The 71414-nt window shown below is 43.7% G+C and overlaps 4 protein-coding genes and 1 long non-coding RNA gene across 6 annotated transcripts; 2 read left to right on the top strand and 3 right to left on the bottom strand.

Annotated features, from left to right (window-relative positions):
- Positions 1 to 10827: 10827 nt before the first annotated feature.
- Positions 10828 to 11884, bottom strand: LOC136522399 (early nodulin-93-like). The gene is made up of 3 exons (XM_066516225.1): positions 11612 to 11884; positions 11452 to 11513; positions 10828 to 11304 (listed from the first exon to the last, which is right to left on the bottom strand). Exons 1-3 carry the CDS (start codon positions 11853 to 11855, stop codon positions 11083 to 11085), a joined length of 528 nt encoding a protein of 175 aa, XP_066372322.1. The 5' UTR covers positions 11856 to 11884; the 3' UTR covers positions 10828 to 11082.
- An 11207-nt stretch (positions 11885 to 23091) lies between these two features.
- On the top strand, positions 23092 to 25424 carry LOC136523372 (uncharacterized). The gene is made up of 3 exons (XM_066517071.1): positions 23092 to 23318; positions 23391 to 24311; positions 24833 to 25424. The coding sequence occupies exons 1-2, from the start codon at positions 23092 to 23094 to the stop codon at positions 24109 to 24111; spliced, it is 948 nt and encodes a 315-aa protein (XP_066373168.1). The 3' UTR covers positions 24112 to 24311; positions 24833 to 25424.
- A 1438-nt stretch (positions 25425 to 26862) lies between these two features.
- LOC136520033 (pre-mRNA splicing factor SR-like 1) lies at positions 26863 to 30907 on the bottom strand. 2 transcript variants are annotated; one of them, XR_010775125.1, is made up of 6 exons: positions 30740 to 30903; positions 30357 to 30655; positions 29899 to 29979; positions 29200 to 29271; positions 28943 to 29120; positions 27783 to 27920 (listed from the first exon to the last, which is right to left on the bottom strand). XR_010775125.1 is itself a non-coding variant. In XM_066513433.1 (5 exons), the coding sequence occupies exons 2-5, from the start codon at positions 30642 to 30644 to the stop codon at positions 27177 to 27179; spliced, it is 1185 nt and encodes a 394-aa protein (XP_066369530.1). In that variant the 5' UTR covers positions 30645 to 30655; positions 30740 to 30907; the 3' UTR covers positions 26863 to 27176. The 2 variants fall into 2 exon arrangements, 1 of the variants encoding a protein (XP_066369530.1); XM_066513433.1 differs by lacking the exon at positions 28943 to 29120 and having other exon boundaries at positions 26863 to 27920; positions 30740 to 30907.
- A 15892-nt stretch (positions 30908 to 46799) lies between these two features.
- On the top strand, positions 46800 to 49118 carry LOC136521767 (uncharacterized). Its single transcript, XR_010775663.1, has 2 exons — positions 46800 to 46999; positions 48774 to 49118. It is a non-coding gene; the product is annotated as an uncharacterized lncRNA (long non-coding RNA).
- A 4014-nt stretch (positions 49119 to 53132) lies between these two features.
- Positions 53133 to 57259, bottom strand: LOC136521275 (superoxide dismutase [Fe] 2, chloroplastic-like). The gene is made up of 9 exons (XM_066514982.1): positions 57129 to 57259; positions 55533 to 55607; positions 55239 to 55427; positions 54910 to 55081; positions 54711 to 54784; positions 54548 to 54574; positions 54452 to 54475; positions 54190 to 54346; positions 53133 to 53468 (listed from the first exon to the last, which is right to left on the bottom strand). Exons 1-8 carry the CDS (start codon positions 57207 to 57209, stop codon positions 54221 to 54223), a joined length of 768 nt encoding a protein of 255 aa, XP_066371079.1. The 5' UTR covers positions 57210 to 57259; the 3' UTR covers positions 53133 to 53468; positions 54190 to 54220.
- Between the last annotated feature and the right edge of the window lie 14155 nt (positions 57260 to 71414).

The following is a 71414-nucleotide window of genomic DNA, read 5'->3' as shown; positions in this document are numbered from 1 at the left end:
CCTTTCTAGAGCACAAGTAGTTACAGGAGGCAAGCAAAATTTCAATGCAATTTAGATTTCAGAATTTGGTGTTGTATATAGAAGAAGGGATAGACACTGTAGTCAAATAAGAAGCATCTCTTTCTATTTTTTGTAACTTGAACATTTTTCAGTGACTCTGGAATAGGAGATGGTCCCTGTAGACGGCTTCCTAAGCTGCCATGGCATCTGTTCACAGTCAAGTTTTATATAGTATTATGCAAAAGAAAAACTTAAAATATGAAGGTATTCCTGTGTCCTTTATTATTTCCCCACTACCTAGGTAGATTAAAATATATCTGGCAATAAGGTATTAACTACTTAAAATCGCCACTTGCTATGAAGCTGATCAAAGTACAGCTCATTCTGCATGGATACCCTTGACCGGAAATCGACGAGGCGCGGAGGCCTCCACTCTCCTCTAGGCTCTAGATTTGGCGTTCCACGGCGGCAAGAACTACAGCCTAGCGATCCACTTCTGGCCCCACAACATTAAGTCAGTAACCGGCCAGGAAACCACCCCTAGAGAAGAGATCACAAGCAACCTATGACCACACAAAACCACAGATCAAAGCAAAGGCGATGCCTTTGGGGACCAATGGCGCGAGGGGAGCCGAATCCGGTGTTAAGATCGCACCTTTGCGTGTCCCAGCGGTTGCGGCGGTGGAGGGAGGGAGACGATGCCGGAGAGGAGGATGCGCGAGTGCTGCGTTACCGGGCGGACGCGAGTGCCACGAAGTTTGCGCCCGCCAGCCTAGCGTGGCCATTCGGACCTGGATCGCCACTGCTTGATCTAAATACCAAAATGATGCATATATTTCCCCAAAAGAAAACAAAATGATGATATACCCTCTCTTAAGCATGTTCATTAACTTATTGGTAGGAAGTCCACACAAACTAAATATATACTACTAATAACACTAAAACAGTTACACACCGTGGGAACCGCCACAACAATACCAGCTATTGCGGCATTCTTGCTCCCAGTAGTACAACCTCTGCAACACGAAAACTATATGTGGATCCATAACGAAAATTCTAGGAAGCTCCAAAAACACAGAATTTGAATCATGAATAAATTGCACTATGCTTCTGTTCGCAAGATGACTCAACTACTGAACTAAAACAGAACTGCTATGCTCTCCTGCTCTTATGCCTTATGATCAAGCAAATTGTATTACAAAGAATAATTAAATAGAGCATTTTAATTCCTATAGCTACTGCCCTGCCATCTGCTGGCCAAAGCTCTAGCATGCACAAGGTCGACATAAGCATGATGCATGAACAATTAAAATGTAATTTAAGAGATGTTCAGAACATTTATTTTTTGTAAATTCGTCTTCATGATGCGTGAACAATTAAAATATAATTTAAGTTTTAGCATAAAATCGAAATAATCTTATTTTTTGAAGAAATCAAAACAATCTTATTACAAACTGCCAGGACAAAACTCGATCTTAATATGTCACCTGCAGCTGTCCTGTTTATGAAAGTATGGCCCTGCATATAAACAATTATTGTTTAAAGCTAAAGTAACATTAATTATCATAAATAAAAATATAAATTTGTATTGTGGTACTTGCTCGTAACTGGCTTGTTTAGTTGGATGACATAGAACCTAAATGGAGGCCTCAAAAAAAAATTGAAAGCGGGAGAAGCAACCTGAATATTATAGGGAACGTCCAAACAGGAATTGCACTTGAAAGCTAGAGAAGCAACCTGAATACTAACCAAGTGACGATTGGCCACGAAAGTTTTGGAGACATATATACTTGGGTGATGATGCAGTAGGCGGGGTTATGCACGGTTACGCCTAGTACTACCGAGATCGATGGGTGCGGTGGCCAAACTGTCAAACTGACGAGGACAGTGGACTTTGCCCTACCAAGAGGGCAACAACGGTGGAAGACGCTGGCGGAGACGTACTGATCCTTTGACGACGGTGACCCGGTGGGGAGGGCCTGGCGGAGACGCACTGATGAGGACATGGCACCTTTGGATACGAACAATGATTATAAGGTGCGCTCATTCCTATATTTGTATAGTGGCTTTGGTTATAATTCACTTGGTTCCACATGTACATGTCACTATTTGATTGTAGGTTCAAATGTGTTTCATACCGAAAGTTCATTCTTAATGGAGACGGGGATCCTGATCTTCCATCAGGTGATGGTAACTATCGTTGTGGCAGAGAATGACACACTAATCCGGCTTCAGATCAAAAGATCGAACCCTACAATCTTAGCACCACAGCTCCTCTAGTTATCAACCAAGTCACGGACCAGGTTGACCTCGCCAAGAAGGCTAATCCCTGCCTGCGCAACGAAGAACACAAGCAAGAACAAGAAAGAAAGCAACCAAATTGCAGATGAATGATTAATCTCACGAGTTGGGGTCTCACAAACCGATGAACGGCGAAACTGTTTCTTGACAGAATAATCTAAGCAAAACCCAAACCCTAAAGTAGGTGGTGGCTACTGATTATATAGCCTAAAGGACATCCAAGGATCCCTCTTCACGTCCTAAAGGTGTCCCAACACGTTACAAGGCCCAACGGCCCAAAAGAAGGTGTCGCAGCACCCTGACAGATTCTGGACGCTAACTTGTTTCGACGATTCCCGTTGATTCTGAAGAGATTTTAATGTGAAACCACTTGGATTGGCTTCCTTATCAAATTATCTTTCCATCCATATGTGGATCATCGAAAACGGAGTCCAGATGCGTCCTGGGTGTCCGTTTTATTACAGACTAGTCCTGACAGCCGAGGCAGACTCAAACTCGGATTGGACTAGGCCTCTAGCTTGGCTTGGACGTCCTTGCTGGCCTCCTAAGGTGGTGGCCAAGGAGGAGGACGTCCAAGGCCATCTCTTAGTTGTTCTCCACCATCTTGGGGCGTGCTCCAACTTGGGCCTAGGTCCCAAGGATGTCTAACAAGCCCATGACGATAGTGTAGCTTCCGCTAGAAATAGCGACAGAATATATTGGTGATTTGGAGGCCTTGCCGATATGATATTGAGATGGGACCAAATCTATTTGAAATCTTATCAAACAAGCTTTCCATCAAGTGCTCATTGACCTCGATCGCACTCCGGATGGATGAGTTATGGCCTTCCCAATGAGGCACTATCGGGCTGCCGACGAACCGAAAGTTGAACTTTGATGAACTTCCATTATGAAACACATTTGAACCTACAATCAAATAGTGACATGTACATGTGGAACCAAGTGAATTATAACCAAAGCCACTATGCAAATGTAGGAATGAGCGCACCTTATAATCATTGTTCGTATCCAAAGGTGCCATGTCCTCATCATCCTCCCCTTCTTGACAACAAACCGTCCTCGGTTTGAGCTTAGCTGGTGGACAAGTTGTCGGTAGTAGCCAACATTGCTCCTCTTCTTGAAATTTAACATGTTTCTTTATAACAAAACTAGGGGAACTTGACATGACAAGATTATAGTAATTGCAATCCTTTGGTTGATCATACTTTTGCACAATATAAGGAGATTTCAGATTTGAACAAATATAGACACGATGCACCATATACTCTCCTTTACAATTATATTTTCCAATAAAATGATATGTATGTCTAGAGAACCATGGCAAATCAGCATATGCATAAAGTTTCTCCTCTAAAGAACTAAGATTACACGGAACATCAAATTTAATGTAACCCAAAGTATTTAAAGAAGACAACAATTTCAGCTCATCAACTTCACTAGCATTATGAATAACAAGTCTATTTTCAGCATAAGTGCTCATTTTCAGCACACATATAGCGTGATCATTCTTCAATGATTGCAGGGGTATAACATAAATATCATCATGCAAGTCATCTTTGTCACAAGAAACATCAAGCAAATCATCTTGTGACAAAGGTAAATCAAGCGAATGCTTCACTAAAATTTGCTCTATCATAGCATGATTGGTGGAAAAATTCAGCACATCAAGAGAACTCTCACCTTCTATGAGGTTAGCATCATGGGCATTACCTTTGCTCTCATGTTCAGCAGGGGTAATAGTTGATGGTTCTGAATTTTCACATGAGGCTGTGAGCTTCTCATTTTCTGTCACGTCATCCTTGCTCTTTTCTACATTGTCCTACAAAAGGTTAGGCACAGCAGGAGGAATAACAACCGACTCTTCCTCTAAATGGTGCACCTCATCATATGAAGTCAAAACAGGAGGTGGATTAACAAAAGTTTCTCGTATAAGAAGTTTCATATCATTCCAAGTTTGAGGCTTATCAGAAGGATCTAAAGACTAGCTGCATTTTTTATCTTCCTCCTTGGACACATAAGGCGAGTAGCAAATATGTTATCGATAGCAATTTTACACTCCATGTACTCATCAGCATCTATACCATCATAAGTCGGTGGATACGAACAACCTGTCATTGTAAACACAAAAACAAGGAACAAACAGTGAAGGTTATCCCTAATAATCCTACTACGCAGGTGGAGTGGTGCTGCCTCTCAAGATCATAGCAAAAGGAAACACCTTATCAAGCTCTTACAAGGTTCTTACCAACGCAAAGAAGTGGACGGTACAACCGGTGGCTGGTATGTGATACCTATGAGGGTGTGACACCAAGATTGCAAGGGTCTTTTTCTGTACCGATCTGAAGTATATGTGGAGCTTGGGAGGCACACAAAAGAACAAATATGTATATGTGGCACACAAGTCAGTGACAGACAGCAATATTGAATAAATGTCCAGAGCACTTGTCCTAGTTGCTGGCCTATAGGTGTTCCTATCACCAGTTGTGATAAACAAGAGAGGAAACAAGGATGAAAGGAAACAAGTATTAAAGGTAGCAACGGATATGAACAAGGCAAAAGGTACCACAAACAATAGAGCTATTGAGTGTCCCTTATATGCTCCTTTTCGATATCTTCTATTCTCTTTTACTATTTTTTTTATTTTTTTGTCCAATCTTTTTTTCTTGCTTTTGCTCTTTTGATATTTTTTTCTCAGCAAGGAGCACACAAGAATAAACCACAAAAAAATTAAGCTCAACTGAATAAAAGATGTGGCCTATAGAAAATTAGAACTGTGCTCTAAAAAGCATACCAAAACTTGTGGGCCCAGAAACTTAATTTTCCTAATCGAATTTCGCAAATCTAATTTTTGCAAACCCAGCAACGCTGGGATGAAATAGATCTAAAATTTTCTGGCGTTCTCCGTAGATATAAAATTTTCCCCGTTTCGAGTTCGGATGCAAAAGTTATGACTGTTTTAAGGAAGCTGCTCGAATAAGGGTTTTAGTGGACACAAGTTGTAAACTGATGGTGATACGGAATAGCGGCGGGTGGAGGGATCAACACAAACTAGAAAAGAACACAATCTAAACCAGCAACAAGACTTTGACCTAGGACACAAACTCAACAACGGAATCTGAAATTGAAATATGCAAAGGCTATGGCGCGAAAGGTTCTAGGATAGGAAATAAAGTATGGCACTGGACTATATGACGAATGCGAAACTCTCAAACTAGGGAATAAAAGTGAACCTGATGGTATACCTTAGCTCTGATACCACTTAATGGAGACGGGGATCCCGATCTTCCGTCAGGTTCAAGATAAACAACGATTTGTTCGGAGAGCGACACACCGATCCGGCTTCAGATCGAAAGATCGAACCCTACAATCTTAGCACCACAGCTCCTCTGGTTATCAACCAAGTCACGGACCAGGTTGACCTCGCCAAGAAGGTTAATCCCTGCCTGCGCAATGAAGAACACAAGCAAGAACAAGAAAGAAAGCAACCAAATTGCAGATGAATGATTAATCTCATGAGTTGGGGTCTCACAAACCGATGAACGGCGAAACTATTTCTTGACAGAATAATCTAAGCAAAACCCAAACCCTAAAGTAGGTGGTGGCTACTGATTATATAGCCTAAAGGACATCAAGGATCCCTCTTCACGTCCTAAAGGTGTCCCAACACGTTACAAGGCCCAACGGCTCAAAAGAAGGTGTCGCAGCACCCTAACAGATTCTGGACGCTGACTTGTTTCGACGATTCCTATTGATTCTGAAGAGCTTTTAATGTGAAACCACTTGGATTGGCTTCCTTATCAAATTATCTTTCCATCCATATGTGGATCATCGAAAACAGAGTCCGGATGCGTCCTGGGTGTCCGTTTTATTGCAGACTGGTCCTGACGGCCGAGGCAGACTCGAACTCGGATTGGACTGGGCCTCTGGCTTGGCTTGGACGTCCTTGCTGGCCTCCTAAGGTGGTGGCCAAGGAGGAGGACGTCCAAGGCCATCTCTTAGTTGTTCTCCATCTTCTTGGGGCGTGCTCTAACTTGGGCCTAGGTCCCAAGGATGTCTAACAAGCCCATGATGATAGTGTAGCTCCCACCAGAAATAGCGACAGAATATATTGGTGATTTGGAGGCCTTGCCGACATGATATTGAGATGGGACCAGATCTATTTGAAATCTTATCAAACAAGCTTTCCATCAAGTGCTCATTGACCTCGATCGCACTCCGGATGGATGAGTTATGGCCTTCCCAATGAGGCACTATCGGGCTGCCGATGAACCGAAAGTTGAACTTTGATGAACTTCCATTATGAAACACATTTGAACCTACAATCAAATAGTGACATGTACATGTGGAACCAAGTGAATTATAACCAAAGCCACTATGCAAATATAGGAATGAGCGCACCTTATAATCATTGTTCGTATCCAAAGGTGCCATGTCCTCATCACGCACGCTAGCTGTCCGGTTGGCCGCTGGACGCTGTTCCTTTCCTTTCTTCCACGGGCAGGACGAGCTTGAACGGCGGCTTGCGCGATGATCGATCCACTACGATGATCGATGACGGCCAGAGCGACGATGGTTCGTGGTGGGGTGGGGAAGCAGGATATGGCGTCTGATCTCGTCTGCCTCTCTTTTGTGCGGTTGTCGTACAAGGAAAGAGAGAAGGAGGAGAGAATATGAAAATCTAGGCTTGCATGTAATGTGATTTTAGGAAAGAGAAGTAACGTATTTTTTCGCAAGTCTTAATTACGCCGGATGGACGTCCGTTTCTTCCCTTCCTATTTGGCCGGCCAGAGACTGTGAGATTTTTTTTCACGAGCGTTAATTACGCCCAGATGGACGTCTGTTTCCCCTTCTTCTTATTCGGCCAGGCAATTTGAGATTTTTTTTCACAAGCGCTTACGACTGGTGGACGCCGTTTGGCCGTAGGTTTCCGTCTATTAGTGGCATATGATGAGACGTGATCACATGATTCTCACTGTGGAGTGGTATTTTTAGGGAAGAAGCGCCGTGTGGGCCATTGTGGGGGGTGACGACACCGGGTGGGATAATGAGCGTGGGATCACACGTAGGCAAACCGACGACCCGACGTTGGATTGTTCGCATCTAAACGGTGTCCACTTTTTAGTCTTTTTAGACGTGATGAGAGAAGATATTGATGAGCCATGCTAACGTGCCGCTTGTGGTTGGTGTGGTCTTTGATGATGGCAGTTTTCTTCTTGATTGGTTGCATGGCTTCCTTCTTGATTGCACATGCATGATTCCTGTTTGCATGCACCATTGTGGCGCCGTGCATGGAAGGTGGTCTGGTTGCTCGGTTTCACGTAATCCTTGATATTCTTTCTTCCTTCAAAAAAAAAAGAATGAAGATTGGTCTATAATCAATCATTCGTGTATAGTGTTGAGCCTTGTCAAGCTTCTCCGTACCCAAGACATGTGGAATTCTGCATGTTATCACTTATGTGGGCAAGAGGTGGTTAACTGGTTATACTTACCAGCACCATAAGACCAAGGCTATGTGTGACTCATAAGTCATAATCGGTGATTGTGTTATACTTACCTGCATCATATGGCAGAACTCATATTATTAGTAAATTTCTTCTGTGAATGGCGTAGTATGTTGGCACTCTACAATGGAATGTTTGTATATGTCATTATATCCTTTTGCAATGCTACCATCTCTAGGCTATTATTAAGTACATTATGCTCCGTGTGTTTGTTCACCTATGGTGCCTTTTGTTTTACTTTTATTTTTCCTTATGTGATGGTTTACATGTGGTCCTTAAATCCTGCTTTTACAAGCTAAAAGCATGAAATGTTCATTATTGATCGACCAATAGACCTATTTAGATAGTTAATCTTGAGGGCCCATTCTCTTGCCACGGAATCATCCTCATGACATCCAAACTACTGAGGGCATGTACAGCGCGTCTTTTTAGCCTTTCTGCCGTGTGGTGTTTTTTGTGCAAAGGTCCCTCGCGAGCCGGGAGGAGGCCGAGCCCGTCGTGTCGTGAGACGACGAGTACGGCTCGTGCTCCAAGACTCGAAGCGACGAGGACAGCCGCGCTGTACAGGCTTCGTCGCCAAGACTTGATCTGATGCGGCGCGAGATTAATCAAAGCTTGAGCCACGGCCGCTGCGCGCGAACCGCTGTTGCGACGCCCTGCTCCAGCTAGGTGGCAGCCGCGCGCGTGTCACCACCGGCCGCCCTGCTCCGCCACAGCTAGCCACCGCCGGCCACCCTGCACGCGCCGCTGTCGCCCGCCCAGCGTAAGCCACACCGGGCCGACACGCGCGACCCGCCCTACTCTGCCGCCGTCGTCGTGGTTTTGGTCAAGAAGCAAAAGGAAGAAGGAGAGAAGCTTGCAGCACATGGGCTTGGCTGGCTACCACACAGCGAAAAGATGAGAGATAGAGAAGCCCCGAGAAAAACGGATGAGACAGGAGTCATTGGAACAGCATATGAACTGGGTTCATGGACCATGGGTGATGGGTCCACATGTAAGAGAGTGAGAGAGGAGCTACGGGAGAAATTGTTGTAATCACGTTGCTCTTATTTATGCGATATACATTTTCTATCAAATAGCAACACAATAGTGTACAAATATTTATTTATCATTGATCATTGCTTACGTGCAAAACATTAAACAGTATGTAGACAATGAAATAGGCTATGAGTTGTATAATCTGTCTTTTTACCGGTCTATATGATAAATTTGATACGCTTACAGACGGCCTCTTGTTTGTGGGTTGTACATGCCCTAACAGAGAGGCGGAGAGGATGAATGTTTGCCCCACGCCCTGTCAGCTGCCAACACGGCGTCAGTCCCCCGTCTCCACTGTTGTGGCGGAGTTTCTACTCCCGCCTCCCACCATCTCCAAAGTTGGTCTCCTCAGCCTCAGTAGTTGCACTCACGCCAACACATGCGCCTTGCCTTCGCCCGATGAAGATGACAATGTCGGCGTAGACTGGTTGAGCACACTTCCCAAAGCAACATTGTAAAAAAATAACTAATTACACAGATTACGACTACTTTACAAGACGAATCTTTTAACCCTAATTAGGATTATGATTTGACAATAAAGTACTACAGTACACATATACTAATGATGAATTAATTAACCTTAGTAAATTCATCTCATGGTTTACTGACAGATTCTATAATTTAGTTTTTTCATTAGTATTTCGAACACCGTATATGACCCTGACACCCAATGTGACAACTCAGAAGTTTACATCCTAAAACTAAACAAGCCGTAGTATATGCGGAACTGGAAGTGAGCGGTTTTTGGTGGCGTTCCCAGTTTTCGGATGTGGAGACCACCGACGCCGTGGCGTCTTGGTCTGTGGGCTACTTTGCCTTTCTGCTGCGAGCTTTTGCGCCCCCACTCACTCAAGTAGTACGTGTACGGCATCGATAGCTTATTCTCCACTGTCTCCAATTTTCAGATCCAATCCAATCCGGCTGTACCAGTGTCTATATCTAAGGGCGCGTTTAGATGAAAAAAATTTTGAATTTTGGCTACCGTAGTATTTTCGTTTGTATTTAGCAATTAGTGTCTAATTATGGACTAATTAGGTTCGAAAGTTTTGTCTCACGATTTCTTACCCAACTGTGTAATTAGTTTTTTTTATCTACATTTAGTACTCCACGCATGTACCGTAAGATTCAATGTAATGGGTACTGCGTAAAAATTTTTAGGAACTAAACAGGCCGTAAGCTACTTTTATTGACAACAGAGCTAGACCTAAACTCCTTCCAATTTTGTTTCGCTGCATATCTGAACTCATGGTATAAATGCAACTAGTGTGCTATGCATGGCATACACGTCCCGTTCAGCTTACCCTATATTCAATTTGTTCGGCTTGTTTTTTTAATTGGAATAGTATTTTTTTCTCACAACAATTCAACCAGAATAGTATTTTTCTCACAACAATTCAACCAGAATAATATTTTCAGCTAATTTCAACCAAGATTCAGACAACGGACGATGCCTTTTGCCATTCTACTGGATAGGCTGGCTACTGGGCTAGCGATAATGCAAAAGGACAATCTCACAAAACTACTAGCTGAGCCGCTGAGGCTCCATGAGGCTTAAGTTCCTTCGCACATGAATTATTAATTAATTGTTACAGTATTAGTAAACCAGTGTAAGTTTGACACGGTGCATGGATTCCGGACACACGTCAACAACTAAATTAACAAGCCACTGTCACTGCTCCAAGCACGTGCCGTATACGCAGATCAGTGACCCGTTTCGGCTTTCCAGTCCTAGGACTGGAAAAGGTAAAGAGTAAAAATTTTAGAAAATATATGTACGTATATACCAACATTTTTGTTACACTCTTTTATGATAGAATATCGTGTTTCGTGAGGATTATGTAGAGGTTTTGTCAAGGCTCTCCGGTCAGAGATGGTAAAAATAGTACACCATCTTTTTCTTTCTGCAACGGCAATGTATATGGCTATGGCCACTACTGATATGAAGATGATTTTTTATCAGAAAAATAGCACATAAAGTTGGTTAATTAGGAACAGAAATTAAATTTGCATTCATTCTGAATTGCCCACCAAAAGTACAAAGTAATTACAACGATATATAGTACGTACTACTGGAGTAATATTACTAGTACATGGATGATGATTAGTGCGCGACTAGAGCGTCAGCCTAGCTAGCAGTTTATTATTCAGTCATCGACGGCATCTTTTTTTTTTTTTGGTGAAACATCGACGGCATGTGGTGCATATACTGACGAAGAGGTAGGTCGATGGATGTCTCATGGGCTCATGGCCTGAAGAAAGCCGGGTGCAGGCGACCGGTGCCCTGGAAGGAGGTGTTCCTGAGGTGCTGAGGAGCTTCCTCAAACGAGTGCCGCCTCGCGAGCGAGAGGATCTTCTTGTCGGCGGCGATGAAGTAGGCCATCCCAGCAACCGTTGAGATGATGAGGGCCTGGCCGGTGGGGTTGATGTTGGCCTTCGCCCACGGCAGCATCCTCACGCTCGCCAGCCTGAAGAACCGCAGCAAAACGATTAAGTTAGAGACGTACAGGGTTGTTTCTCGATTGTTACGCGTGCGCTACCCTGCATCTAATTAATCTACGGAAAAAAGAGCTGAGATTTAGGGCATGATGGAATGGAATAGAAAGAAACTCACGGTGGGAATCGCGGAGGCGATAGTTGCCACAGCTGCCGCCTTGGCTCCGGCAAGGGTCGCCTCTGCAGACGACATGTGGATACAAAAGCATCAGTTCGAGGCAAGCTTGTTTGAGGCCATCTATGCACTATGCAGTATGTACACCAGTACACCTACGTACCTCGCGAGCAGCGCTTGGAGAGGGCACGCTTCTGGTCAAGGGATGCACGGCTCACCGTCGACATCTCTCTGGTCTTTGCAGTAGCAGACATGCAATAGCAAAGGAAAGCTAGTGAAATGGCGAAGGAGCTAGCTCTGTTAGCAGTGAGCCAGTGAAGTAGTGAGTGGCACTGAGGAGCGAGCGAGGACGAGGACGATGGATGTGTTGCCAGATGCAGGGGAGGCCGAGGATTTATAGGCGGCATGCCGGCATATGAGGACCCCAAACTATCGGCGGACGGGGCGAGAAGCGGCGGGCGGGCGCGGACGTGGTTTCGGAGCAGCGGCGGAGCCCATTTGTTGTGTGCGCGCTGGGCGGTGCAGTGGATTGCAGTTTTCAGGATAGATGCCGTTGCCGTTCAGCTCCTCGTTCTCTGCTATCAGGGGACCACGCTCTGCTCTGCTATCCTCTCTGCTCCTAGCCTGCAGACAGACGTAGCATAAATGTGCATGGGACTAACTTCACTGGTTCCTGTGCTTGCCACGTCGCCAGCCAGTGCTATATCAGGGGGGGTTAGCTTTTCATCACCCTAACCACGTGCAGGTCAAGGTTACAGAACCCCAAGTCCCCAACCCAACCCAGGGATTATCATACTGTGATGTGATGAATGATGTGGGTTACTACTTACTAGCTAGCTTCGGCATTATCTGTGTGCTACTGAAAAAAACTTCTTGAAACGAAAAGAGTTACCAACCACAACCACTACTGTGAGTTTGACACGCGATGGGAGCTAGTCATGCATGGCACGCGTGAACTGGCAAGGGGCAACAGGGTCAGGCTCAGGCTCAGGCCTTTGACACTGCTGCATGAGTGACCAAAAGTCACAGGTTATTAATAGATTCAAACATTTGGCGTATCAAAAAAAAAAGTTCAAAGATTTGGCAAGGTGGCCGTGATTTTAACAGTGCTGTAACTGCGGTGACTGTGGAGAGAGAAGCAAGCAAGCAAGCAAGAGTTTCCCAACTCGAGAAAGTGACTTTTTCTGAGGACGACGGAGGTCTGGACTCTGAAGCCTATGCCCTCGGTTTTTTGGGCGGAAATCGTGGTGGTGCTCTCGGTTTTTGGCTGGCAGCAGCAGAAAACCGCAGACGTGACGTCCGGTGTGGACTCCCCGGTCCCACGCAAACAAGGCCACACCCACACGACACGGGTTAGGTGTCGCAAATCTTGATTGGCGATTTGGTGTCCTCTTCTATGATTTCCTACGCACCACAGTAACGTAGGCTGTGTAGCCTTATCCACTGTTTAGTCATGCTCGAATGGTTCCAGACCTTGCCAATTGTTAGAATAAATTAAATTGTAAGAGTCAACCAACACTACGTCATATTCACACTGTAGGAATGGGGCATTTTTACTGTAGAGGCGGCTGGGGTTGAGGACGCCCTACAGTGGGCGTCTTCGGGCCTCAGCAGCCCAACCGCCCCTACAGATGGCACTATAGGGGCGGCTGGTAACCTGAGCCGCCCTTACAGTTGGGGCTGATCTGTAGGGGCGGCTCAATCACCAGCCGCTCCTGTAGTGCCCATTTGTAGGGGCGGCTGCCACCAGCCGCCCCTGCTGTTCGACTGTAGGGGCGGCTGAATCACCAGCCGCCCCTACTGATGGCGCACGAATAAATAGCAACCACCCCCTTCTTCCACCTCGGGACACACTCTTTAAAAAAAAGGTTGGGAGGCATTGGGCTCCTCCTAAAAATTGCTCTACTAAGGGAGAAGTTTTGATCTCAAATCCTTTGATAGAGAGGCTCTAAAAGGTAAGGAAATGCTTCTCCAACTCTTTATTTGAAGTTTAATTCGTTGGTCAGTGAGTAATTTGATTTTTGGTTTTCTCTCTCTTCCATAGAGCTTGAGCTAGTTATGAGTAAAATTGGACCCTAATTTTCACTATACTAGAATAAATTAGGTAGGGAAGTAAGATTGCATCCTTTGTTAGTACATCTTTGTTGATTTTAGTGTAGTATTAGTGAAGTTTGGTGTATGTGTCATGAAACCCTATATCTAGATCTAGATCTAGATCTAGGATTTTTTTTTCTTTTTCAATTTTTTCTTTATGTGACTAGGGTTTGCATGTAGGTGAATGTGTAAGATTTTAATTATTGCTAATGTGTAAAATATCCTCTACCATGGCTACTAATTATCATTTAATATTTATTTTGATTCATTTCTATAATGTGTGTTTTTAATTAGTTATGGATAAATAGACCATTAATTAATTATCCTCTACCATGAAATTGGAATGGAGTTTGTATGAAAGGTAGTGGATGAAATATTAAATATTGCTAATTGTTTTCTTTAAAATTGTTTATTTGAACCAATTAATTTATATTTTAAAATATTTATGCATTAATAGTCAATTAATTAACTATCCTCTACTACCATGGTGCGTGTCTCAGATATATACAATTATTCTCGAGTAATATTCTTTCTTTGGTTGTTTTGTTTCTATAAGATGGACTATAGGAACTCTTGGATGTATGGTTCGTTAAGACACGACGTTCTTTTCCATGATGAGGTGGACAAATTCATCAAAGCCGCAGAGAAGCATGCAGCGACGTTGAAAGAGAATAGTGACACGATTATTTGTCCCTACAAAGATTGCAAGAACCTTATTGCATTTCGAGATGTGAGTACCATCAAAGAACATCTGATTAGGAGAGGATTTGTTCCGGACTACACTGTATGAATTCATCATGGTGAAACAGTGGTTGTTGATGACAATGACGATGATCTAGCTGATGAAGCTGAAACCCAAGCATACTTGTCTCGATTCACAGACGATCTTAAGCAACAAATGGATCGTGACTATAGCAATCAACAAGGTGGTGGCTTTGGCAATCAACAAGGTGGTGATGATGCTAGTGGTGCCAGCAATGATGGCGAAGCACGTGAGGGGGATGCAGATGACGGTGATAACTTGAACGAAATGCTTAGGGGCCTTTGGACCAGAAATATTAGAAAAGAGCAAGAGAGGTCTAGAAAATCTTGAGAGTGTGACAAAAGCATCAAAGAAGACTGTGTATGATGCTGAGAAGGGCTGTCCGACATACTTCACACTGCTACGTTTTGTGCTTAAGCTACTCATCCTAAAGGCTAAGTACGGCTGGTCGGACTGCAGTTTCGATGATCTGTTGTGCCTCATGTCACGGTTGCTCCCACGGCCGAACATAGTTCCCGCCAACACATACCAAACGAAGAAGGTTATAAGTCCACTCACATTGGGGGTTGACAAAATTCATGCATGCCCCAACCACTGTATCCTTTTTTGGTGTGGCACATCGTTCGAGACTTTAGATACATGTCCTAGGTGTGGGGCTAGTCGGTACAAGAACAATGACCTTCAAAGTGGAGTGGAAGCTTCCTCTTATTTTACTCCACCAGCCCCCACATTCTGACCCAAAAAAATGATAACGTCCCCCAATCATCATATGACTTATATGTGTGCCTCCCCTCCCTCTAAGGATCAGGTGACCAGCTTCTGAGGAGGGCACCACTAGCAAACTGCACAAAGGGTTTAACAAGTATTCAGCTGTTGATAACCTCAAATGGTCAAATGATTGCCCGGATAAATATGAAAAAGGCAAGAACTTCCTACCAAACCGAGTCATACAGTGCTTGCCACATGGAATGAGAAAGTTCCACGATTGGTACTTGCGTGCTCAGATAACAGAACTAGAAATCTTACAAGCATGGATCCCTGCCGGCATATTTGGAGCCCCAGGTGGGCAAATTGCCGTTGAGTTTAAGGATATCCAGGCATGCTTCTAGGCACTTTTCTACCGTGATTTGTAGAATGCAAGCGGACTTTGTGAAAAAGAGGCCAGCTCTGAAACATGGGTATATAGACCCTTCACCTATAGCATCAACAAATTTTAATTACCCTAAAGAGTGGAAACTAGATTGCAAAGAACTAGGAGCTAAAAAGACACTTAAGAAGAAAGAGGATATCAAGAACAAGAAAATATTGGAAGAGTCCCTCAAGGTTGCGGCATACATTGCCCTATGTTTTAAAAATCTTCAACAACACGATAATATATGGATACCATACCACTTTAAGTAAGTTCGACTGTATACTTAGCTTTGTTCAATATACTTTATTCGATGCAAAAGAGCTTATGTGTTCGTTCTATGACTAAATTCATGCAGCGATCACTGGATTTGCATAGGCATCTGGCTCTCACATAGCATGGCATGGGTCTTTGATTTAGCGGATTTCCCAGTCGAGACATACAAAGACTTTATAACGATTGTCAAGACGTATACATATTGACAATCCTCATTTTAGCTACTATGTTTGTATATATACTTGTAAGGTTCAATGTGGGATACTAATAAGTTGCATTTGCTAAAACTATTGGAACAGGGCATTCAGGCACTATGTCCAGGAACATAAGGGGAGGCATCATCCAAATAGGAAGGAAAAGTTGTATGTCAAAACTCTATGTGCGGTAAGTGTCATTTACTTTGGTACTCCATATATTACGTGTCTGTCAATAGCATTACTTAACATCTCCATATGCAAAACACATAGTGCCCCAAGCAGAAGCCTAGGAGTCTACATTATGGATACTACACATGTATTATGATGAGTACCATCGGTGGCTACAACAGAAACCCCAATCTGGTAAGTTTGAACCTCTTCGCTCATAGTATGAAAAGTTTGCATATGTTGTGATATAGTAAACTTAAACTTGTTCTCTTGTAGTTGGAGAAAGATAAAGACACGAGAAGGAACCCATACAAGGATGACAAGCTCTTAGAGATGGTCGGCGACCTTTGCAACTTCATAATGGACCAGATTGTGTATCATAAAGGCATATACCATCATCTTCTTTCCGACTTAGGTAGTAATCCTCTATACCAACACCTTCGGGAGACTGATAGGTTAGCCCTAGGCCATTGATGACAATGTGGACTTGTGGTATGATTTGGATCAGACTTTGGAATGGTTTGGACTTTGTTTTGCATGTGGACTTGTGGATTTCTTAATGGACTATGTTATAATAATGGACTTCATAACGGACTATGTTGTAATGATGGACTTATGTGAATTATGATTTGTGATGATGTTCTAAATAATGGTCTTGTGTTTGTGGATGTATATATGTATATTTGTGGCGGTCAGATTCGAATTTGAATTATATATATATGGTCAGATTTGAATTTGAATTATTTATTTTTTTTGCTGAAAAATCCATAGTAGGGGCGGTTCTTGATTGAACCGCCCTTACAAATACATACAGCAGGGGCGGCTGGTGATACAGCCGCCCTTACAGAAGTCCACTACAGGGGCGGCTGATATTACCAGCCGCCCTTACAGAGAGAACTGTAGGAGCGGCTGAAAACACCAGCCGCCCCTACAGAGGGCACTGCAGGAGCGGTCAGGAAACCGCCCCTACAGAGGCACCCTCTGTAGGAACACCCTGGGAAGGGCGGCTGATGCAGCCGCCCCTACCGTTAACTTCTGTAGTAGTGCAAGCTATATAATAGTTGTCTCTTATTTCTCTTTAAAAAAATTATCATTACTCTCATCCGTGTCTCACCTTTTCTTTCTTAATCTTCCTCATATTATGACTGGACCCACCATTGCATAGACTCTTGTTTCCAGCTTATTACTTAAATGAGAGCTAAGTTCTCCTCTCCCTCTCCCCACTTCTCTCCTCCACATCTTCATAGGAGTCTACGTCCATCCATCCTATAATAAATTATGTTTTATCTCTGAGTACGAGAATTAAATAAGGATGAAAAAGATAAAGTGCACAAAGAACAAGAAAGAAAGAGATAGAGATATATTGAAAATAATAAAAAAAAGGTTCATTAGTAAGTGGAATGTCAACTAATTTACAATAGGTGTAAAATGAAGATCAAACATTATAGGATGGAGGGAGTACGAACAAAGCTGCAAATAAACCTATTCCTTTTCTTTTTCATGTGGACTATGATCTGTGTTTACAATATATTATGATTAAGTAAAAATCTCATCAATATTCTATTACAAATAATTTGCTGTAAATATGTTTCTTATTTCAGCCAAAAAACGATGAAAGTCTTTTGCTTCATTTTTTAGGGGTCATGCATGGGCCTTATAGGCTTGGCCACACACATGATGGGAAAACGGAGGAAATTCACGAAGAACACCTTATTTGAACACATCTCGTATTGTTCGATATCTTGAAATCTTAGCATACTTTAGGCGACGTCGAACATGCTAATGTTAGGGAGTATTATGCTCTAGGACCTTAGAGTGGGGCTCGGAGGAGACAAACCGGCCAGGCAATTGCCTTTCTTGTTTGGACGATATGGATCCGCAATTGCCTACGCTACCTCTCTTTGCGCGATTAGCAGGAGATCATCGGGTCGGGTGACAGCCCATAGCCGCCTCTTTTTGCCGTCGCGGGGCCGTCACCCAGACGACGAGCACAGCACGGGCATCAACACGACACTGCCCCCGGACACACGCTGGACCTCCGCGCAAGGTTGCCGTCGACGCGGACCCACAGTGCACCTCGCTCGATCGGCTTCTGAACCGTCGTCTCCAGGTACTTATCCATTCAAGTTGCAGGCTGCTGAAAGCCACGTAAAGAGACACATCGCCTACTCTGTGATGTTCCTGAAAGCGTTACCAAAAACAAATCAACTATACCAATCCGACAATACTGCTACTTGATGAAAATCAGTCCTTAACTTATTTTATTAAAGTCTACTTCTTTTGTGTTCAGTGCTTTACTTTCAATGTACCAATATCGGAACCAGTACGATACATCAAGTTAGTTTTCAGTACCACATTTCAACAAGTGGACACTGTTTTAGGTACATGTGTATCAAAGCGATTCCCCGTCATCTCAGAGACGATTAATTGATTGTCCGACATGTCTGTCTCACTTGTTGTACTCCTTCTGTCCCCAAATAAATCAATTTCTAGAATTCGTGTTAGTCAAACTTTTTAAAATTTGAGTAAGTTTATAGAAAAAAGTAATAACATCTATGTCATACAATGATCAACTTATGAAAATATATTGTATGGTAAATCTAATGATACTAATTTGACACCATAAATCTTAACGTTTTTTCTACAAATTTGGTCAAAGTTTAAAAAGTTTGAATTAAGACAACTCTAGAAATCTATTTATTCAGGGACAGAGGGAGTATTATGCAGGGTGTCTGGTTTGGCAATAGTTTTGGAATCCCAAAAGTCATCTTCAAAACCTTGACTGTCTTTGTGCTTCATTTGCATGTTGTTGAGTTCGAGTACATCAGGTACGTACCCCATATTCCAACTACAAGTTAAGAAAATTCCAAGAAGTTCAAAGCTAACTTTCAAAAAAATCAGAGATTCAAAGTTAACATCTAAAAAGTTCAGATAAGTTTAGAGTTAACATTCAAACAATCATGCTGCTCCGGCCCGTCCTCGCTACTAAAGCTGTGCATGCCTTGCTCGACCTAAGACCGACACTGCAGTGACTGCACTAGATAAGGGTAACCGTGTTGCAGTGCCGTTCTAGTTAACCCGATGTCCCGATCAAAGGTTTAACTTTATAAGCTGTTAATAGCCAACATAAGCTGAAATTAGCGGACAAACACTAAGTTTTTCTGTAGCTTATTTTAATAGCACTTATTCTCACCATCTCCATTTTGTACTAAAAAACAACGCAAAAGCTAAGCTAGTCATGTTTATACCCTATTTGTGTAGTTTTTTTTAGAAGCGCTTCTCAGAGAAATTGTACCTATAAACACTGAATATCATAAATATCGGATGAAGTTTAAATTGGTTTATAAAAAACTGGCTTTATTCCACCATAAACACTCTCCAATTTATTGTACATCACAACTGTATGTACACCAAAGAAATAACACACAACATATTATAGAGGTGGAGCAGCGGTCGTACGATAGAGTAAGGGTGAGTGAGTTGCCTATGCTGGTGCCATCGAGCGTGTGGGTGCGATATTGAATGAATTTAAAGAAATTTATAGATTTTTTTTGCGAGAATTGGTGAGGATATGGATAGAGACTAATCCCTTTTCTTTTAAACAATAATGCATGCTTATTTTTAGTCATCGTGAAGTGATACAATGGGTTTTGGTCACGGTGCACCTTTGCTTTACCTTGTTCTCGGCACTATTACCTGCATTACACACACTTGTATTAGGAACAGCTAAATAAAATCCATAAAATTACATGAGAATTCATATATATAATTCAAAAAATGTTACATAAAATGGACGAAAGAAATCCAAAATTCATATCTAAAATTTACAAAAGAGAGCAAGAACAATCTATGAAAAACGAAGAAAAGAAAATACTCTGACGTAATGACATCATAACATGTTGTTACATTAATTCTTCACCGAGGCCACGCATAGAAAAATCTTCCTATAAAACAAATGAATCTAAGTGCAATACACAGAAGGCAAACACAACACAATCATGAGGGAATATGCACCATCCCTCTTGAGCCATACATGCAAAATAACAACAAGCAGATAAAAAGGTAACATAACTCTTCTTTGCGGTAGCTCTTCTCTGCGGTGAAGACACAAGAGGTGCTATAAGTACTGATATGTTGCGACTATAAGTACCAATTTGTTGCTTAATATGCATATTTACATTAATTTTAAATGTATATCTAGTGGTTGGGTAAGGGATTTTTTTTGTGTGGGACTGGGGTGGGGTTGGGGGCATATGACCCACTTTGCCCAACACATAGCTCTACCAAACCCAGCAGCTTGGCTTGGGTCGCTGTGTCAGCACCGACCGTGTCCAGCAGGTGGCAAGCAACAAAGCCAGCAAGAGAAACGGCGCCGATTGCAGCAGATGTGAAGAAGAAATCGATCACGCCGATCTTCTCATAGAAGGAGGGTGGCGCGACGCAAAGCGAGGGCGGGAGCAACGATGTCTGCATCGGCGGCCTGAGGGTGCCGGAGCCGAGCAGCAGCAGGAGAGCTAAGGGAGCGACCGTGAGAGGACCATCCGGCGGATGGTCTCCCAGAGCAGAGCCATATATGCAAAATAAACAACAACCAGATAAGAAAGTAACATAACTCTTCTCTGTGGTGAAGACACAAGAGGGCTATAAGTACTATTATGTTGCTTAATATGCATATTTATATTAATTTTAAATGTATAACTAGTGGCTGAGTAAGGGGTTTTTTTGTGTGGGAATGGGGTGGGATTGGGGGGCATATGACCCCTTTGCCCTACACGCAAGGGAGCACGCAGTGCATACTACACCAACACACATAGTGACAGAGAGGCACCCCAACCCTTCCATTGAGGCCCGACACCAAGACGCTTCCACTTATGAACAGCTAGCTAGCGTGATTGATCAGCATCTCGATCGACCATATGGCATATATATGCATGTTGCATTGGTCGATATGATCGGCAAGTTCGGCGTACGCCTTAGTTCAGTAGCCGGTTACACACATGCATGGCTTAGCTTAGCTTGCGAGTTGGGCACACACACGCTAGGTCACTCTCACGCGCGCATGTGATCTGGTCGATGCGATCAGTTACTAGCAGAAATATAAAACAAAATCTGCATGCCAGTCAATGCATGTGGGCAAAAAGCAGCTAGCTAGCCCACAATTAACCAAGGGCCAGTTTAGTTCTAATTTTTTTTGCAAAATGGGTACTGTAGCATTTTCGTTGTTATTTGGCAAATAGTGTCCAATTATAGTCTAATTAGGCTTAAAAGATTCGTCTCGTGGATTTCGTCTAAACTGTGTAATTAGTTTTATTTTTTATTTATATTTAATACTTCATGCATACGTCTAAAGATTCGATGTGACGAGGAATGTGAAAAATTTTGTAAAATTTTTGGAACTAAACTGGGCCCAACGTAACGTAACGAAACGAAAATTCACTGACGAGGACGTAGATAGTTCGTTTTCCTACCAGCTCCAATCCTGCATGCCGCTCGTGGGTGGGTCCCGGCCGGCCAACACCTCTATAAACTATTTTCGTGGCCGCTTGAACAAAGATGGTATAAGCGGTCCTGGTTGTGGACCGTCTCTATAAATTATTGCCAGTTGACTGTATAATCACTTCTGAAAATCAATTTTTAGAGACAGACACTAAAAAAGACTGTCCATAAAAATAAGATCATTTACTTATAAATCATTATATATAGAGGCGATTCGTGATATGCGCGACTATGCACAAAATTTTGAATCCAACATACGGTAAATATTCCTGCTGGCGCAACATTTAATTATTCCTCTCCCCTACTCTCCCTCTCTCTCTTATCTTCACAACGCTCTCTCTCTCCTCCCTTCCCAACCTTATCATGTCCTAAGTCGCAAAAAAAACTTATCATGTCCTGCGCCGGCGCGAGGCGGTGAGGTGGGACCAACGAGGGCAGCGTGAGGCGGTGCAGCACGACGGTGGTTGCTGACAGCCTACATGGCAGGCAAAAATCACATTGCAGGGTCCTATTGGCAATCAGGTAGCCGGCTGAAGAGCTATCGTCAATCTGGGAGCCGATATCTGCACTCCGCAGTTTGTTTCTCTTTTTTTTTTGCGGTTTCCGTTTGTGTCTTTCGTAATATGGTTCTTGTGTTGTTTTTCTTCCAAATGCCCTCCGTTTCAACACCGTGCCACCCCACCGTGTTGCCTCATGTTGCTGATGAGGTCCACATGGTGGTTGCTGCACAATTATCCTAGATTGTCTGGTCGTGGCTGGTGACACCGTACGCGCGTGCTACCTTGGCCGCCGTACTGTCGGTTCAAGCCGTCTCGTCATAATCGCTGTTCCTGTGCACGGCTCTGCCGGGCTCGTGCTGCTAGTTGCATAATAAATTGTGGTTCTGTCACATGAACATATTTTGCTAGTATAAAAAAAACAAAAAAAGTAAAAACGGATGGACAACCGAAATAAAAAAACTGCAAAAGAGAAGAACAGAACGAACGCAGCACGTATAAGAATGTAAAAACAAAACAACTAAACTAATTTTGCAAAATTACTAACTAACTAGAGTCTACATCTTCTAACTACGTAAATATTACCTAAGTATCAAATACCTAAAGTATATACTAATTTTTGGATCTAAATCAGTAAAAAGCTGAGCATACAAAAAAGGGGAAAAAAGGTGTTTTGACGTTTGGGAGGACCTATCGGCCCCTAGCATGCCGATATTCCTATCGGCCCCATAGGCTCACATATCAGCAATCCAAATGCCGGCCTATCGGTTTCTGGATTGCCGATTGGTTTCCTGTCGGCTTCTGGTTTGCCGATTGGATTCCAAATTTACATTTTCACTATTACAGCTTTTAGATCTACAATTAAATATTAATATAGTATTTTTTTAGCAAAAAATCATGCACTGGATTCTTTTATTTATGTGGGCCCCACATGTTCCTCTGCTTTGCCGTTGGTCTCGTCAGCCTCAGCCTCAGTAGTTGCACTCTCGCCAAGCTGCTTGGAGCATGCCTTGCCTTCGTCCGATGAAGACGACGGAGACAAGCCTGAGCGGCAGCGGCCGGCGCGACCTCGGCGCCAAACCCTCCGACGACGACGAAGCCTGCGTGGACTGTCTGAGCGCGCTCCCCAACAGCGTCCTGCTCAGCATCCTCGCGGGTCTCGGCGACGCCGCCGCCGCTGGTCGGACCAACGTGCCCTCCAGGCTCCAGCAGCTGACGCTGCTCCCGGAGCTCCGCTTCGTCCCTCTTTCGTCTCATCGCGTCAGCGCTGGCCGGCCACGAAGCGGAGCTCAGGCACCTGAAGATGACCGGTGACGACCCAGGAGGCCAGGACGCGCGCGGCCCCCGAGCCCGTGGCGGCATGGCTCCGCGTCGCCGAGCGCCGCATCTCCGGCAGGATCGTCTTCACCAACCAGGCGCCCGGGACCGGGAGAGACTCCGACGCCCGGGACCGGGAGAGACGCCGACGCCGACGCTCACGAGGCGGCGCTCAGCTACCTCAGCGTGGGGACACTGGACGCCGACGCCGAGTCCGTGGCGGCCTGGCTCCCCGCCGTGGCGCGCCGCCTCACCGGCCACCTCAGCTTCACGAACCACGCGCCGGGGAGAGACATCGACGACGACGGCGGCGGCGGCGGCGGTGAGGAAAGGGGCTCCCTTGAGCTGCCCTGCCTGGCGAGCGCCACCAGCGTGACCCTCGACCTCGGGTGCGGCCTGGGCCTCGCCGTCGCGCTCGTCGGCGTCTTCGCTCGGCTCACCGACATCTCCCTGACCCGCGTCCTGTTCCGCGGCCCGTGCGCGCTCAGCGACGCCGTCTCATCCCCGCGGTGCCCCTGCCTGGTCAAACTCACGGTCCGCGGCGCCCGGGGCCTGGACAGCCTCACGATCCGTTCGGATTCTCTCCGGGAGATGACGCTGGACAAGGTGCGCGGCCTGGAACAGCTCGCCGTGGCTTCGCCGGCGCTTGAGTACCTGAGCGTGTTTGGCTGCGTTTCATTTTTTATTGGGTTCAGCCGGTCGCCGACATCTCAGCGCCTGCGCTGAAGGTGCTCAGGTGGGGGGATCTGTTTGATCCGATCTCTGTCCACCTTGGTACCATGAAGCATCTGGAGAGCGTGTGCCCCATCATACTTCTTGTGTATGGATCTCCGGCCATTGCGCCCGATCCCGATCGAGACTGTCTAGGGCTGTTGCGGTGTTTTAAGACCATCCAACATCTCCACCTCACACTAGCCTACCTGCCGGTGAGTTCACTTAGTTATAGTTCCTCTCTTACTTGGAATCATGTTGTCATGGCAAGATTTTTTTTCTCTACTATGTTTATTGATGACTTTACCTGGGCACATATTTGAGAGCTGGACGCTGACATCCATACTAATTGGATCAATAAACATTTCACATAATTTCCTAATCTAGACAGAACCGACAGAATTAAGAAATTGCCATGAACTACACTATTTATGATAGTTTATATTTAGAAAACAGATTAGCTTTGCTCTGTAATTCAGAGAAGTGCCCAAATGAAAAAAAAGAATGGATTTGTCATTGGACTTGTCCAATTCAGGGTGTATACACAAATGTATCGCTGATGATCGTTTTTGAGAAATTCAGCCATGGTATATTCCAGTTTTTTGCTTTGCTCTTGTCCCAGCAACATTTCTTAGCACTCTCAATCTTCACTCTAACTCTCTATTTCCAAACTGATATATGATCCCCTTTTTTCTATGGTGACTTCCTATGGATGCACGGAATATTGATGACACAGAATACTGGATGGAAGACACGACAATTCTCCCAGACATTATGACTTTGGATGTGAGAGTAATCGCAAACGAACACGGTTGTTTCTTATCTTTTGCCATGGAATGCGCTAGGATGATTTTTATTTAAAATCGAAATGTGTACACGGTTGTTTCTTATCTTTTGCCAGATAGTGTTTTGTTCTTTTCTATATATATTTGCCCTTACATGACGCTATCATAATGATCTTTTTATACAAACTTATAACTTCTAACCATCTAGAGCTACTATAGGCTTTTGCTGATGATGAATGCTTAGATGATGAAGATAAAAAACCTGTTATTGCAGGAGGAGTGGTGGTGGAGGACACGGGCGATGATGAGGACCTAGAGGTGGAGGATGAAGATTTTGAATACTCGGAGGAGGAGGAGGAGGAGGAGGAGGATATTGCTGATGAATATGTGGGCTCTTAATACTAGCTATATAGAAAAAAAATTACCTATAGTCTACTGTTAGTTACTTAGCCAAATGTCAAAGCCTTTTGTTTAATGATTTTGTGAGTGCTCATTTGTACCATTATATTGTAATCATACTAAAAAGCAAAACCAATCACGGGATTTAGGGACGCAAGCGGACTTGTCTACAAACCTGCAAAAATGCTTTTTTTGCATGTCTGACGGTGATAATCATTTTCACTATCGGTTTAAACTAGCGGCGATAATCCACTTCATCATAATCGCCCACTTTCACCAACTAAGGGGCGAAACAAGGTCTCCGGACCCGATAGTGATAAGCCTGATGTAGCAGCCTTAGCGTGACCAGGCAGCTTGTAGTTAGCTTGCTAAGATCATGAGAATGGGGTGCAGCATCCTTTTTCTTATCTGACCTCACCATTACCCGAATAAAAAGAAAGACAATTTGAACGGACCTGCTAGCGTTCGGACGCTGCCCGCACAGGGAGTGAACGAGCGCCTAGCGCGTCAGGCTCGCGAGGGAGCGCACCAGTAGTGGTCCCGCGCCGCCCCCGACGTCGTTCGCGTCGTCGGCCGCATTCCATGTGCAACACCCAATATACTTTTAAAATATTCAGATGCAACAGTTGCAACATATAAAAGAAGATAGATAAAACATTTGAAACAAGTGTCTGAAACACTTGCAAAAATGTCTTAAAAACATTTGAAAACCATTCCAAACATATGCAACATACAGATGAAACACTTACAAACATACGTATGAAAACACCTGAAAACACTTAACATATGCTTGCAACATGCATGTATATACAACGTCTAGATATATTTTGCAACATCCAAACACTTGCAAGTCATCTGGAACAGAAACATTTGGAACATACGCTTGAAACATACGTGTATAGCCGTTACAACATGTGCAACATCCCGATCTACTTTTGCAACGTCGATATACAACACTTGCAACATACCTCGAAACACATCTGAAACACTTGAAACATACTATTGCAACGTACGCCGGATTAAAGTACAGACCTATTTAGGATAGCTCCAAGTGCTCCAGATCAAAAAAAAAAAAAAATTACCCAAACACCTTGGCTCCACATATTTAAATCCGTCAAAACTCCAGATCTGAGGGCAAGATCCATGGATTTCTAGAGCAGACTTCTAAAAACTCGTGGATTTCGGGAATTGGTCAAAATTATCCACCATCCTGACGCTGTGTGCGCTCTCCCATTCATGGCCGTGTAGGCCCGTCCCCGTCGAGCTCGCCCGGACCAGCCATGGCCGCCGCCATCCGCGTTGGCCCCGCCAGTCTTGCTGGCCCCCGTACGCGCAGGTCCTGCTCGTGCTCGCCTACACTTGCGCCGGCGAGATTGCCCTCGATAATCTGGCAAAGAGAGTTGCATATATTTGATTTGATTTTTTTAGATGTTCTCAGCAGCAGTCATGCTCTGCTGAGAAGATTTTTGCAAGTAACGTGGCGTAGCCCTGCCCCCAAAATGAATCTTACAAATTAATAGTGTTGTACATTTGCAATTTGAGCCAGCAAGGCTACATTGTACACTTAAAAAAAAAAGGAACATACGTTGAAAATATACACGTGGTTATTGCGTCATTCTGCTTGCTTATCACAAATGTGATGCAAGACACAGGCATACAGCAAACAGTCAATGCCAATGACGTCAGAGCACATTTTGTAGCACCAACCATGGGCAAAGCAGAACCTCCACGTAAAAAGATTTGACAGCATAATGTCGGAAAAACTTGATAGTAAATCTTTCAAATCGCAAGTTCAAGTTAAGACATACAGCCCATCATTTCTTGAGTAACTTCTGACACATGATTTTTGGATTCATGAGCCTAAATGCACTGCCGTGGTGTCCCTTAACATGAGATTCATCTCCACCTTGCCCCTCCCAGTCGGATTACCTCTTCCGTTCCAGAATCCCTGTGAGCTCTATCATCGTCAGCATCATTCTTTGTGTTTGTTGCATCACCGTATAAATCCTTTAGCTTTGCCAGGTTGGATGATTCTGGTGCCCTACCAAATGGGCTGGAGCGATGTTTGTCACCGTCAGTTCTGCCACGGACTGGACTCCTGCTCCTGCTCCTGCTCCTGCGGGAGCTTGAATGCCTATTTCGGTCAGAATCCCAGTCCCTCTTTTCACGGCCTCGCCTTTCGTCATCCCTATCTGAATAACTCTGGAGATGATGATCCCGGTCTCTGTGATCACGAGCATAACGATCATGCTCCCTATCCTTGTACCTGCCACGATCACGATCTGAACGATCCCTCTCAGAGTCATGATCACGCTCAGAGCTCCGAGTTCTGCGCTTCCTTGGTGGCGATTTTGCACGGTTACCATCATAACTTCTTTCCTTGTCCTGTTTGGAAGGTAATGTTCTTCGGACTGGGGAAGAATCCCTTGTCGATGCACGGTGTGGAGCACGCTGACCAAAAGAGACAGACAAAGAAGCCTTTACGGAAGGAGGCCTTCTGGCAGTATCATTTGATTCAAGCCTATTGGAATCCCCAGTCATTCCTGACTGCTTTATTGGAAGCTTCAACTTCTCAAGATGGCTAGTGACCTGTCGGAGAATTGGGAGGGGCACTCGCGGAAGAAGACTGTCGAAATAGTACTGCAAAAAAATAACAAATATCATTGATGCTTTGTTTTAACATGTGAAAAATAATAATCCTCAATTGAAACTTATCTAATAGAGTAATATATATATATATATATATATATAGAAACACTGAGGAATTGCATGAGAATTACCAACAAATACAGACTGGTAGGTCAAATATGATGGTGATTTAATAAACAATGATTTGTCATAGCAATTACGCTGGCAATTGTACGCGCCTCTAAAATTACTACATTACTACAAAAGATTAAACAACTAAACTGTTCAGTGATCAGGATAGCGGGAAAACCATAACAATTTAGTCAAATGTTTTGCAATTGCCTTCAGCAAACTGAATTAACCATCGTTAATGTTATAGTGTATCGGCTGGACCCGTAAATAGAGTGCAAGGACAAATCTGCTCTAGAGTAGCAACAGGAACAGCCGAACAAACCAGAAAATCTTAATTTATGTCACTGCTTACCTAACTAGCGTGGCAATTAAATGTATGAACTATTGGGCCTTGGTTAAATTATAGAAGAATTTAGAGAAATTTGCAATACAACATATCAGAGCATCTGACTGGGAATAAATGTGGATTCAAGCAGCAAAAAAGAAAAAGGTGGTTTTACAGTTAACTATCAAATCAGTATCCCGATTACTCATCTTTTTTTCTTTTTAGTACCATTTCCAAAAAAACTAACTATATCATATTTAACGCATTGGAACCCTCTCGCTTTTCTCTAGAAAAAACTGGACTTATTTCTTTGATAACATATCATATACACCTTCGGCAAAGAATCATGTCAGGATGAAAAAAAAATCACAAGAAACCAATATGGGCAAAAGCCCCATGGGCATACATGTTTCATGTGATATAATCCTCAGCAGATAAAAAAAGAGAGTAAATTATCTTGCAAACTAGCAAGACCAAACCATTTCAAATGTTATGAATCCTTCAACGACTTGAAACATAGGTTAGACTAGCGAAAAACAGTGAAAAAAGAAATTTTGAGCAACACATCATGACAAACCTTATACAGTGATGTTACTGGCGGAAGAGATGATGTCTCCTCTTAAAAGCAACTCCACAATTGAAATTTCCCCTCAGTATGCCAAATCAACAGGTGAGTGATTCAAGAAAGACTAATTGCATTTAGGTTCAGAAAATAATATGGTTAATGATCTCTGCCCTCGGATGTAGTGGGGTAACTAAGGAGACATTGTGATAGCAGCTCAGGATACTGTTTTGTTGTATGGAAGAATTGTGAAATAACTTCAAGAGATATACCTGACCAAGGAGGAGATCACGCACATAAACGCCCATTGTAGTCAATTTACCATTTGAGCCGGGGGCAAACTCCTGAAAGAGTAGGACATTAGATTAAACACATGGACACTGGAAAGAACTGTAAAATGTTTTTTTTAATTACATCATAAAGAAGCATAAGTATTTTACAGCTATAAACATGGGCAAATCAATGTTAGTATAGGCATGAAAAGATATTTTCACAGATAGATCCACATGGCTAAGCACTTAGTTCATACATGTGTACATCGTTGTGTTCCAAAGAAGTAAAAGCTAGGACAGGAATGGTGGATTCCAGAGAACCACCAATTTTGCTTCCAAGATTGCACATTTCAATATATCCTTCAGTACATGTTTCAAATGTCGGTTCTTCTCTGGTTCTAGACTAGAATACAGACATAGGAACCAACTTGTGTACTACCTTTAGTTTTTTATAACTATATCTGATTTTTTCTACAAGCACTGCTCTTAATACATAGCAGGTGTCAATATCAAAAGATTATCTTTGTTTAGGTTACACAAGTTTATCATACCATTTAAGTGGAAACAATGCAACAGAAACTTGATATAATTCAGAAACATATGGTTGAACACTTGAACTAGCAGTTGTTCTTCTGCTGCTTAATTTAATATGAAACAAACACAGCAGAAGCAGAAGTGCTGATGCAATAGAGACAATACCTCGTCATCCTTGATATAGGGTTCATACCAAGTCCACAGTGTCTTCGGTTCTGCAACATATCGCAGGTAGAGGAATCCAATCTGAAATAAACCAACTATTCTTAGAATCTGATAGCCAAATTCATTTGTTTGATAAACTGAACATTTGAGACACCGACATGCTAGTGCCATGTGTGAATGGGCATATATAGCACTTGGTTAGTTCCATGTAAATACAGCCAACTAAGTCTATCACTACTACATGTACTACAGGAGAAGCTTTAGCTAATGACAATACACTGAGGGCCATTTCTAGTCATGTAGAGTTCAATGTTTTGGCAGAGTCTGATTCCCTAACTAAATCCCCCAGAATTGTAACAGTCCGCATGCAATAACTTGTTCTAAAGCCAGAAACAGCAAACAGATCATTGAACAGAAAACCGAGACTAGGGGACGCCAGAGGACAGAGGTTCACTTACAGCTCTGATGTAAGGGGAGTCCTGGTGCTTGAGCAGCCCGTGCATCTGATTGACGGTGAGCTTCATTGTGAAAAACTTGTAGAGGAGGCAGAAGGCGGAGGAGGGCCCGCGGCAGTTGCCGGTCATCCAGGGCTCGACGTGGTCCACCTGGTTGTAGATCTCGTCGACCACCTCGTGGTAGGTCTTGTACTTGAAGAGCTCCTTGAAGTAGTCCGAGGAGAGGATGTTCACGGACAGCACCTTCTCCATCAGCCCCTCGATGGGACGGCCAGACGACTGGATCTCCATTCCCCCCACCTCTGGAATCAACAGATATCAAATTCGAACCACGCCGGAGGCCGTAAGGCGCATGCGGGTAGCAGAGAGAAGATTCGAAAGTTCACCTCTTTTCTGTTGCACCTGAACGCGAGCCTAAGGGCGCCCGGGGAGACGCCGCCCCGGCGGCGCGGCGCGATCGGGACGGCGGCGGCCCGGAGGAATCGCTTTGGATTGGGAGGGTTCGGTAGGAGAGGGACCTAGACGAGAGGCGGAGGAAAGGAGGAGCCGTGTGCGTGGGTTGGGTCCCGGGGTGACGCGCCTAGTTCTCAGTCACATCAGGGCTGTCGGCTGGATGATCTACGGACGGATCGTACTGGGCCATAGGGGCCAGGCCTCGAGTCGGTTTGCTCTGTCACGGCCTGCTCCAAAGGGGCTACAGTGGAAACATGGAGCCCATTCAGAAAACCGTATTTACTTGGCTCGAAAAAAATTGAAAATCTAAATATTCACAGTGCATCCATATATATACTCACATGAAAAGATTAAGATATAAAATCATTTTAAAGAGTTTGAGGCACATGTGCATCATAAGGGATTTTGTCTTCCGATGTACGTGCTCCTGAAATTTAATCATTTTCGTATGCAGGATGTTCGGCTGCACTTAAAATAAGCCGCAGCCGGCTGCTTAAATAGTAATTTGTGAGAGGAGTCAAAGAAGCATCAGCTCTTGTGTACGGCATATGTGGATGCACTATGGATATGTCATGTTTAAAAAAAATAGTGATCAAAATAGGTTTTTGAACTGGTTTTCACGTTCCCACTGTATATTTTGTTTGCTCTCAAGTGAGATGAAATCTTGCCTGATTCGTACAGCATTTCGATATAAACCTTCTAGCCTCGACTGATGTACTTCTGCTCTATGCTATGATGCTCAAGTCACTATGGGTGCTCTACGCGAAATTCACGTATACAAAGAGTAAATAACTGCATATACGGATAAATATTTGGTATAAACTCATCGTCCGGTTTGAAAGACATACTTATAAGGTTTTGTCCTCTAGCGCACATGCGGATAAATTTTGTTATTTTTACATGATTTTGTCCCCTAGTTAACGAAGGCTTTAGACGAGAGCAAATCTAGGTCATGTTTCTTTCCGCTTATAATCCGATTCTCACTTAAAAAAACGAGAATCTTGCCGGACGCTTCCATTATTCCTGATTCTTTTACTGCCGCTTCAAATCTTTGAACTAGCATAACTGAGAATTGAAGAAAAAAAATCCCAACAGTATAATGATTATAAACAAATTGATAAGTGGAAACAAATAGGATCCTGTTTGATCGGAGGGGCAGCGGCCAGGCCAATTGAGAGCTGCCCGGTGCCTTTGTTCGCTGTGTTTTCTCTAGTTTGGTTGATAGTGTTCTTGGTAGTGTCGTAACGTTTTTCAGCTCGGTACCAAACTTTTACCTTGAGTCGAACTGAAAATAATGGGGGAAAAAATCTTTGACCCTGTTCGCTGGGAGAAATTTGGAGGAATCTAGATGAATCTGTGAGAGAGTGAACAGTATTTTTCATCCACGCACTGTAAAATCCGGCTGGTTTATTTCGTACAAGTTGTTTCAAGCACGAGCTATCATAGAAGCAAGCTTTATACAAAATCCTCACAGGTCTATTCCAGGTAGAGGTAGTGTTCGTGAATTCCTATTTCCAAGTAAAGTGTCGCTTTTTTTTTAATCTCGTATCGTAAAGGGTCGCTTATCGTAAAGGGTCGCTTATTTATATTTAATGATTCATGCATGCGTCCAAAGATTCGATGTGACGGGGAATCTTGAACAATTTTGCAAAATTTTGGGAACTAAACAGGCACTTACTTGGCTCGAAAAATTTTGAAAATCTAAATGTTCACAATGCATCCATATATATACTCACATGAAAAGATTAAGATATAAAATCATTTTAAAGAGTTTCAGGCACATGTGCATCATAAGGGATTTTGTCTTCCGATGTACGTGCTCCTGAAATTTAATCATTTTCGTATGCAGGATGTTCGGCTGCACTTAAAATAAGCCACAGCCGGCGGCTTAAATAGTAATTTGTGAGAGGAGTCAAAGAAACATCAGCTTTTGTGTATGACATATGTGGATGCACTATGGATATGTCATGTTTAAAAAAAATAGTGATCAAAATAGGTTTTTGAACTGGTTTTCACGTTCCCACTGTATATTTTGTTTGCTCTCAAGTGAGATGAAATCTTGCCTGATTCGTATAGCATTTCTACATAAACCTTCTAGCCTCGACTGATGTACTCTTCTGCTCTATGCTATGATGCTCAAGTCACTATGGGTGCTCTACGCGAAATTCACGTATACAAAGAATAAATAACTGCATATACGGATAAATATTTGGTATAAACTCATCGTCCGGTTTGAAAGACATACTTATAAGGTTTTGTCCTCTAGCACATGCGGATAAATTTTGTTATTTTTACATGATTTTGTCCCCTAGTTACCGAAGGCCTTAGACGAGAGCAAATCTAGGTCATGTTTCTTTCCGCTTATAATCCGATCCTCACTTAAAAAAACGAGAATCTTGCCAGATGCTTCGATTATTTCTGATTCTTTTACTGCCGCTTCAAAACTTTGAACTAGCATAACTGAGAATTGAAAAAAAAAATCCCAACAGTATAATGATTATAAACAAATTGATAAGTGGAAACAAATAGGATCCTGTTTGATCCGAGGGGCAGCGGCCAGGCCAATTGAGAGCTGCCCGGCGCCTTTGTTCGCTGTGTTTTCTCTAGTTTGGTTGATAGTGTTCTTGGTAGTGTCGTAACGTTTTTCAGCTCGGTACCAAACTTTTGCCTTGAGTCGAACTGAAAAATAATGGGGAAAAAATCTTTATTTCGTACAAGTTGTTTCAAGCACCAGCTATCATTGAAGCAAGCTTTATACAAAATCCTCACAGGTCTATTCCAGGTAGAGGTAGTGTTCGTGAATTCCTATTTCCTAGTAAAGTGTCGCTTTTTTTTTTAATCCCGTGTCGCTTATTACTTGTCCATGATGTTGCCTGCCTTATGCAATCATATTGGGTGCAGAGCTATCCACTAGCCTTACGGTTTCAATTTGACTAGTACAGCGCTACTGGTGAATAAATGTGTTGGGCGAAATATGTTCTCTATTTTTTGCATATGGTTTACAATTTACACGGTGTACATAACTCTTCTTTCGCTAGGCTTACCGTTCAATTTGTCTAGTGCTCGGAGTTGGCAAGCGATTCAATTTTTTGCAATCGTATACTGCCCGCTTCTAACGGTGGGAGGATAATAGGCCGCTGCACCACGAGCCCAACTCAGGGCCCAGAGCCTCACTATAGCAGCAGACCACCGCCTTTTTTGGTTGTTGCCGAGTCATTTCTTCTTTTTCCCCAAGAGCCCAACTCTGGCCCAATAGCTGACCGCCATCTCCCTCTTTTTTCTTTTTCCCACTCGTCATTTCTTCTTTTCTCCCTGACCCCAACTCGGGTGCAATAGCAGACCACCATATTTCTTTTTTCCCAGTCCTGCATTTCTTCTTTTCTCCCTAGACTTTGTTATTCAATTCAGTCTAATCAGTCATTGATGTTTTTATTTTTCCTATTTTACCTTTTTTACATCTGTTTCTTACCAGGCTTAGCCGCTCCTTGCCGGCGGGGGCCTGATGGCGACGCCGGTCCGTTCAGTTCAGCTATGATGTCTGAGACACAGGACTGGCAGCTGGGTGAGTATGCTGTAAACAGGCAGGCACAGCTAGCGTCGCCATCACCGGGGCCTCCCGCAGCGGCCGGGCGGCGGAACTGAACCGACCATCGAACCGGCGTCGCCTTCAGCCTCCCCGCCGCGGCGGCAGCGTCGTGTCGTGCGTGCCATCTTCGCTGGCAAGTAGCGACGCCCTCGTCTCCGCGTATATGCTCACTCACTCGCGTGACATTTTGTTTCCATATACCCATGTTAACCCGATTCATTTCACTGCCTCGTGGCTCGTTCCCCCACGACGCTTTGGCCAGAAACGGAAGTGTTACAGTGTGCGGAGATGGAACCCATTTCCGGCGGCGACGGCGGTTCCCTCGCGCGCATGGCTGGGGTTGGCGCTGTCACGGGGCCCGGCTCCAGCTCCAGAAGAAATGCAGGTGGTTGGTTCGGCTCGGTCCGCAGCGCCGGCCCCCGGCCGTCGTCCTGCTTGCCAGCCGCCGCCGCCTCCCCCTAGGCTCCGGGTCCGGCGTTGCCTGAGTTTTCTTGGCTTTCTTCTCTGTGGCGTAGCCGGCCATGATTCGCGTGGCCGCATCTCACCAACACCACCACTTACTGCCCGACCGACCTGCACGTACGCATCCACGCACTCGTCGTCTCCGTCCTCCAAAGGTGAAAGTGAAAGCAACGGTTCCGTCTCCCCATCTCGTTGCTCGAAGCTTCCAAGGACTGCAACTTTCGTTTTCGCATCGGCCAAGCGAAGCAAGCCGCCAAGGCAGTTCGAAGAAATCGGAGCTGGTTGACCGTCGCTGTGAAAGGACGAGAGTGCCCCTATGGCCGGTTTGTTCAGTTCAGGGCAGCCGGCAGCTGAACCAGTGGGCCCGGGTTACATTATTAGTCCAGTTTTTTTTTTCTGCTCCTTTTCCTTGTTCTAGCTGCCCGACGGTTCTACACGAAATTTGGTTCGACCACAGGTACTGCCATACTGGCGGAGTGGTGGGTGGTAAAGCAAAGAAAGCGATGTATCTTGAGCGAGCGTTAGGTGATTGTTGTAAGATTGCATAAGTAATTAGTTAGTTTATTTGTACATCATTAATTCATATTTTAGAAGGTATCCACCGTTAAATTACGATATAGATCGCTTTCGATTTATTCTATGTAATTTTTCTATTTTTATAAAAAAATCATATATCAACATTTACAACAAGAAATTAATTTTATTAAATATGCAAAAGAATGTCTTGACAAACTTTTTTTTTGCGCAAACAAACTAATATTTGATATTGTAGATGTTAGTATATTTTGCCAAGAACCTTTCTTCCAAGTTAGAGATGACAAAGCTAGAGAGAACTATAATTTAGAGAATTTTGGGATCAAACATATTTGCATCTATATTCTGTAGTGGGTGGGCTATTCTAGTTTTGTACTTACATAGAATATCCAGTACTGGAATCTACGTGTTTCTATAGGGGTTTTTTTTCCCTATTTTTCTAGAAAAATCAAAATACCCTAAGGTATTGTTTGGATGCATGTGTATCCATTTCAATTCATATATGTTTGAGTGGATTCGAATGGAACTATGTTTAATTTTACTTTAATCTACTTCAACACATGTGGATTGAGACAAATGCATGGGCATCAAAACAAGGCCTAAGGGAGTTTCCTTCCCTGGAATGGAATATGAAAATTGTAGGGAAACCAAACCTTTTCTTAGGAGTCGGTTGTTTTTTTCTCAGGACAAATTAAAGACGTACTCTCCTCGAAAAAAAAAGACGCACTCTCTGCTTGTGCTATATTGCTAGCACTTGGATAATTTTTCTAGGAATACGTAAAACAGTAGGGACATATCTCTAAGCCTATAATCATCAATGAGTACCCAATTCTAGGATAATTCTGCTACGGCTTAATTATCTACGGTCTTTTATCTAACATGTGGGTCTAATCATTAGCCAATGCAGGATCTTGCATATACGCGACAAGTGTGTAGCCCACATGTTTACATGTGCTTAGCTCCTTATTCTAAGGTATAAAATATGTATGCAAAAAAATAACAAGAAAATAATAGAATTGATATGTAAGGTCATGTTTGGATGCAAAGTATTTTTGAAGTATTAGATAAATACTATGGTTTTATAAAATACTATGGTTTTTAAAAACTGTCGGATGTTTGGATGCAACAGATCTTGTAGCCTCTAAAACTTTGTCAAAACTGTAATCTTTTTAGGGTTATAGAAACTCCACTCATGACCTCTTTTTTCTAAACCACGGTTTTATTTCTCTTTGACTTATAAACCACAGTTTTGTGATACTATAGTTTTCAAAAACCACATCATCCAAATAAGCGATAATATGTAACTTTCACGGCACAAAGAGGATGGAGGTCGTTCATGATTGGCGACCGTACTTCCCCAACTCTTTCTTGTATCGTAGCCGCCGATAACAATGCAACCTATAAGTTTTTTCAAATGATTACTCAGATTTGCTCAAGTCTCTGTGGATGTGCTACTCATCATAATAATCCATTGGTAGACCGAGCAAGGTAGAACACGCACAAAACCTTAGTTCAAATGTTTTTTTACAATTTTCTATTCTTCACGGAAATCTTATCGACGTTCTATCTAGATAAAGAGTGCCTTTATTTAGAATAATGCAAGGATGGATAAGGAATGTCTTTGTTTAGAATGCGAGGATAAAGACACACAAAATATATGTTTCATTGTTTCATGTAAAAAAATGAAGATTCACGAACTAAGACAAAAATAGGCATATTGATTTCTTCAAGGAAATGTAGTCACGTCACGAAGGGTGAGCACTGGGCGGTCGTCGCAACCAGCACACTGTTGAACATGCGGGGGCCGCACGCAAATCTCATCCGCGCACCCATGGAACGCAACGAATCCAACCGGCGATTTACTGGCCTCGTCCAAGATGACGGGCGGGCGCGCGGCTGACTTGACCTGCCCACGCGGGGGCGCGCATCTGGTCGGCACGGCGCCACCGCGGCCAGTGGCCAGCTGCCCGGTGTCCGCTTGGGAAGCCATGGTAGCTTCGCGAAGTTGGTGGCGCCTCGTTTTTTTTTTTTTTTTTGCCCCTTCTTCCTCTTGGAGGGAACGGAGGACTACTCATGGCTGGCTGCGGCAGGTGGCCAGCCCGGCCGGGCCGGTGGCCGGCCGTCTTTCAGGTAGGGCCCAACTACCTGCACCAAACCGTGCTACTCCTGCTGCCGCCGCATCTCTCTCGCTTCTTGCTCACTCACCGCCCACACTAGCTTGATGAGAAAGAGAAAGCTGGAAGACCTCGATCGATCGCCGGAGCTGCTGCATCTCCTTCTTTTTCCTGATCATCTCCATTTCATGAACAGTTGGATTTGGATTGCTTGGAATTTCAAACTGCACGATCGATCGTGTCAGGCGATTACGGGGATTGTTGGATTCGGAGTCAGAATGCGCCGAGTTGCATTGCATGCAGATCCTCATTTCTCAGGCCCTCCGATCCGTCCGTTTCCGTTCGCATCGCATCTCCTTTTTTGAAGCAAAAAGACGAAGTAAAGAAGCATGGGTTATGTTATTAGGCGGCAATCCAGAGCCGCCCACGCAGGATGCGAACGTCACGCCGCAAGTTGGACGCACCGTATAAGCTTAATTAGCAAAGTGTTGGAGCTGCTAATGAAATTAACCGTGATTTTGGCGTGCCAAACTGTTCTTTTAATTGTTGTGGCTGATATACAACATCGTAGCGGGAAAAAATAATTCGGTGGGAACTCCTTGACTCGTGATGAGGCAACCGTGAATTTAAGTCACATATCTATGTATAATAATAATTAACCACAGGGGTGAGAGGGCTATAGTTTTTCTTTCCAACTGATTCTTATTAATTTAATTATGCATCGAATCCGCGACAAGCTAGTGTCTATGGTTGCCTCACACGGATAATCTAACCGTTTTCTTTTTCACTATTGCAGCCAGATTGTGATGAGAATTAATGTGACGAGCTTTTCATATTTAGCGTGATAAATAAAAACCGTAGCACGTGGGGGGAAAACATTTGGCAGCCTTTGAAAATTGAAAGGCGCCCAAAGGATTTGACGATGCTGCAAGTCAATTGTATTCGACCGTGGGATTAAGAATCGATGAAACTTTGGGAGGCACTGCTGCGTGCTGCCCGTCCACTTTGAAAACTGAAATAAACGATGGCCGTGCGACCGTGCCCTCAATCGTCAATTCACTGGTGCAGTGCATGCCATGCATGAAAAAGGCGGCAAGTACAGTGTGACTTCTTGATAACGATGGCATGCTCGGAGTGCTCCCGGCCTTGAATATAACTCTAATTCCTTTTATTTAAATAAAAATGCACCATAGAAATCTACATACTTCATATAGTGTATCTAAGAATAAATCTTGTTTGATACGAGACAGATGTTTATGTATTTTTTATATATACACACACCAAAGCTGTAGAAATACTTATGAATTAAGACAAGATTAAAACATTTTATAATTTGAAACTGGTGGAGTACTTACGTATGTCGATGACACGACGGAGAGGTTTGTCTTAGGAGGTCGGCTACTTTGGGCTGGCCGCCGGCCGCGATCGGTTATGGAACAGCATGAATGGAAATGGTCCAAGTAGGAAGGCTGCAGGAAACAATTGTTAATTGAGCGGGCTTGTAGTTTGGTCAAAATTGATGGGATTACATGTATGGAAGTCTAATTAAATTGGTAGTGATAAGTAGCGCTGTATGCAAATGCAGTCAGACTTATGTGGGGACTCCATCTACTTGGTCAATTCTTGTGCGATTTCAAGTACTCTTGTGCGGTTTTGGTCTAGTTTTCCTTCTCGGACTTGCTAGCGTCCAGACAATAGATCCGGGGCGCTAGCGTCGGACGGTGCTCCCTCGTCTGCGCTTGACACACCCAGCTCCCTCGCATCCGCACCCATCCTGCTTTGGAGTCCGTGCGTGGGCCCACGCATGCGCGGGGACCACTCCGAGCCCGCTCGATTTCATGTGCCCGCATGCACGTAGCAGCAATATCACTAGCAGCGCGCGGTGACCTATGGTGGCACGGTGACCCACAGCGGCGCACTAGCAGCAACAGCATGTGCTTCCCTGAAATCTACTTTTGAAATACCCAAATAAAACTAACATACGTCTGAAAATAGATGAAACACTTGAAAAATGCGCTTGAAACATGCGTGTACAACCATAGCAACATGTGCAACACCATATCTACTTTTGAAACATCCAAATGAAACATTTGCAACATACGTCTATAATAGATGAAACACTTGAAACATGCATGTATAGCTAGGGATGAAAACGGCACGGATATTTTCTGACCGTATTCAAAACCGAATTCGTTTAGAGGGGTTGAGATCTGTCCGTATCCGAGTCCGGATATCCAACATCCGATACCGTATCCGTATCCGAATACTAAAATCACATATTTATGATGTCGATATACAATCGTATCATATAGTTGACACTATCCGTATTCGAATCCAAATCCGGACAGAAATATAAAAACAAATGTAATATCGGTGATATCCGTCCGTATCCGATCCGTTTTCATCCCTATGTATAGCCATTGCAACATGCAACACCAAGATCTACATTTGAAACGTCCAGATGAAACATTTACAACATACGTTTAAAACACCTAGAACATTTGAAACATACGCTTGTAACATGAGCAACATCCAGATAAAATGTAACCCCTCGGTGTTACACCATAAATCATTTACTAAAACATGTCATGAGCATCATGTTTATGTGTTAATGCATATAATAAAGTGTGTAGATCAATTTCTGTAACTCGAAACAATCAACTAAAATGCGGAGCGAAAGTTGATTCGATAGTCATGTTATATCACTTAGAGTTTAAAACTAATTTTTATTAAGCAAAAATGCTATAGAACATGTGTGTGATACTTAAATAAAGTTTGAAGTACAAACTTTATAGATGACAGTGAAATACTTGCGGTCGAAAAATGATATTACTGGATAATATTTCCACCAGCTCAGAAATCGCAGATGGAAATCAAACTCAGCTAAAAAAACTTAGAAATTTTCAAGTCTGCCGACTGCTAGACACTGCTATGTTTAACAATTTGTTGTGAGAGATTGGGTTAAGGAGTGGTGTAGTGTTATAGCTCAATTTGGTAGTCTTATATGTCATCTTGTGCATGGTGAAGATGGTTTAGGTCCTAAAGCAACTGTTTGGTCGTGTTGAACGCTTTAAAATTCGTGCGTGTCACTGTCTCGGGTTGGTTGGCGCCGGGTGCGCGGTCACCGCGCGGCCTTCCCACGCCGTGCACATGGCCGCGTCCCGCGCGGTCAACCGTGCTGCCGCGCTTGGCCGGTCGAGCCGCCTGGGCTTGGCCGAGGCTGGCAGCAATGAGCCACTGGCCCCGCGCCCTGCTGCTTTGCCTCGCGCTGCTGTCTTGGGTGCCGCCACGGCCGTGCTACGCTGCCGTCGCGTCCGCACTGCCAACACTACTCGCGTCGCGATGCTACCGCTGCCGCGCGCATGTGGGCGAGCCGCGGTCACCATGCCATTTATGGCACTACGGCGCGTAGGCCATGCCGGTCGGACGCGCGCACACATTGTCCATAGCGCCAGCGCGTGGGCCTCCTGAGCCCGTCGCTCGCATCCTGCCTAGGCGTGGACGAGCCGAGCCCACCTACCGCGCCATCTCTCTCTTTCCCTCTTTCTCCCTCTGTTTTTCGCCGCCATCGCGTCGCCTCACGGTGAAGCTAGAGAGCGAGCACCTCTCATCAATTCCTCGTGCTCGTGTCTCTGCCTTCACGTCCCCTCTCCAGCCGACCCCACCCTGCTTTGATTGCGGCTCGGTCGAGCTCCAATTTTGGAGCTTTGCCCGCCACCGTGCCGTTAAGGCCCATCACCGCCCGCGTCGTGGCCAGTCTCCACCACTTCACCCCGCGCCAATCTCTCTACACCGCTAGCTCGTCTTGGCTCCCTCTTCGTCATGCGCACGCTAGCCGCAGCTCTAGTGCCGCCTTCTCACCGCTGCTGCAGTCGTGCCTTTACGGTCCGACATTCACCTCGCCATGCGCACATGGCTAGCCTTGCTCAGGTCGTCTCCAGCCGAGATGGCTTCTTGGTAAGGTCACTGGTAGGTTGTCATGCTCACTCGCTCCCCCTACCGCCTTGTTGTTGCTGCAGCTCACCAGAACGCCGTCGCCATTGCCGTAGGGTGCCCGCTGTCATGGAGAGGTCCTTCTATGACGTCTCGTCTCGTGCAACCGCTATCCATCATCTTGCGTCGAACCCTAGGTGAGTGTCGGCCTCGTAGATAGGTTAGCGTGGGTCCTGTGTGGCCGGCACAAGCGCCAGTGCCACCGCTCGCCGCACCAACGCGCGTGGGAGAGGCCGAGAACCTTGCCGTTGTAAAGAGGAGGAAGTTTCGAGGGTTTGTTGCAAAGTCGTTGTCTATAGAAATAGTAACATAGACTGCGGGTTGTTTTGCTCATAGTCTGGGGACGTTTTTGCTAATGTGCCAGCGCACGCGGGACTTCCTCGTCCCGGGACGCCTCCGCGCGTGGGCCACGCCTTGCCTATGGGCCGCCGTGCTCTCGCACGCGTGCGAGTTGCGTCGCGTGGGCCGCGTTGGACCGAAATCAGTTTAGCTTTTTCGTAAAAAATAGAAATAGCTTTTCAATTGTATTTCTGAGCTGATCTTTGATAAATCATATAAAATCATGTAGGTATCCAAAAATTGTTAAACCAATTTTGTTAAGTTCCTAAAATTGTGCTCTATCTGTTGGTATATTTAGTTCATATATATATATATATAGAAAAAAGTCTACTTCACCCCCCACCTTTCATACTTGGTCTACTTCACCCCCTCAACTATGAAATCGTCTGTTTTACCCCCTCAACTTTCCAAAACCGTCTATTTTACTCCCTGGGCGGGTTTTCAGCGGCGATTTTGCTACAGTAATGACGGGTTTGCTACAGTAACAGCGTTTCACATGTGGAGATGCCTGGGTTTTAGGTAGCCGACGTCGCAACTTGCTCAAAACTTTCTCAATTTTTTACCAGGGCCTCCACATGTGATAACAAGACACATCGACAAGTTTCATGATTTTCGGACATCGTTTTGATTTTATATAATTTAAATAAACTTCCCCCGCGAGTACATCAAGTTTCGTGATTTTCGGACATCGTTTTGATTTTATATAATTTAAATAAACTTCCCCCGCGAGTACATCGTCATGTTACGACAACATGATGCGCGACATTTCATGCCACTTCCTGCATACGGCCTCGACATGGCCTAAATATCATGAATACTATTTTTTGAATGACGAAATTCCATTATTTCATGTACCTGCAGTTCAAATTTGGAATAGTCGGAAAAATTCAATGAAACAGAAAAAATTAAGAAAATATAGTTAAAAAAACTCATAATTGTCCCAAATTTTGAAATAGGAATATATTTACTGTAGCAAGTCCCCACAAAAAAATGGGGTAAAAAAAAATGCCGGGTGCCTAATGGCGTGGCACCCGGCAAAGGCTGACGGCCGCTGGCCGCCGTCAAGCCGGCCACCTTTGCCGACGGCCATATTTTGCCGAGTGGCCAGCACCCGACAAAGACCAATTTTTGCCGACGGCTGGAATTTGCCGCGTGCCCGGCACCCGGCAAAGGCTGCTTTGCCGGAGGCCTTTCTTTGCCGGGTGTCTCCAGGCCTGGCACCCGGCAAAGAATTCCTTTGCCGGGTGCCCGATAAAAAGCACCCGGCGAATTTTTTTGCTCCCGGCAAATCAGCCGTTTCCTGTTGTGAATCTTATAAAATGAACCAATGTTTGTGTGCGTGTGGTTGGAGAGACTACTATATATATGAAATGTGCTAATATAAGGCTTATTTATTTGGCTTTACTTTATGGCGTGCTCGTCCTGGGTCTGGTTTGTTGATATGGTCGCCAGACGCTCAAAATCAATAGCATGCCGTCAAACAAGTCTGCGAGTCAGTGAACCAAAGAAGCCCGTTATGTAGATTTAAATTGTCAGAGGCCCCGCACAGAGCGAGAGCTCTCTGCACTGAGTACTAGCGCTTGGATGTCCGGCGCTTAGCAGCGCGTCCGGACGCAGCTCCTAGTCTTAGCCAACCGAACCGTAGCGCAATTTCAGTCCCAGGCCCACCAACGGGAGCATCTCATCTCAGCATCCCTGCATATAACAAAAAAAAAGTGAACCAAAGTGCTACCTGCCCGTGTAACGGATGGGGAGAGCGTGCGCTCGCGTCCATGCCACCATCCCCCGGCGTGCCCTCTCCGTCGGCCCCCGACGCACCCCCTCTACAGACTGAGAATGATGCAAGGGCAGTAGAAGGCGAGGAGGAGACACCAAGGCAAGGCAGCAGAAGACGAGAAGGGAGGTGTAACACCCGATCTACTTTTGAAACATTCAGATGCAATACTTGCAACATACAAAAGAAGACCGATGAAACACTTGAATCATGTATCTGAAACACTTGTAAAACACACGTGAAAAAACACTTGAAAATCATTGCAAACATATGCAACATCTAGATAGAACACTTGCAACATACATGTGAAACATATGCAGCATCCAGATAAACACACATGCAAGGTCTAAAAAACAGATAAAATATTGACAACAGACGTTTGCAACATTCTGTACAAACCATTGTACATATGCAATATCCCGATATACTTTTGCAATATCCGTATGAAATACTTGCAACATACCTCTAAAACATCTGAAACATACGTTTGTAACACGCTTTTTTTCAGCGCAACATGGCACGAACGGTCCGGCGAACTAACGCGGTGGAGGCGGCCGCGATAGCAGATGGCGCGGCACCCGACGCGGTGGAGGCAGCCACAACAGCAGATGGCGTCACCCGGTGAGGTGGAGGCGGCTGTGGCAATTGGATGGAGGCACCCCGCCGCGATGGAGTCAGCCGGTAGGCCTACCTAGGCGCTATGGCTCGAGGACGGCGGTGAGGAAGGACAGGACCGACGAGGCCGAAGAGCTTGATGACAAAGACGGTGGTGTGGCCTGGGCCTCGATGCTGTTGATCCACTACAGCAGCACGGGGTGAATCTGGACGGGCGATGGCGCGCACGTGGGCGGGAGCGAGCGGCGCTGGCTGAGCGAGGCACGTGGGCAGGAGCGAGCGGCGCTCGCGGGAAGCGAGGCGAGCGGAGCTTTTGTTTGTATGGGTGGTTATTAGATGCATGTAATGAGAACGTGGCGGTTATATATGTCCGATGGAAATGGGGCGTCCCAACGTACTAAATAGAGCATTACCGTTAAACTGTTGTTCGCGCCACACACCGTATCGTGCTAACAGTGACCGATCGATTCAACTCAAGGCACCCAGATGCATCGATCAAGCATTGATCGTCTCTGTCATTGTCGAAGACGATTATTATTAAACAAATGGTATAAGTATAGCAGAATGAACAAGATAACATAATGGCAGTGTGTGGACAGGCAGACATGCTTGTTTCCTGTCACTATAATATAGGAGTATTATGTCTTAATTCTTAAACCGTCACTAACATGTATTTGAGCTGTCGTGGTGATCGATGCATAGGTATGCCGTACAAATGCGTAAGTTGAGAGTTTCTCTGGCAAATCGCATCAAATAGAAAAAAAAAAAGGTAGCATGTGGCGTGTGGGGTGTGGACTCAGCTCACTGGTGTCTGGTCGCTGACGGAGGAGGCAGAAGAGAGGAGAGCGTTGTTTTTGTTCATGCTGCTACAGGCTCGGACGCTCGATCGGCAATTCAGCCATGGTACAGTGTTAGCATCGGCTGGCTGATAAGGCGCAGAAACCATCGGAACAGCTAGACGCGCGCGAGGCCGTCCTGCTGTCTAGCGTCACACAGTATTCTTGGTCACTGTCTACGTACCTTCCATTTCATAGTTTTTGTCTGCCTGACAAGTTGACATGCATTGGTCACCACGTTGGTCAATAATGGGCCACTGGACGTCCGGACCCTGTCCATGTCGATGCTGATGAAAGAAAGCACGTCGACTGGTCACGGTCAGCAACGGACGGAGACGAGAATCCTTACGTACAGTTGCAATTCATTCATTCATATGAGATGACATGATGACAGCACTCTATCATCTGACCTGTCAACACGGTAAAATATGTCGAAAACAACGACTCCAGTTTTCTGAATGGAAATACCCGTACAAGGATTCGGCGACATTTAATTTGTTTTATTTAAATTTTGGCCCCCTTAACGATGGTTGCAGTCGATCAGTTCGTGGCAAGCCATCTACCAACCTAACACGATTGCAAGTTGCAGAGGATGCATGCGATGGATACGGCTGCGCTGATTTCCATCACACGATTAAGATGTGGAAGCTGCAACCAGATTACCAGAACCAGGGGTCTGTCTACTGATCAATCCTTCTCAGGATATACCATCTCTGAGACCTTTTATCACTGACAATGAATACCCTGACCTTGATCAGGGATATGGTATCTTCAGCTCACAGGAACCTCTTACAAGATACCCTGACAATGAATCCACTGCAACTTCACAAAGAGTCCCATGATGTTCAAGGAAGAAAAAAAAACAGAGCTAGTGACAGGCCTGGATTACTACGGGCTTGTTTCGCAAGGTCTAGCTTTCAGATCTACGCTGAATTTGTAGTTTATAGACTAAATTAAAGTGATTTAAATATTTTTATGTAATCTAAAATTAAATAAAATGGATCATGTAAATGCACTTAACATGTCTGTAACTCTAGATCCAGGATTTCCTATGCCAAACATGGCCTACATACAAATGCAGAGCGAGATACACTATGTCTCTATCTGATACTCCTAATAAATGTGTCACCTTACTACTATTCAGGCATATCTTGAGCCCACAAAAATCTCACTCAGGATGTGCACATTAACACTTATAAGCTTGGCAAAATTAATGGCCCCATGGAAGAGCAAATGACATCATGAGATCATTACAGGGAAAAATGTGAGTTGAAACCTGGAACACATGCTACTATATAAATGCAATCGCATCCTTTTCTTTGCTGACCCGGGAATTACTTACAACACATCCATTACGTCAGACCTTGAGTGTTGTCTCCATCTCTTACAGATATGTATCTTATAGATATATCAAAATGACCTTGGCGTACAAAATCTTATAGATATATATAGTATCAGAATGAATTCATTATCATTAGCAAAAAATGGCCATCTATCGCTTACAAACCTTCGATGCTAAGGAAGCCAAGGCATGGATGCACGCCTATGCCTGCTGCAGAAATACCGTAGAAAAAAAAAACAAAACCACCTCTTTCCATGCACCTTTTTTTTTTTTTGTCGCATGTGATGCAGCCAAGGACTCTTCCAAGGTGACGCGCCTGGGCCGGCATTGACGAATGGTGGCCTCTCCTGCTGCCTTCTGTGTATAAATACGGCCTCGTCCCTGCATCCATTGCTGTGCAGAAGGCAGGAAGAGAACTGAAGCAGAAGCAGAGGTCGGTGAACATCTGCTGCCTGCTTCACCGTACCTGAAGAGGAAGGAGGAGAGGAGAAGCCAGCCAGGCAGCCAAGATGTACAACGCGCCGCCGCCGCCGCAGGACATGTCCTACTATGAACACTGCCAGAAGCGCCATGAGGATAAGGGCTGCCTCTACGGATGGTGAGTGAGAACGATCTGCTTCTCCTCCTCCGTTCTGTTCTGTCATGTTGGCACGCTGGGAGGGTCGGGAATCGGGACGCGGTGTTTTCTTTGATCATGCTTCGTGGTTTCGTTTCAGAGCTAGGGAACTGCGCGCAGGGGTTCAGTCAGAACGCCGCTAGTTCACCAGCAAGTTCAGCACACGCGTTAGACTTAAATTCAGCAAAAGCATGCATCTGCGTATGTATGCCGGTCTTCCTTTTTTTTCCTCTTCCGTTTAGAGTTTCGGTCCTTTTTTCATGTCTCGTCAGACGAAGGATTGGCCCCATGTCATGGCACCAAACAGTAGGAAAGAATCTTAAGTAGCTGGCCGGTAGATAGATGGCGACTTGGCGAGTTGGAGTTGTTGCTGGCCTTTGCCAGCCAGCATCACAATTCCTAGTGGAGAGGAGAGGCAAGGGGGAAGAAGGATCCTGCACAGTTACCCACTCACGCACAGACAGGACGCGCATCCATAGCATGACTGAAACGGCTGCCAGTTGCAACTTGTTTCTGCGCTCTTTCCCAGCCTACCAGGAATGAACTGCCTATTCCATTTTTTTTTTAAAAAAGGCTATTCACATTAGGAGGCTGCCTCTTGTTCCAAGAAAAGTCTATGAATTGAAACTAGTATCCTGACGAACGAAAACAAAGACTGAAGTCTTTAGTCCGTCATTCACGCCATTTTTTGTGGGAAATTCATGGGGCGGATTTTCCGAGTACAATCTATACGATATAGGTAGGGTGGAAAACCACACCAATAATTGTACAAGACCGTCGCTGGCAGGTGGGACCACCGGAGTCCTACTGTCAAAGACGCGACCGACCGTCCCTTTCGTGCGTGCGCCTTGTGCCGCCGGTGTGAACAGCGAAGGCTAACCGCCGGTACACGTACACCCTTCTCTTCATCTTCTTCTTCCTTCCCCGTCTATAAATTCTACCCACTCATTCCACCAACCAAGGGAGAAGAAGAAGATCAGGAGAAAGAAACGAAACCCTTGCTCATTCATCAGTTAGGTTAGTTCACCATCACCACCACAGCTCCGCAAGGCGACTAGGCGAAGATGTACAACGCCCCGTCCGCCCAGGAGATGTCCTACTTCGAGCACGTGCAGAGGCGCCACGAGGAGAAGGGCTGCCTCTACGCCTGGTGAGCTCCATCTCCATCTCCATCTCCATCTCCATCTCTCCCTTTCAGACAGAAGTCGATCAGTTGCTTTCTTTCTTCCTCTCATGAGTGAGTTCAGAGAGAGAGAAAAAAAGAGAGGGTTTTGTTCCGTCGTCAGCTCAGGTTTAGTTGCCATGGCCTGGAACTTGAGCTCACTCACAGATCTTCCTTCGTAGCTTCTCCGTTAGTTTGTTTCCAGTGTTCTATTGTCTTGGATCGTCGCTTTTTTTTTCTTCAGAAAAAACCCGACGCGTTTTTTTTCTCTCCTTCAAATATCCGTAGCTTGACTCTTTTGCCGTATGCTCTGCTCTGCGTACATCAATTTCTCCAAGTCCTTAATTTTTTTGATGAAAAAAACAGGCAACTCCTTAATTGTACACTTGTAGATCCATGGAGAACCATGCCTGCTTTACTTGCATCATCTCCAAGAGTCAAGTTTCTTGTTCAGCATCCACCATGCACCTTTTGTTTGCGCGTGAAATAGATGCTCGTTAAAACATCTTGCTTTGCATCGTCCAGACTTGTGTGCCTGAAGAATGAATACCGCTTTCTGCTGAACTAACTGACTCTTGTTTCTCTCATGTGCAGCATCTTCACGGCGCTCTGCTGCTTCTGCTGCTACGAGACCTGCGAGTGCTGCCTCGACTGCCTCTGCTGCTGCTGCAACTAGGCCGGTCTCCGGCTCCAGAGGACGGTCCAGATGCAGATGGAGATCGCCTCCGTCTCTTCTACCTACCTAGTGATGATGATGATTCAGTTTCAGTAGCCTGCTTCCTTTAGTCTGGTCTGGTTCTGCAAACATAATAAAGCATGCATGTCGTAGTACAAGAGAGATTACTCTGTCAGTTTGAGCATTCGTAAACCAACCATGGTTTGAAGCACCGCATCTATCTATTGTTATTGTTAATCACCCGATTCCAATTCTCAGCACAACGCATTCGTTCGCGAATTTATCTGTACTGTACTGCTGCAATGCGTACCGATGGAATTTATTCTTCTTTTCTTTTCGTATGTATAAAAAAGGTGCAGCAATCATGGCAGAATTCAGGTTCTGGGGAACCCTGTTCGACTGTCGTAGGGTAGGGCCGATCTTTTCATGTCTGAATTATCACCATCAGCACAAGGTAGATCAATGATCCGACGCCCGAAGATCAGTGGCGAGCTGCCCTCCACTCTCCAGTGACAGGTTGAGCAGGTTAACCTGCCGCGATCATCAGATTGGACTGATGCAGAACAGTTTGCCAAGATCTTTTCGGTGTCGTCCTTTCTGTTTGCAGTTGGTGCAACCACCTGTGTGACACAACATGTGCAAGACAAAAGCCTTTGGTTGGCGTCATTCGTCATTGTCCCTGCACAAGATGGATCAATGATGATTTCTAGGACCATGCTGACAAAAAAAGCGTTCACCCAATCAACCTTCAGTACTACAACCGTTTGTTTGTACATTACAGACTTCGGACCTGTTTAGTTCCATTTGTCATGGCAAAATATTAGCCTCTAAATTTTTGCTACTAAACTTTAGTTTTGCTTGAGTTGTTTAGATCCATGGCAAAAGTTTGGACTAAAAGTGCAAAATGAGGTGTCCTCCACCCCCTATGTTTTTAGCCCAGTTAGGTGCAAACGGCAAAACTTTAGCTCTCCCCTTTTGCTCCACCTGTTTAGATCTATTTGCCCAAAACATGGGCTAAAAGTTTTGCATCTCGTGAAGTTTTGGATGAGGGGGTGTTTAGATGCTTTTGGAATGGCAAAACGTTTGCCCCTAATCTTTTGCTGTTGCCATTCAAACTTTTGACATTTGGTGTTTTAATGCATGGCAAAAATTTAGCCATGTAGACACAGCACGTGCTCCCAAAACGTTTTTTACGCGGTTTTGGACCTGTTGGGTCCCAAATGCCAAAATTCTTGCAGCTCAAGTTTTACTGTTTTTGCCTATGGTGTTTAGATCCATTTTGCCAAAAGATGGGATAAAACAGCAAAAGTTTTTGGCCAAAATGAGAAACTAAACAGGCCCTGAGTCGTCATGGCTGTGAGCCCATGCTGCTATCTCATGGCTTCGAAATGTCAAAAGCAGCTTTGCTACATTACAGTCGTCGATGATTGCAACAATTAGGGGGTGTTTGGTTTGGCCTGCTAAAGTTTAGCCTTTCTAATTTTAGTCCTATTTAGTCACTTTTTATTCAAACACTATGATTAAATATGACTAAATGGACATTAGCCAACTAGTCATCAAGGGGTTGCTAAATGAGACTAAACCTCACCTTTTAGTCAGGCTGTCTAGGCTATCTCACTTTGACTAAAAGGGACTAAAAGGTCTCTTTTAGTCACACAAACCAAACATCGAGTGACTAAAGTTTAATCTATTGTTTAGCTACTGAAGTTTAGCGACCGGAAACCAAACGGGGCTTTACAAGGGGACGGGGATTGAACAATGAGCGGGCCTCACCTTTTTACGTTGGGTGCAGAGAACACAGCATCGATCGACTTTTCACCAGTCTTGGACGTGCAAAATGGACGTCAAGATCAGGGGAAACAGAGCAACTGGGAAAGAGAGTGGTGGATGCTTTGTCAGCTAGAATATCTCAACGACAGTTCATCGTCTCAAATTCGTCGGGAATGTCTCCTCACGACCTTACAGACGTTCTTTTCTACGCTCACAGTGATTAAGAAGTTTCCTGCTGAACTTTTACAGAATCTGGCGGCAGAAGCATTCAACTATTCAAGCATAGCTCAGTCTGCTTTCTCATGTTCAGTCTTATGTTGATGCAGCAGCTAGGAGAAGTAGTTCTACTGAAAATGCATTGATGATGTCCTTTTCAGCAAAACTAGATCAACCACTGCAGCTGTGATAAATTACACGGTTACACGGCTCTCAAGGTCTGCAGGTTTTGGATGGCTATAGCATTGCATTCAAGCTCTGAAGTTTCAACTTCCTTTCAGACAAAAAAAAAAAATCATGCTTGCAGTGTTTGATACACGTAAAAGATTTCCCTACAATCCAAAACTGTTAGGATTCCTCAACCAGTAAAACAAGAATATCGTTCATTCCGCGTTCCACTACAACGGAACACTAGCATGATGAAGTCATGAAAACACAGAACGAAGACTATCGGCATAGCTGGATGCTTCTGAAATTCACTATCGCTATCCTGTTATGTTACGAATGGTTCAACATAATACTCAATCGAATTCCTATTCCTGGTTTAGGCCCTGTTCGGTTTACCCCATATTCGGATTGTTCGACTTCTTTTTTTTAGCTGAAACAATGTTTTTCTCTCACAACAATTCAGCCAGATGAGTATTTTTCAGCCAGTTTCAGCCAAAATTCTGCGAGCCGAAGGCCTTAGTAGGTATCTAGAGATGCCGAGGGCCTCACTACCTACTACTTAATTAATGGGTTAGTGAGGAGGAAAGAAGAGTGGGAAGGGGTCTTCTTTCACTTGATTTAGGTTGGCAATCTTTTCAACACCTGCCAATCTCCTAATTTAGGGTTTCCTTTGGATTAGCGGACTAGAAAGCTAGGGTAGTCCCAACCAGAAGCTAGGGAGCTAGCTCGGCTTAAAGAAAGCAGGAACCCACGGAGTTCCGTAAAGAAAAGGGAATTCGATTCGGGGAAGGGAATGAAGATTAGTGAAGTAAATCGATAAAATCACACTGACAAGTGGGAAATTTGTATAAGATAAGATTTCTTGCTGCAAAGGGTGGTAGGTGAGGTAGTTGGAGTGCCAGTAGATGGAAAAAGTGGGTGAGTCGAGTCTGTCTTGTGGAAAAAGCACTATTGGTATGACAAGTCTCATCCAGTAGCGGTGGGGGAGCAAGTATACGGCGGCAACCGAGTAGTAGTAAACACAGGTTTCTGAACCGTAGGAACATGGGCAAGTACATGTTTGAGGAGATAGGGTAAGGTGTCTTGTAAGAGAAGGGAGTCTGTTTCAAGTAATCTGCGTATGGCTAGTGACATGAAGAAGCTGTGGTTTATCAAGGAGAGCTTTGTCGGAAGGGTTTGTTGTGATGTTAAGTTCTGTATTGAATGGCTGTTCAGGGCAGTGTGTTGTTACAGTTCCTCGTGAGAATACAGTAAGCGTGCAGTCCGGGCACGCGCTTTATGAGGGATGCAGTTTATCTTTGAAATAGGTGTTAAGCAGTGGTTGTTTGTATTTTATCTGGGTAGGCAACCCAGCCCGGAGGGCTGCCTCAAGGTGGTAGCTGTTTGCAAAAAGTGTAGAGGTCAGTCTGCGCAAAGCCATAATACCAGATATCGGAAAGCGAAGCGTGGTGCTAACATGACTAAAAAAACGATTTTGAAATCTGTCTTTATAACTTTTTCTCATGCGGAACGAAGAGAAGTTAGTAAATAGGCCTTTTGGGAAGCCCTTGATCGAGTAGTGAAAGCATTTGATCCATCAGATCAGTGCTTGATCTTCTACTTAATAGGTTCAAGACCTAAATAAAGGAATGAAAACAGCTGCAAGATCCGCTTACTTCTTTCTCTTAGTCAGCTCTATCTCATATTGCCTACGAGCTCTCGTAGTATCTCACAGCAGTATCGAATAATGAAAAGAAGGAAAGCTCTATTGAATAAGCCAAGGATAGAGAGAGGCCCCTTAAAGAACTATTTGAGAAAAGGAATATATCTCTAGGTTATTCATTGAATCCTAATTTTCAATCTCGCGAATTCAATAAAAATAACTCAAGGCTGCGACATCCACTTTAAGACTAGTTAAAAAGAAAAGGTTCCACCCTTCTAGTTAGACAACCGATATGCAACATCATACTTAGTATGGGAGTTGCCGCTGATCTGCAACATCAATAGATAAGCATGGTATGCGAATATATGTTGTTGATCTCTGCATCGCGATGCTACTTTCGTAGGGAGAGCAGTCAGTCCCCACCAAGGTGGGTCTAAGGTTTTTTTTTTTTTTTTTTTTTTTGGGGGGGGGGGGGGGGGGGGGTAATTTCGCTTGGTTCATCTTCACGACAGTTTCTAATTCCCGAGTGTGAAAAGACAGTACACCATGGCTTCAAAGCCCAAGTTGGATCACTGCCAACTACATGATCTACCAGCTCCAAAGCTTCTAGAGCTGCTTTGTTGCATGTCTTCAAACTGGATGCTGACTAGTGATTTCCTTGTACCAATATCCAAGGGCAATAGAGAAAACCCAGAAGCTTATCTTTACGTTCATCGCGTGTATGACATTAGGGTGATAAGCATTTCTTATGAGAGATGAGACTTTGCGACTCTCTTGTTCCTCCAGCAGGATTTGATCCGACGTATCCAAATGATACCTATTCAGTGGACGAAAACAAGGGATCAAACTCTTAAAAGCTGCACACCGAACAACATGATAGAAGATATTAAATATTTGCTTTTAGATGAGGTGACAAAAGGGAAGATAACTGGACCATATGCCATCCTCTGTAGGCCTGAATAATTAATGTTGACATATGAGTATAGTCAATAGTGGATGCACGAACATCGCATCAACTAGCTCAATGTAGGATGTTTTTTTTTTTTGTTTTATTTAGTTTGTGAGGAACTGGGTGCTTTATAGCAGTATTCCTTGCCAATAAAGATCGACCTAGTGCTAATAATGTGATAGCGACAGCCTCCAATTGCCATCTCAGTTCAGTGGCAGGTTAAGCCTTGGGCACGACTCTGACCTGGCCTTAACTAAAACAAAAAAAAAAGAAAACCTTTGCATAAAACCTCCACGTAACCTGATATCTAATGGTGCATGAGCATGAATCTCAATACTAGTATTCTGTTTCCTCATGTACTAGTTTTCCAAGAAAAAGTTTTGTTGTGCCATGAGCACTACAAACCTATGGATGTTCTGAATTGAATTTCCATTAATTCTACTATTGAAGGTTACTCATTAGCTGGAAAAAAGCACAAAGAAACTAAACAGTGCCCCCGTTACTTGCGTTGAAGTACGTGATTAAGATATATATATATATATATATATATATATGCCAGGTGCAATGCATCAAAGTACTGCATTCTTACCTCACGATGATAACTGGGGTGTATCTGTAGCTCATGCCTCCGGGATAGTTGGCTCACCAAGGTTCACAAAAGACTCTGCACGTATCATGCGTAGAGTGACAGTATCCCAAGAGATGAGATGGTCCATAAAGTTTGTAATATATGCTAGCCTATCATCCTGAAAAGTTGAAAAACAAAGAACCAAAGATGTTTTCTGTGAAGTTATAACCAACTTGTCAAAATTAGGTGTTAAGAACCAAAAGCAAAGAGAACTAGAGCGCACCTTGTAGTCTAAGTAGTAAGCATGCTGGAGAGAAAAGGAGAAGTGTCAATATTTGGCACAAAATAGAATCTATAAACTCAGAGTCCATGTATTTACCTCCCACAAGTCTAGGCTGATGATTGGCTGCAATTAGAGAATATGGGATGTCATTGCAAAGTTTGTACTCTAAACATTTTAGAAACCACATCAAGGGAAAAAAAGGGAGTCTAGTAAACATACAATATCACCAAAAGAAAAAAAGGGAGTCTAGTAAACATACAATATCACCAAAAGCAAGTGGGGAGATAGCATTTCGTGTATGAACCACTGAAAGCTTTCTCTCATTTCGCTTCACTGCAACAAATATTCAGCGGAATATAAACTAAACTTAGAAATTAGCGTTAGAAAAAGCAATTCGGGAAATCAGTAGCTTGAATCAGTGGTGCCTGTACTTCAGAGAAAATTGAAAGGAAACTTACAGACAAGCCAAACCCAACCAGACCCCAATAGTTGTAAGGCTGAGCGGATAAACTCTTCCCTAAAATTAGTAAACGAGCCAAAATCCTTTTCAATCTGCTGTAGCACACCTCCCTCAGGTAAGCCACCACCTTCTGGTTGCATTGATTCCCAGAAGAAGTGATGGTTCCAGACCTGCATGTCAGAAGACAGAAGCTTGGAACTCCAAAAACCATCCTACTATTGGCGAAAGCATAAATTGCAGTTTTTCTTTTTGAAAGAAAACAAATGACAGGCTGAAGATGATCAGTGCAGACAAAATATAATGAACGGGGTATCATCAACGAGTTACCTGTGCTGCATTGTTATACTCTGGTAATGGATTGCCATTGTTGTAGGCTTCTTTTATCAGATCCTCCAGTGTGTATCCATACAGAGGGCTGGTAGCCAGCTGCTTATTCAAGCCATCCACATAATCTTGATGGTGCTTACCCCAGTGAAGTTCAACTGTCCTCTTGCTCATATAAGGTTCCAGAGCATCCTGAACATCGTACCACAAAACAAAGGTAAACAAAGTTAAAATTTGGACATTCCTTTAATGACAGCACACAAATCTTTTGAGACTGGCGTCAACAAGCTTACAGACCAGTTTATATGGCGGAGTTGTGAGACCGTAATAGGACACAACTTTCGAAAATCTTCGAGATAGGCCACCCTGCCTCTGTTTGTTGTTGTTGTTGTTGTTGTAAACATCAGGCACAAACAGCACACAATCTCAAAACACATGTCTGCACAGCAATTTCATTGATTCCCACATGCTTTAAAGTATGTGAAGACACCAGCAGAAGCTCAAACAAACTGGGCCTCACTAAACCAGCAATCAAATGCTTTCAATTCAAGGCCCAAGTATGCTCATTGAATAATGAAAATTGTAATTTAGCCTCTTAAAAAGGTATAAGGCCATCTGTGCAATTTAGTCTCTTATTAAGAAGGTAAGGTCATCTAACTGCGCAATCAAACCGTTGGTTTCCATGTGACATAAGTGACAGACTGAGAGTTCATAAGCATGTGAAACACACTTCGACACACGCGAATCCTCTTATGCTAGAGCAGTATAATGGCAGCCCGGCAACAGTGGCGGAGCTCGATCGAAAATTTAGGTGGGGTGAGTCGCAAACACATAACTAATCTCTACAACCAAAATGCTCAAAGCACTTTCGTCGACACTGTTTCGCCATGCGCCCCTACAATCGACATGGGTCTGGCACTTGTATAATGGTATAAAGAAGAAGAGAGATGGCGTACGCACGTCCATCTGCTCTCTAACTCTCCACATTACGGAAAAACATATGGAGACCATCCACCATCCTACCGCATTCTCTGCAAATCCAGTTCACACAATCCATCGAACATGCTGGAGGGCGCTGTCCATGAGCTCAAGCTTCGTGTACCCACTACAAGCAATCTCACGAGAATCAGACGGGAGCACATACCACATGCTATGGCGACACCATGGGCGACCTTAACACCGTCCTGGCACCAGCAGTTCGTAGAGCTGTTGTGCCAGCACCTTCTCTGCTTTTTGAGTCGATGGCGGCGGCGAGCCTGCGGGACACAGCGGTGCCGCGGCGAGGGCCGGACGGCGTCTAGGCCTCCAAGGGCGGCGGGCGGCAGTAGGGCCGGTGCCATAGTGAGGGGCGGTGGGCGGCGGCGGCGTGGCACCGTGATGCAGAACGAGCGACAGATCGAGAGAGAGGAGCGGTCGGCGGGAGTTAACGTGATGGCGCACTTGCTATGATGTGCTAATGGGACTCGACTGAAACTTGGACCACGTCTCGGGCGCTCGTGGCTCGGCCTTCTTCCTCACGCTATCGCGTCGCGCCGCTGCAGTTGTTCCTGTGCGACACCGAGATGGAGGAAGATGGGGGTGGGGTTCCTCCATGCCGGCGGCAGGTGGGGCAGCTGCCCCCACCCTGCCGTATGGGGAGCTCCGCCTCAAGCCTACGGAACACAACACTAAAACGGAAGAAACTTCCCGGACCGCTCCATACTTGTCACTCTGCCAAGTCGAGGCGCAGCGCCATGGCGGGCAGCGTACTGGGTCCTGGGTGTGGGGCACACGGGGCAGCAAAGCAACCCCTGTAGGCGTGGCTCCGCTTCTCGCACAATCGAAAACGAACAGGAATGCAGCTAGAAGGGAGTAGAAGAAGAAGGGTGCAGTAGAGGGTCCCGCGGGGCTCACCGAGCGCAGTTGTCGCTGCTGAAGCTTCACACCCGCCGGCGGCGAGGGGAGGAAGCGGAGGTGGAGAGCGGAAGGCGCCATTTTTCCTGCGCCGCGCTATCCAAATCCACCCCGCGGAAGCCGGAGCCGGGAATTTCACACCGCAAGTTTGCAGATCAGACCAACATATTTTCTAAAAGACCCCTTTAGATCGCGACTAATATTATCGATCCTGTGTTTTTCCAAAAATAACCTAACTTTGATCGGGACTATTAATCATGACCCATATATTTTCTAAAAAGATCCCTGATGGGGACATCGAGCATTAAGGCCCTCCACACTGTTGGCTTCAGAGCATCTCCAACAACTTAGCTAAAATTAATAGCTAAATTTCATAGTTTAGCCATTCTGTAGAATATAAAACTCTAAAAAAAAAGGCCCACAATAGTCTTGTTATTTCTCATTTTTGATAGCTAACGTCCGTGGTTGGCTTTATATGTCCACCTAGAATCAAGAGATAGTCAGTTTTCTATTTTACAAAGTCAGATAGCAGATGGAGCCTAATGTTTACTATATAAATTCTTAAATAGCCTTCAAAACAAGAAATGTGATCTGTTGGACTTGCTCTTAGGGGTGTTTGGATTCAGGGGCTAGTCCTTGTCATATCGGATATTCGGATGCTAACTAGGAGGACTAAATATTAGCTAATTATAAAACTAATTGCACAGATGAAGACGAATTTACGAGACGAATTTATTAAGCCTAATTAATCCATCATTAACACATGTTTATTGTAGCACCACATTATCAAATCGTGGGCTAATTAGGTTTAATAGATTCATCTCGCAAATTAATCTTCATCTATGTAATTAGTTTATGTTTAATACTCTAATTTAGTGTCAAACATCCGATGTGACATGGACTAAAGTTTAAGAGAAGGTATCCAAACACCCCTTTAGAGTGGTGCTTCAAATGAATAAAGAAGGTTTGGACATCAAAATTAGGAGCGATTTATGTGCATGCTCCGATGTCCAGTGACTAAATAAATAAAAAAGAGTAATGCTAAATGACGCTCGAGCGTTCCTCTTCCTCTCATTTTTCTCCATCTTCGCCCTCTCTTCTTCTTCAATTCTGACGGACTTAGAAGAGGCTCGGGGAGACAGGCCGGCTAGACGGTAGAGACAAGAAGAGGACGGCGTTAGGTTTACGGTGGCGGTGAAGACGATCAGGCCAGGTCGGGACGGGGCGCCCATGGCCATGATGATGATAGGAGGAAAGGGAAGAAGGAGGCCGCCATGGGCGCGGTAGGGTCTCATTGGAGCTCCAGCGAGACCCTACCGTGTTGTGGTGAGGCGGTGAGCAACGGGCTACGACGGAGTGTAGCGAGGAGGAAGAAGATGGTGAAGAAAAATCAGGTGTCAAAAGAGCGTGAAATGCTCGAGTGCTGCTTGAAAGCATCTAGGCCCCTAGTTGAGTTTTGGTGATTAATAATAATACGTTATTACTATGACTAACGTGTGTTTTACAGAGGTAATTAAGTTAGGTCATGGTAATGGATATCGATTGGGCTATCATGGTGGTCATGCCCCTACGATGAAAATCGTTTTGGTTTTCAAATGATGGACGATAAGGTTAAGGATGGACTAGTTCTAAGTGTCGTTTAGTGTTGAAGAGACACTTAGAGTAGTTTTAGATTTTGTTTTTCCTTTGTCCATACTATTAAAGGGGTATGGATAGGTAGCTTGACCTAAGTAAGTCTAGTGGATTTGATGTGGTGCACACTTGCTAAACCTAGTACTAGGTAGCTTCTAAAAAGCTCTTAGATTCATTAGAGCAAACTTCATTCACGTACGTTCGAAAGTTAGAAGTGAATGGAGGGTCAAATACTGATCGGACGCTGGCTTTAGTGTGATCGGACACTGGCGCAGAGTCCGGTCAGTTCATTTGATCAAAGTGAAGTAGTCTGGAAATGACCGAACGCTGAGGGCTAGCGCCCGGTCGACTCCAGTAAGGTTTCAGAGAGGAAAAATCACGATCAGACATTGTCTAGCGTCCGGTCACCATTTGATCACTGGAATTTGGGGTGAACTGACTGGTGCGTCCGGTCAACATGACCGGAGCGTCCGGTCATCCCGTAGAGGCACATAACGATTCGTTTTTAGCCCATGTTATAAATACTTCCTCCATTCGTGTGTGGAGGTACTTTTGCTTATTTCAACAGCTAAGAAACACCTTTGAGAATGTCAAAAAGAGCAAGGTCCTAGTGAGGTGATTGAGATTTGAGAATCTCAAAGAGAGCCCTCATTAGTGAGATCAAGAGTAGCAAAGTGTGCATCCATCCTTCTCATTAGACTTGTTTGTAACACCTCTAGTGTTTTAAACACTAAAATATGCCATGTCATCATATGCATTGCACATCATTCTTGTGTTAGTGAAAACTTTGATATGCATTCACTAAAACAAATTTACTTTTATAATTATATGTGTTGACTTGTATGGGATGAATCAAGTTCATAACCTTAGTGTTAAATTGGAATTCCGAAACCCCTAATTTCCATCACATAATGCTACCCTGGAAAAACCTAATTCTAAATCTAAGCACATTTTGGGGTTAAGCTTATAAGAAAAAGTGTAGAGCTTGTCAATGTGTACAAAGTTGGTTTTTAGAGTTTTCAAAGTTGTTTTATAAATTTTGTAGTAATTTAAAAAGGGATAAATTCTTAAAGTGTCCCCTTTTAATTTTAAACTTACATTTTAAAATGTAGACATAATTTGAGTATGGTTATTAAAGTAAAGTTGTAGAACTTTGAATTTGGAACAACTTTTATTTTTGGAGATTTTTTAGTTTCCATACAAATTTGGGAGTAATTTGAGAAATGAAACGAGTGGCATTTTGGTAAATACCTTGAACAGAGCAAGCAGGCTAACTCTCACCATCGGTGAGCTTCCACTGGCTTCTACGCGCGCCCGCAGGCACCACCTCTGGCTTCAAAGTGTCCGCGCTGCCATGGCATGTCAAGCGCACCGCTCACTGCCGCTCTTAGCCCACCGGTTAAGTCTAGAGCGCCCTCCAGTCGCTCTTCCTCCTTTCCTCTATTTTTCCTGTCAGCGCCACCTTGCTCCGTTGAGCTCGCGCTGGAGCCATCTCGCCCTCCCAGTCTTAGCCGAGCACGTCACCATGATCGCCATCACCTAGTGCCTCCAGATCACCCACTTGCCTAGCTTCTTTCACTTTGGTTTGCCCGACGTAACCCCGTCTTCTCCAACCCCGGCAAGGATCCACTGAGATCAGTTCCACCGTGGATAGGGAGTTCGGGTGGGATTCTTGCTTTAGCTTTTGCCATTTCTTGATCTTCATTCTCTCGTGATGCTCATGAGCTTGATCGTTGCTTGTTTGGTCAGCTGCTTTCCTCATAATGGAGCTTCACCATGAGTACACGCCGCCGCCATCGTCTCCAACGTCGACGACTTAGCTCCGACTCGCCGCAGTCGTCGTTCTCAAGCGCATCAGCTTTGGGGTGAGCCACTAATCATGCTTGCGCGGTCTTCTTAACCTCTACTATGCCATAGCCATAGGACCACGAGATGTTGGCGGGTTTTGCTCTGTCGTACCGCTATGCGTTGTGGTGTGTCGTTAGTTCAATTGAGTGCTTGGTTAAGTCCGTTAGGAGGTGCTGAGTACGCCGATGACCTTAGTTTCGCCGGTGAGGTACTAAATCACCGGGCGCATGTCGGCCATGCTCCGTTGAGCCACCATCATCGCCGCCAAGGTCGCTCTAGTGACCTAGAGTTTCAACCTATGCCACCGGTGTGTGCGCAATGTCAAGGAGATCATGTTGGTCCGAGTCCCACCGTCGGAGACCTCGTCGCTGGCGAGAACACATCGGTCAGAGGCTCGCCATCGCGTTGCTCTCACTGACGGGTGGGACCCCGATGTCAGTGACCGTTTATTTGAAAATGAATTTTTCTATTTTGCAGAAATGATTAAATAGTGCTGTGATTTGTTTATTTTGTGTAGAATTAAATAAGCTCCAAAAATTATGAAAATTTTTGTGTGACCTCTCTGAGATGAAAATTTTTTAGGAAAAATATTGAAGGTTACTTTTCAGTACATTTTGAATGTGATAAAAATTTCTCAAATTAATTAAGAAATAGGGTTTCATGATTTTTCTAGGCTTGTATAATTATCCAAAAATTGTGGAAATTGTTTTTACACTTAGTTATCATATGATGAGCCTTCACAAAAATTTTGAGCTCAATTGGAAAAAAGTTGATTTATTTCATAATTTTGAATTAATTGTTAATTAATAAAAATAAATATTAACTCTTAATGACTTAGGTTTTGTTTGAATTTGGGATTGAGTGATGACCTTGGGTCATAAGCCTAAAATGATCCTTGGCATTTAAAGTAAGTGTTTAAGTTTATAAAAAAATGTTTAGTTAGTTTTTGGCTTATAACTATACCGCGAAGGAAGTTGTATTCAAGTTATTAACTTTTGCATCCATCGTCAAGCATCATGTTTTATATCTCGCATTATTTTAAACATGGCATTATTACTACATGTAGTGAATGAAAGTGAGAACATGGTAGTCAACCAAGTTGTTGAGGAAGTTAATCCACCTATTGAGGTCGGGTTTGATAGCTGTGGAACATCTCCGGAACCGGACTTTTCCGACAATCAAAGCAAGCCCCGGATGCATTTAAACCTACCTTGTGTTTTACAAATTTATATCGCTTTTGCTTTTAAATACTGCATTAAGTGATTAGGAGTTGAGTGAAAACCTAATTGATGCATTACCAACCTTATTTTTCTATATCAACCTTGGTACCAGTTTAAATTAGAGAAGGTCTAATTATGCTTAGCCATGCTTAGACAGATAACAGTCGGGTGATTACCGGTCACCTACGAGGTATAAATAGATTTTTGGATACAATTGGTTATTTATGCTATCATGAGGTATAATCATGTGGAGTAATAAATCTAGACCGGGCAGACTCGGTGTATGAGAGCCACAAGACATGGATATCTTGTGAGCGGGTTCTTTCTGCCTATGTCGATTAAGAACCATCCATTGTTGAATTGTATGAGGTGAGATTTTGTAGTACTAGCCACATACTCTGGTAAGCCTTAACTCGGTTATTCTATTACGAGAATAGCTACTCGCGTACTGAGAGTGGAGAGATGATGAGAGTAGCATGTATCCATGTGAAAATGGGCTAGATTGGTGGAGTACTGTATTCTCAGGTGGTGTGGACCCATTCTTATTTTAGAGGATCTGAGGGTAGGTGGGTATATGTAGGTCAGGGACCTATATATCTCATGTGGCTGGGAATCCCAAGCTGGGTTATAATCGGTTCGAATCGTCGTTGCTCCTCAGTTATGGAGACTCAACTCACTGTTCATCATCGTAGTTAATAAATGAAACTTGAGGAAGATTTGAGAAAGGGTTTGATATGAAGTTTATGATCTCAATACGGATCATGGCAGATTCATATATGATCTTGATGAGGGTTATATGTTGAAAGAAAGAATCTTGTTAGAGAGCTTTTACACAAAAGAACTTTGATTCTTGCTAAAGCCTTACCTTGAATCTCCAAGCCTACATTCCTGAGTCTTATCTATTATTACTTTGGTTAAGTCTTGTTGAGTACTTTTATACTCATGGTTCTTTAACCCTTGTTGTAGGTGAGCCTCATGGGCAGGTCTGCCTTGGACCGTGCTGCATGACGGTTGTTCAAATTGAAGATGTCGAGTAAATGTGTGGCCCTTGGGCAGGGCACTTTAATTGCGTGTTTTGTTTCATGTTACTTAGGCTACTCCACTACTATGGTTTGTAATAATAATCGTACTTAGTTTGTGAAACAACTGTTTTGTAACTAAGTTATTGTAAGACTTCCACTATTTTACTCAGATACAATTAATGAATAAACTATTGTAATACTGCAATGACTCTGTGATGGATCCTGCTCAGAAGAAATCATGGATGGTTCGGGTTTCCCGAGGACACCCGACAGGCTTCTTAAGTTACCGAGAACATATGCATAGTCGTCAGAAGTCATTGGACAATGACATGTGCATGTGGACCCTATAATTTAGGAGGTTCCGCCACATTGTTGTGGTCAAGTGAGAGTTCGTGCTTGTTACTCTTGGTGATCGCCATCACCTAGACGGCTTGGTGGTGATTGGGAGCTTGGTGATCATCCGACGTGTAACACCCTTGGTGTTACGCCTTAATCAAAATACTAAATCATATCATGAGCATCATGTTTATGTATTATTACATGTGGTAAATGAGAAATTAAATTTTATTGCACTAATTCTTAAATTGAGCTCTAATTTATTCCTTGTCCAAATAATCTCTAGCACAGCTCAACTCACTATTGTCATCCTAATCCAACTCCATCTCTCGTTATTCATCTTCTTCCTAATCCCCGTAGCACACACAAGGCACATGCTCTGCTTAGCCCACATAGCACGCGCACAGCAATGACCGACCGTAGCAACAATATCACACACGCTACGTACTAATATCACTCACAAGCTTGGCCCACTGAGCACGCCGCTCGCTCACTACTCTGTGAACGCAGCACCCTTTCCACAAGCAACAATGTAGCGATGACGAAACACTGTTCACCATTCCTGATATTTTTATCAAATCGCTATAGCACGAAGAATCACTATTTTGGTATAGGAGTGTAAGCACATGCACCATTCTTTTTTTCCAAGTTAAATGATCATATATGACATATGAGCCCTGATATTGTGATCAAATCCACACCATACCTGTGAATGGTTGAGATCATTGGATCATGTAAAGCTGTTCACGTTCTAAAAAGAACATGGTAGTTCTACGAGTCATAAAGTCTACTAGTCATAAAGCAAGTCAAGTCTTCAGCTAGTCAAGGAGATGAGGACTGGGGCACTAGGCTCTCTTTTTCTACTGCAGGAGAAAGATAACCACTGACTTGGAGAAGGAACTTGCACATATCAACGTAGAATCACTGTTCACCCATAGAAAACACTGTTCACCCATAGAAAACATTGTTCACCCATAGAAACCATTGTCCTTCGGAGTTAGCATGTAGTAAATCGCACACAAGCTACCACCTTCTGGCTTCTAAAAGTTGCCAGCATGCACCAGTGACCAGTAATTAGATGCATGCTCTTGTCAGGTGATAGGCAATAGAATAGATGACCCCTCTCATGCGGCTAGCCACTTCAACACGGTATGCGACAAACAACCCGAGCAGCACACTCCGGCCAACAGCAGTTGGAGGCCACACCACCGCACATGGCATGGAGCCAGAGGGCAACCCTGCCAACTCCTTTCGTGCTTCCTGCCTACCTAGCTCGTTGTGACCACCCACGACCAGTGCTATATATGGCTCTGCTCCGCTCCGCGTAGGGCAAGCAATTACTAAGCTCTCCGGTGTCTTCTCTTGCATTGCCCCTGCACATCGATTACCGTAGGCGGCACTTCATTTAATTCTGAGGTAGCTAGCCTACAAGAATTCCTTCATCCTCCTTCTCTATTATTTCCTTGACCCGTGATCTCATCTAGTATTTCTAGACTCACAGTCACATGCTGGTCAACAAGTCCAATTGCATGATTAGCCTCCTCCAATAATATCTTTAACCCTTGTTGCAGGTGAGCCTCATGGGCAGGTCTGCCTTGGACCGTGCTGCATGACGGTTGTTCAAATCAAAGATGTCGAGTAAATATGTGGCCCTTGGGTAGGGCACTTTAATTGCGTGTTTTGTTTCATGTTACTTAGGCTACTCCACTACTATGGTTTGTAATAATAATCGTACTTAGTTTGTGAAACAACTATTTTGTAACTAAGTTATTGTAAGACTTTTGCTATTTTACTCTAATGTATATTAATGAATAAACTGTTGTAATACTGCAATGACTCTATGATGGAGCCTGCTTGGAAGAAATCGTGGATGGTTTGGGTTTCCCGAGGACACCCAACAGGCTTCTTAAGTTACTAGGAACATATGCATAGTCGTCAGAAGTCATTGGACAATGACAGGTGCATGTGGGCCCTATAATTTAGGAGGTTCTACCACAGAATGGTATCAGAGCGACCATTACAAAGTTTTTGTAGTATTGTTTTACAAAAACTTCAAAATGATTTGGGGCAAATAAATTTAATCTGTTAATTTAGTCCAAATTGCTTCCGACTTATCTTAATTCATTCTCACCATTCCTTATTTGATTAAAAAGGCATTGTATGGTGGAGTACTATTGTTTATATACTTTAGGCGCTTTGATGTTTAAGTTTCGTAAGGATGACTCATGCATCATGATTAATCCACTTGTTAATTACTTTCCCTCGTAGTTTGGGTTGAGTAGTGTAATCCATTCCTTGCTACTCTCTAGACTTTTTCAGAGTTTCTTACTGTAATAAATCTTGCTTTCTATAGTATGGCTCGTACCAAGGTAATGCCCTATAAGTTCATTGGACCCAAAGGAGTTCCTCATCACCAGCTTGCCCCTAGAAGTGATGGTGCTAGCAGTAGCAGCTTTAGTAGGGATGAAAATGGTACGGATATTTTCTGACCGTATTCGAGACCAAATCCATTTAGAGGGGTTTAGATATGTCCGTATCCAAGTCTAGATATTCAACATCCGATACCGTATCCATATCCAAATACTCAAATAGAATATTTATGATGTTGATATCTAATCGTATCCTATCCGGCATGGTTGACACTATCCGTATTCAAATCCGAATCCGGGCAGAAATATGAAAACAAATGTAATATCAGTGATATCCATCTGTATCCGATCTGTTTTCATCCCTAAGCTTTAGGCATGATCCCCAGGCTGAGGTATAGAGGCTTTTAGCAGAATTAGCATAGGCTACTAGAGATAGGGCCTTGGATGCCATCTAGGTGGGCAAGTTATAGGATCAATTGAGGTGTCTCACCACCGCTCATAAGAACTGTGAGCGTATGTTAGTTCGTAGGTGGAAGGAAGAAATGAAGCTTGGCATAGAGAAGATATAGCTAGAGCCCAAGTTCATGCGTTAGAGTTTTATGTAGAAGACTTAGAAGAATATTATACCAATCTGCATGAAGAAGTCCATAGGTTGAACAACCTCCTAAATTCAAATCATGAGCCTCAAGCTGATGCAATGGACCCAGGTGCCATCATAGCAGATGATGATGAGCCTGAAGAGGAAGAAGAAGAGGATCGAGAAAAAGTAGTGGTGGTCAATGAAAGTGATGATGAAGGCGGAAATGTTTCTAGAATGGATACCAATCCTGAGGTTTAATGTGATCAAGGAGAAGAGTAGAGTTGTAATATAGTGAGTTCTAGTCAAGCTGGGTAGTCTTGCTTAAGTGCAGACTTGTGTATAAATAAGTAAACCCAATGTAATGTGTTTGTAGTAAGCTCTTTTAATATTTCAATAAATGCTTGTGAGTAAAGTTTGGTTTGTCATGAATAGATGCCTCATACTCGGGCTTCAGATATTCCTGGTTCTTTGCAAGACGAGGGTGGTGTTCCTGATCCACCACCAGTTCCGCCAACTTTGGCTGATGCTATCGCGGCACTGGTCCATGTGACCATAGATAATGCTCAGTTGCTTCGGAAGTTAGCTCAAAGCAATCAAAATACGATGCAAGGGAATCATGGTCGTAATCATCAAAGGTGGGAAGCTACGTATGTTGACTTCACGGATACACGACCACCAGTATTTACCAAGGTTGATGAACCACTTGAAGCTAATAATTGGTTTCGTACCATGGAGCAGAAGTTTGACCTCATTCCATGCACTGAGTTTCAGAAGCCTGTTTTTGCTGCCCAACAACTTAGAGGTGCAGCAGGCGCTTGGTGGGTGAACCTTATGGCCATGCAACCAATCGGTACTCGGTTAACTTGGGCCAATTTCCACACTACTTTCTGTGCCCATTATATTCCAGATAGAGTTATGGCCATGAAGCTTGATGAGTTTCTTGCTTTGAAGCAAGGTGATCAAACAATCATGCAGTATGTGGGCAAGTTCAATCACCGTTCACAGTATGCACATGAGCATGTTAACACAGATGCTAAGAAGAAGTGGTTCATGCGTGGTCTTAATACCAAACTTTAGACCATGATGACTACCTACACAAATATCACTTATCATAAGGTAGTTAACATTGCTATTGCTTTAGAGGAAAAATATCAGCAACATAAGGAAATTAAGAAGAAAAAGAGCGTGCCATCTGGGTCTTTTGGTGGCAATCAAAAGAGACAGAAGATAATTTATCATCCAGTGAATCACCACCATCCTCCTTATCACCCACCGCAGTTCTAAGCCAGTCAACAATCAAATGTCCATCCTGCCATAACTTACTCGAACTCTCAACAGACAAATGTTCCTGGTGTTCGTGCTCCAACACCCCAAGGCCACAATTACCCATGTTTCAATTGTGGGAAGTCCAGTCATTTCTCTAGGGAATATCCATATCCTAAGCAGTACAATCCAAATTTTCAGAAAGCTCCTGGAAATCAACAATAGGGTCAAGCTCAGGACAAGAACAACAACCAAAATGCTCAGAAGGGCAGAAATGAAAAGAAGATGGGGTGGGTTTTCTATACTCAAGCTAGGGAGATTCCAGAAGGGGAACCAGTGATGCTAGGTATGTTTCCAGTCACCGATCATCCTGCAATTATGCTTTTCGATTCTGGCACATCTCATACATTCATCAATAGAACCTTTGTCATAAAGCATAAAATTCCAATTGAGGAAACAAAGGAGAATTTTTATATACAGTCGCCTAAGGGACGTCTATGTACTAAGGAAATGGTGTACTAGGTACCCATAAACCTAGGTCGGCATAATTTTCCCACTACCATGATTATTTTAAAAGATCAGGATATAGATGTGATCTTGGGTATGAACTGGATGTATCGGCATAAGGCTGTTGTAGATACTTTGAATAGGACAATAAGGTTGAGTTTGCCAGACAGTAATTCTCAGCTTCTTATCCAACTTCCAATCTTAAAGAGATCAGTGGAAAAAGTTTGTGCAACTTTCATCAAAGAGATTAGAGATATCCCTGTAGTCTGTGAATTTCCAGATGTTTTTCCTAAAGATTTGTCCGGTCTACCACCTGATAGAGATGTTCAGTTTGGAATAGATCTAAAGCCTGGAACAACCCCGGTCTCTAGGAGAGCTTATAGGAGGCCTCCCAAGGAATTAGCTGAGTTGAAGACTCAATTACAAGAGTTAATTAATAAAGGTTTTATCCAACCTAGTTCACCACCTTGGGGATGTCCCATAATTTTTGTGAAAAAGAAAGATGAGATCCTGAGATTGTGTATTGACTATCGACCATTGAATGAAGTGACAATTAAAAATAAATATCCCTTACCTCGGATAGATTTACTTTTTGATCAACTAGCTGGAGCTAAGGTTTTCTCCAAGGTTGATTTGAGGTCGGGTTATCATCAAATCAAGATTAAGCCTGAAGATATTCCTAAAATGGCATTTACCACCAGATATGGATTATATGAATACCTGGTGATGTCTTTTGGTTTGATAATGCCCCAGCTCACTTCATGTATCTGATGAATTCAGTGTTCATGCCTGAGCTGGACAAGTTTGTAGTGGTCTTCATTGATGACATCTTAATATATTCCAAGAACAAGAAAGAACATGCTGAACATCTCAGAGTTGTTCTGACACGTCTAAGAGAACATTAGTTATATGCCAAGTTCAGTAAGTGTGACTTCTGGCTAAAGGAAGTATAGTTTTTAGGACATGTCTTGTCAGCTGAAGGAGTTGCGGTAGATCCAAGCAAAGTTAAGGATATACTAGATTGGAAACCACCAACCACTGTTCATCAGGTTCGAAGTTTTCTGGGAATTGCAGATTATTACCGTCGTTTCATTCTATATTTCTCTAGAATATCCAAGTCCATCACTGGATTGTTGAAAAACCAAGCCAAGTTTGTCTGGTCACCTGACTATGAAGAAGCTTTCTAGACTTTGAATAGATTATTAACCACTGCACCAGTGTTAGCATAGCCAGATATCAAGAAGTCATTCGACGTTTATTGTGATACTTCTGGTATTGGTATTGGGTGTGTATTGATGCAAGAAGGCCGAGTCATTGCCTATGCTTCCAGACAACTTAAGTGACATGAAGAACATTATCCAACTCATGATCTAGAATTAGCAGCAGTTGTCCATGCTTTGAAGATCTGGCAGTATTATCTACTTGGTAATATTTGTCATATTTATACAGATCACAAGAGTCTAAAGTATATCTTTACTCAATCAGAATTGAACATGCAGCAAAGAAGATGGTTAGAATTGATTAAAGATTATGACTTGGAGGTGCATTACCACCCTGGTAAGGTAAATGTGGTTGCAGATGCACTCAGTCGTAAAAGCCATTGCAATTGCCTGACCATGAAGACAATGGATCTAACTTTATGTCATGAGATAGAGAAGTTGAAAATAGAGATAATTCAACAAGGTAGTTTGACTAATATAATTGTTGAATCAACTATTCAAGACCAAATTATTACCGCTCAGAAAGAAAACAAGGGTATAGCCCATATCAAAGAAAGAGTCAGGAAGGGAAGAGCAGCATGCTTCAGAATAGATGATGCAGGTGTGTTATGGTTCAAGAATCGACTAGTGGTACCAAAGATTTCTGAGTTGCGACAGTTGATTCTTGAAGAGGCACATGCCACCAGGTTCTCTATTCATCGGGGAAGTAATAAGATGTACTATGACTTGAAACAGAGATTTTGGTGGACCAAAATGAAGATAGAGACTGCTCGATATGTTTCTAGAAGGGGAACCAGTGATGCTGGGTATGTTTCCAGTCACCGATCATCCTGCAGTTATGCTTTTCAATTCTGGCGCATCTCATACATTCATCAATATAACCTTTATCATAAAGCATAAAATTCCAATTGAGGAAACAAAGAAGAATTTTTATATACAGATGCCTAGGGGACGTCTGTGTACTAAGGAAATGGTGTACTAGGTACCCATAAACCTAGGTCAGCATATTTTTCCCACTACCATGATTATTTTAAATGATTAGGATATAGATGTGATCTTGGGTATGAACTGGATGTATCAGCATAAGGCTGTTGTAGATACTTTGAATAGGACAATAAGGTTGCCACGTGTAGTGAACAAAAGTGAGAACATGGTAGTCAACCAAGTTGTTGAGGAAGTTAATCCACCTGTTGAGGTCAGGTTTGATATCTGTGGAACATCTCCAGAACCGGACTTTTCCGACAATCAAGGCAAGCCACAGATGCATTTAAACCTACCTTGTGTTTTACAAATTTATATCACTTTTGGTTTTAAATACTACATTAAGTGATTAGGAGTTGAGTGGAAACATAATTGATGTATTACCAACTTTATTTTTCCATATCAACCTTGTTACCAGTTCTAATTAGAGAAGGTCTAATTATGCTTAGCCAAGCTTAGACAGATAACAGTCAGGTGATTATCGGTCACCTGCGAGGTATAAATGGATTTTTGGATATGATTGGTTATTTATGCTATCATGAGGTATAATCATGTGGAGTAATAAATCTAGACCGGGTGGACTCGGTGTTTGAGAGCCTATGAGTGGGTTCTTTCTGCCTATGTCGATTAAGAACCGTCCGTTGTTGAATTGCATGAGGTGAGACTTTATAGTACTAGCCATATACTCTGGTAAGACTTAACTCGGTTATTCTATTACAAGAATGACTACTCGCGCACTAGGAGTCTAGAGATGGCGAGAGTAGCGTGTACCCATGTGACAATGGGCTGCATTGGTGGAGTACTGTATTCTCGGGTGGCGCAGACCCATTCTTGTTTTAGAGGATCTGAGGGTAGGTGGGTATATGTTGGTCAGGGACCTGTATATCTCATGTGGCTGGGAATCCCCAGCTGGGTTATAATCGGTTCGAATCGTCGTTGCTCCTCGGTTATGGAGACTCAACTCACTGTTTATCATCGTAGTTAATAAATGAAACTTGAGGAAGATTTGAGAAAGGGTTTGATATGAAGTTCATGATCTCAATATGGATCATGGTAGATTCATATATGATCTTGATGAGGGTTATATGTTGAAAGAAAGAATCTTGTTAGAGAGCTTTTACACAAAAGAACTTTGATTCTTGCTAAAGCCTTACCTTGAATCTCCGAGCCTGCATTCCTGACTCTTATCTATTGTTACTTCAATTAAGTCTTGTTGAGTACTTTTATACTCATGGTTCTTTAACCCTTGTTGCTGGTGAGCCTCATGGGTAGGTCTGCCTTGGACCATGCTGCATGACGGTTGTTCAA

This window comes from Miscanthus floridulus, chromosome 18 (assembly GCF_019320115.1).
Source record: "Miscanthus floridulus cultivar M001 chromosome 18, ASM1932011v1, whole genome shotgun sequence".
Lineage (NCBI taxonomy): Eukaryota > Viridiplantae > Streptophyta > Magnoliopsida > Poales > Poaceae > Miscanthus > Miscanthus floridulus.
Note: the sequence above shows the minus strand (reverse complement) of the source record. Positions and strands in the feature narration are given on the sequence as shown.

Coding starts and splice junctions, on each gene's coding strand:
- LOC136523372 (XM_066517071.1), top strand. CDS start 23,092: ATGAAGACGACGGAGACAAGCCTGAGCGGCAGCGGCCGGCGCGACCTC. Junction 23,319..23,390: donor CTCCGCTTCGTCCCTCTTTC/GTCTCATCGCGT, acceptor GTGACGACCCAG/GAGGCCAGGACGCGCGCGGC.
- LOC136521275 (XM_066514982.1), bottom strand. CDS start 57,209: ATGGCGCCTTCCGCTCTCCACCTCCGCTTCCTCCCCTCGCCGCCGGCG. Junction 54,575..54,710: donor CACTTGCTTTTGGTGATATT/GTATGTTTACTA, acceptor CTCTAATTGCAG/CCAATCATCAGCCTAGACTT. Junction 54,476..54,547: donor TCAGCCTAGACTTGTGGGAG/GTAAATACATGG, acceptor TTTTCTCTCCAG/CATGCTTACTACTTAGACTA.
- LOC136522399 (XM_066516225.1), bottom strand. CDS start 11,855: ATGCCGCCTATAAATCCTCGGCCTCCCCTGCATCTGGCAACACATCCA. Junction 11,514..11,611: donor CTCCAAGCGCTGCTCGCGAG/GTACGTAGGTGT, acceptor TGTCGTCTGCAG/AGGCGACCCTTGCCGGAGCC. Junction 11,305..11,451: donor TCGCCTCCGCGATTCCCACC/GTGAGTTTCTTT, acceptor CGGTTCTTCAGG/CTGGCGAGCGTGAGGATGCT.
- LOC136520033 (XM_066513433.1), bottom strand. CDS start 30,644: ATGGAGATCCAGTCGTCTGGCCGTCCCATCGAGGGGCTGATGGAGAAG. Junction 29,272..29,898: donor CCTATATCAAGGATGACGAG/GTATTGTCTCTA, acceptor CTACTCTTTCAG/GAGTTTGCCCCCGGCTCAAA. Junction 27,921..29,199: donor GTGATCTCCTCCTTGGTCAG/GTATATCTCTTG, acceptor ATTTTTTTGCAG/TACTATTTCGACAGTCTTCT.